Source organism: Podarcis muralis, chromosome Z (assembly GCF_964188315.1).
Source record: "Podarcis muralis chromosome Z, rPodMur119.hap1.1, whole genome shotgun sequence".
NCBI lineage: Eukaryota > Metazoa > Chordata > Lepidosauria > Squamata > Lacertidae > Podarcis > Podarcis muralis.
Genome location: NC_135673.1, coordinates 28,371,876 through 28,443,964, shown reverse-complemented (window position 1 = coordinate 28,443,964; position 72,089 = coordinate 28,371,876). Strand labels below are relative to the sequence as shown.

General features: G+C 43.4%; 3 protein-coding genes across 3 annotated transcripts; all 3 read right to left on the bottom strand.

Annotated features, from left to right (window-relative positions):
- Positions 1 to 7,579: 7,579 nt before the first annotated feature.
- GPR174 (G protein-coupled receptor 174) lies at positions 7,580 to 17,437 on the bottom strand. The gene is made up of 2 exons (XM_028715388.2): positions 16,881 to 17,437; positions 7,580 to 10,373 (listed from the first exon to the last, which is right to left on the bottom strand). Exon 2 carries the CDS (start codon positions 9,807 to 9,809, stop codon positions 8,790 to 8,792), a length of 1,020 nt encoding a protein of 339 aa, XP_028571221.2. The 5' UTR covers positions 9,810 to 10,373; positions 16,881 to 17,437; the 3' UTR covers positions 7,580 to 8,789.
- Positions 17,438 to 35,031: 17,594 nt separating this feature from the next.
- Positions 35,032 to 42,823, bottom strand: LOC114589318 (putative P2Y purinoceptor 10). The gene is made up of 2 exons (XM_028715617.2): positions 41,930 to 42,823; positions 35,032 to 37,501 (listed from the first exon to the last, which is right to left on the bottom strand). The coding sequence occupies exon 2, from the start codon at positions 37,479 to 37,481 to the stop codon at positions 36,387 to 36,389; it is 1,095 nt and encodes a 364-aa protein (XP_028571450.2). The 5' UTR covers positions 37,482 to 37,501; positions 41,930 to 42,823; the 3' UTR covers positions 35,032 to 36,386.
- Positions 42,824 to 56,067: 13,244 nt separating this feature from the next.
- P2RY10 (P2Y receptor family member 10) lies at positions 56,068 to 68,493 on the bottom strand. The gene is made up of 2 exons (XM_028715944.2): positions 68,361 to 68,493; positions 56,068 to 58,538 (listed from the first exon to the last, which is right to left on the bottom strand). Exons 1-2 carry the CDS (start codon positions 68,363 to 68,365, stop codon positions 57,497 to 57,499), a joined length of 1,047 nt encoding a protein of 348 aa, XP_028571777.2. The 5' UTR covers positions 68,366 to 68,493; the 3' UTR covers positions 56,068 to 57,496.
- Between the last annotated feature and the right edge of the window lie 3,596 nt (positions 68,494 to 72,089).

The window sequence follows — 72,089 nt, the reverse complement described above, 5'->3', positions numbered from 1 at the left end:
GCCATTCTGCCTACAGGAACTACCTTTGTCTTTCCACAATCAGTAAGTGCTCAAGAAGTGCTGCACTTTTTAATTACTTGATCCCCTTACCTACAACATTTTTTTAGGTACTCCATGGTTGTGGGGGAGGAACAGGTATCTACTGCTACAAGTGGTGGCTTGTTGGTAAAAATTAGCTAACTATTTACTCCCCCTTTCCAAAAGCTGACATCTGCAAACAAATACACATGCTGGAACTGGAATGTTAACATTTGCACCTGTTGTATGTCAAGACTGTTCCTTGCAAAACTCTCAAGGATGCAGCCTTGAGTTAGTGCTTGTTATCCCTTACAAAATAGATATGTCACTTATCCACTAGATGGCGAAGTTGGCAAGCTAAAGGTATTTTTGTTTTAAGCCTTCTAGCCTTTTAATGTTCTTAATGAGAGCAGCATGCTTATGCTTCACACCAACTAATCTGGAAATAAGTTTATGATACTCCAGGGAAGCAACATATGATTCAGGATCATGCCTTTTGGAAGGGCAGTGAAGGCCTATCACCTTCATAACATTTGGTGTAGATCCAGACTTTATACACCCATTTGTGCCCATTAATACTGGGAGGGCTACAGTATACATGTAAACTTTTCAGACTGCCATCTGGAAAGCTGCATGCCCAAGACAAGCCAGCCTCTTGTGCACATTGTGGTGCACTTGGGCATACAGTAACTGGAGCAAACAACTTGCAGAGAATATTCCAAAAGCAGTCTGGATTTCTTCATGTTAGGTTCTTGCAGCAGGGAGGGGGAATAGCCTTTTATACCAAATCCAACTAGCTCATGTTCTGCACAGCCTTATCCCACCATGGGGTGCTCCAGCTGTTTTGGACTGCAACTTAAATCAACCAGCCACCATGGCAAACCGGTTTGTGATCCAAAATACCTGGAGGGCACCCAGGCAGGTCTGACCTGACTGGCAGAGGCTCTCCAGCATTTTGGTTAGCACCCCATTGCCAGTCTTATCTGGAGAGGCCAGGGATTAAACCTGGGACCCTCTGTGTGCAAAGCATGTGCTCTACCACTGAGCTATGGCTCTTTCTAACACCACTTCCTTCAAAGCAATCTCTCTTGGTTCTGTAGTTTGCTCATGAAACCATCACACACACCCCTGGCTAGTTCAACTAGCCTTGCTGCAAACCATTTTGCCTGTCTGTTGCAAGTAGCTCATCACACCTGCTCGAATGTGAGTTTAAATTTACTTGTCCTTTTTATACTTGTGGGGGATAAATCAGGCCACATCCCCCTATTTAAGGTTTCAAGTTAGCAGCTCTTGACTTTTGTAGGTAACACATTCAGCATTTATAAGAATTTCCTGAGTCACTGAGCTACTTCTATACTTCCTTTCTACCAACCACTGTACAAACACATTTCCTCACCACTAAAAGTGATCTTTGCTGGGGAGGGGGAGGACAGGAGTGCTTCATTGCAGGGGGTTGGGCTGGATGACCCTCAGCATCCTTTCCAAATCTACAATTCTATGAAAATATCTCAGGCACTCTTGTGTTTAAGTAAAGAGAGTTAAAGTGGGGAATAAGTATCGCCTTTCAGTTGTTTCAAGGTATTCACACAATCCCTATAATTCTGTGAGGGAGGGCAGTGTCTGCGAAATGCTCTGTGGTCTTGTGATGGAGGAAGGTATATAAATCTAATAAATAATAATGTTACTGTACCTATTTTGCAGACAGAAAGCTCAAGGTTATAATGAAAGCTTTTTTAGTTTTTCAAATTCCTAACAATGGAGTTGCCTCCTACTTGTGGATTTGGGCAACCTTTTTTTCTTTGCCATTCAGAATCTGAAATGTGAAATTTGGATTTCCAAGCTAAATTTTGAATGGGGTTTACTTCAAAAGTACGTATGTGTTTTTGGCATCTCTTTGAATTTGACAGGCACCAGTTCTCCTGTACTGTCCAATCTTAAATATTGTTGCGTGCCATCTATCAACCAATTGTCTATTTCAGAGGTTCACAATCTGGTCCATGAAAAGGGTGTGGAATAGTGGAGATTATCAGTTCTGAGAGAGAATTGCTGAATAAGCGATTTAGACTTCCTGCCATCACAAGTTACCTGCAGTTACACAACAAAAAAAAACCCCTTCATTGTGGTCTTTTGAGATGAGTTAACTCTAAAAGGAAATATTCTGCAGAAGGCAACACACTCATTATGAAATGGTCTCAGAAGGTGCACTAATCTATGTTAGCCCTAAGAAAACCCAGTATTGCATAATACATTTGGAGATCAAAATAGACTGGTTAAAAACAAAACAGAGAGCCCTGCCTAATCAGAGTGAAAAGCTTGTCTGCTTCAGCATCTACAACTATTCGCAATGGCCAACCAGATGCTTCTGGGAAGCCTACAAATGCAACTACCAGTTGAGAAGACTTCTGATCACGTGTACTCTGGCTCACAAAGACTTGTTCCATGCACAATTATTGCGAACAGGTTTGAGAAATCTGTTTGGACCAGTGTGCTATGTTTTATATAGAAGACATATAATATGTGCATGTAGTCACAAACTAATAAGAATCAAATAAATGTTCCATGAACAGGAATGGTAGGAGTGGTAAGTCACTGTCAAAGATCACTGAAATGGAGGCAAAGTGCCTTTCCACAGTCAATATCCTACAAATGTGAGATGTGTGCTCCAAACGTCACAATAGGGTGCTCCAAGCGCAGCAGCAGACAGTACAGTTCTTCCTCCTTTATCAGCTGGTTTAATGATTATGTTAGTATCATTAGACAAGTCATTAAGGCAGGCACGTTGGGACTTGGTTAAATTGTCCTGTGTCCTAGGGCCCCTCTTTTCGAGTTGGTCCAAATCATGGCTCACCAATTGATGGAATGAAGTGATGGAAGGATTAGAACTGGGCGGGATAAAGGATTATTTAGGTCTAAAAAGCTGTGTTTGTTGATCTCTGAAACCAAACATGTCACATGACTTAATATTACGCACAAATTTATGTAAATCTACCCTGGTGCAAAAAGCATTACAGCAAGGCTTAGGAACAAAACCGAGTCCCAACTGTAGGACCTGCTTTTCCTCTGTATATAGGCCAGCTTTTACAGGTGTGTAAGCAGGGCCATCCAACTATCAATCACCCAATGTCATAATGAGTTTAGGTGACTGATTAGGTGGGCGGTCCTGCCTGCCTGCTGAAGTTGACCCATAGGTATGGCAGTAAGGGGGTCTGTTTCACCGGCACATTCCACACCAGGAATGTGTTGGCACCCAGCAGGATTGAATTCCATGCTCATTAGCTGATGAGTGGAGGGTTCAGTTCTGCCCTCTGCAGGGGCAGAGAAAGTGGGGGTGCGGTGGGTGAATGTCATCACTCAGGGGGGTGACAAAATGCTGGGCGGCACTTACCGCGGGGCCTACAGCGCACCAAAGCCACACATCTCTCCTGGGACACAGTGGCTTGGGCACGTGCAGGCTCCGTGCTGTCCGCACTGTCCACCTGCTGCCCAACCCCCAGCTGTAGGGCGGCAGAGTGGGAGGAGGCAGGCAGACTCTGGAGGCCCCACAATGTGCCCTAACCCCTATGGGCGGCTCACCTCGCCCCTGGGCACCCAAGCGGCTTCCTCTGCTGCTGTCTGTCTGCAGGGGTTTGCTTCACTACAGTGAAGCAGCACCAACAGCACCAGCTGATTGACAGGCAGGTGTGGTTTTGGGGAAATTGTACTGTGGGCCAAATTGAACTCTATGAAGGGCCAAGACTGGCTCACAGGGCAGAGGTTCCCCACCCCTGCTTTTAGGCATCACACGATGAGCTAATACAGCCGCCTGTCAACTGTAACTGTAATTAGCACTGTAGTGAGCTCTTGACAACACTGGGATAGCATATCAAGAAAGCTAGTGCTGACCTGAGGATAACCCCTCTTCAGAAGGACATGATCCATCTTCTCCTACTTGTGCACAGGGAGATTATTGCTTGGCCTCCCCCTACATGCCCACTCAATTCCTCTGCAATATGTTCAGTCATTTCTGGTGACAAAGGAATTATTCCAAACATTACATATCTGGGGGCCCATCATGCAGGCTGAGAGAAGGGAGAGCCCAATCCACTACCTATGAGCAAACCCTGCTCATGGTAGGCACATGCAATGGGATCCCTAAAAGGTCCGAGCCTTGGGTTGTGCTGGTGGATTTAAAATACCTGCAACCGATGGCTAAAAAAAAAGCATCTGTGTAGCGAGCAGACTGACTGGTGCCTTTGCTGGGTTGACTGCCTTTCTTTGTAATGCACAGCATCTATCACTTATCTGAGCCATCACAGTGTGCTCCATCTTGCCTCTTTCCCCTTTTTCATCTTCAGGTGGCACGTTTCATCTGAGCTTCCTGTAGCAGTGTTCCTTTTCACTTTTTCTTTCTTTCTTTCTTATTTCGCATTGTGGTTTCCGCTCACTGTTACTGGGGTGGCAGCAGGGAGCTAGGTGTTGGCAGAATGAAGCGAGAGCTATTTGTGACATCATTGTGGCAGATTGAAACAGGTGTTTTTCGTCCCAGACTTAGGTGTTGTAGTAAGCTGGGGTGGGGAATCGTTGCTGAACAATTAATATACCTTCCAGTAATGCTCACATTACAGTTTAAAAAACCCCAAACGGTTTAGCCCCAGACATCTAGAAGACCACAGAAAACCTCTCAGATAAGAAGGCCAGCAGCCGTTCCCCCACTGTCAGAAATTTGAGGGGTGGCATCCCAGGAGAGGATTTTTTTTGCAGCAGCCCCTAAGCAGTAGAATTCCCTCCTCGCAGAGGTCCATCTGGCAGCTTCATTGTATAGCTTTCAACATATGCTGAAGCCCAGCTTTGACACCATATCTATCTATCTATCTATCTATCTATCTATCTATCTATCTGAACCCACCCTATTCTTCTGAGTGTAGATTGTCTAAACTGGTTTTAACCTTGCATTTTCATATTGTAACCCACCCTGGAATCTTATGTTGAAGGGTAGGTAAGAAACAACAACAACATATCCACTTCTAGTCCTACTCAGTACACTCATGGAAATTGATAGACATAACTAAGGTTCATGAGTAAAACTTAGTTGGATACAATATAAGAAGAAGAAGAAGAAGAAGAAGAAGAAGAAGAAGAAGAAGAAGAAGAAGAAGAAGAAGAAGAAATTATTATTGTGTTGGTTGTTGTTATTATTATTATTATTATTATTATTATTATTATTATTATTAGTTCAGAAAAGGGCAATCCAAATGTTCAATGGTATGGAGCAACTCCCCTATGAGGAAAGGATGCAGCATTTGGGACTTTTTAGAAAAAGCAGGTCAGAGGGGGCATAATACAAGTTCATAAAATTATGCATGGCATGGAGAAAGTAGATAGCAGAAGGCTTTTTGCCCCCTCATAAAACACTGGAACCTGCAGACATCCAAAGAAGCTGAATGTTGGAAGATTCAGGACAGATAAAATACTTCTTCAAGCAGCGCAAAGTTAAACTATGGAACTCAATCCCTTAGAAGGCTGTGGTGGCTTCAAAAGAAGACATACCCTCTGACATTTCTTCAGTGAAAACAGGGACATCCTAAGGAACAACAGGACATTCTGGGATCAAAGCAGAAACCAGGGCAGCTTCTGTAAATCTAGGACTGTTCCTGGAAAATAGGGACACTTGGAGAGTCTGGGAGGATTAGACAAAAGGCTATCAACAGCTACTAGCTGTGCTGGATTTACGTATAAGCTAAACAAGCTATAGCTCTCTTGGGGTCCCCAAAAAAATTAAAGGGGGAAAAAACCTGGATGTACATTTCCAAAATATAAGATAAGTTCAACAATTACTTTGATAAAATACATATTTTGTTATGCGCAAATGGCTTTAGATACCTATTAGGTCCATAAATTACCATATAGCATATATTCAACACAAAAAACAGTGATAATTTGTTGTTGACAAAGGACAGCTGGACATATAAAGAGCCCCATTACCTTCAGTAGCTTAGGGCCTCATTAAACCTAATTCCAGCCCTGGCTACTAGTCATATTGGCTATGCCCTGCCTCCAAATTCAGAGACAGTACACTTCTAAATACCAGTTGCTGAAAACTGTGGAAGGGGTTATGCTCAGGTCCTGTATCTGTGCTTCTTGTGGGCTTCTGGTTGGCCACTGTGAGAACAGGATGCTGGACTAGATGTGCCCTTGGCCTGATCCAGCAGGCTCTGTGTAACGGTGTTGTTCCTTAGTGAGCAATCAGGTAGCATATTGAGCTGCACACTTTCATATTTTTTTTTATTCATTCACTTAAGACATTTCTATTCCACCTTGGAAACCAAAGCCTATGAGGAAAGGTTTTGAGTGCTGGGTATGTTTATAGGCTGGAAAAGAGACCATGAGATGACATAATGGTACTCATCAAATATTTGAAGTGTTGTCACATGGAAGATTGTTCTCTGTTGCTCTTGTGGGCAGCCAGCCATCCAGAGGTCACATAGCAGTGGTGGGTGGTGTTAGATGGAAAAGTGGATGGAAAATCGATGTGACGCTTACCTTTGTACTTTGCAAAAGTTGAAGGTTTCTACATGCACACCCACACACCAAGTATCTTTCCATCTTTCTTCCAGGCAAGCAAGAGTTCATGGAGGCATTCCAGGTAGACAAAAATGTTCAAGGAGGGCATGACCTGTGGGAGGGGGTGTGGTCTGGGAATAGCCCTGAGAGCCAAATTGAGAACCCCGGAGGGCCATATTTGGCCCAAGGCCTAAGGTTCCAGATAGCTTCTCTCTCTCTCTCTCTCTCTCTCTCTCTCTCTCTCTCTCTCTCTCTCTCTCTGAAGACATTCTTTTAAAACTATATTTCACTGAGACTTTACAGCATTGCAGTACCACACAGATCAGATTTATTACAGTACAAAAAATAGATGCTTTAAAAAAATAAATTACTTCCATCAAACATATTAAATTAACAGTTCACAGTATTTTTCTGCTTGTACAAAAAAATAATGAAAAACAACCTACCAGCCCCTCAAGCAAATATGAAACTTCATTTGGGGAAAGTAGGAAGAGCACATCCCCCTCTCCCACTTGCACCAATGTTCCAGGACACACACGATTATTTTCAGGAACAACTATCCCTCTAACACAGCCTTTGCCAAGGGGGTCTGGGGTCCTTCAGATGTTTTGGAAGAGAATCCCCACCAGCCCCAGCCAGATTCTATAGGCATCTGCTTGGCCACAGTGAGAAGTGTTTGTTGGACTCAGTGGGCTTTTGGCCTGATCGAGAAGGCCTCTTCTTATGTTCCTACATCTGATCCAGCACATGGGGATGCCACAAAGCCACCCTTGAGAGCTGAGGAGTCATTGGCAACTTTGGATGTTGTTGGAACCCAGTTCCCATCAGCCTCAGCCTATCCAGCCAGTGGCCAGCGATGATGGGAGCCATAGTCCAACAAAACTTAGAGGACTGCAAGCTCCATATTCCATTGTTGTAAACAGTGAAATGGGTCCACATCCTAAATCATGAATGCAGATGCAACTAATCTCTAATAAGTGTGTTGGTAATCTTGTTGTGTATTATGAGGTATAAAAATCGCAAACAACAAAGGCTCTTAACATTATACTGCTGTGTACGGATTTACATACATTTTTACCCTGAAATATGTCCCAGAGAACTTAATGGAACTTATAACAACAACAACAACAACAACAACAACAACAACAACAACAACAACAACAACAACAACATATTGACTGTTTAGGGCTTTAAAGGTCAGCACCAACACTTTGAATTGTACTCGGAAACATACTGGGAGCCAATGTAGGTCTTTCAGGACTGGTGCTATATGGTCTCGGTGGCTGCTCCCAGTCACCAGTCTAGCTGCCGCATTCTGGATTAGTTGTGGTTTCTGAGTCACCTTCAAAGGTAGCCCCACAGAGAGCACATTGCAGTAGTCCAAGCAGGAGAGAACCAGTGCATGTACCACTGTGGTGAGACAATGCACAGGCAAGTAAGGTCTTAGCTTACGTACTAGGTGGAGCTGGTAGATAGCCATCCCGGACACTGAATTAACCTGTGACTCCATGGATAGCTGTGAGTTTTAAAAGTACTTTGTAACATTCCTCAGCACTGCTTGCCAATGTAGCCAGCTAGTATTTCCTAGTGAATATCAGCAGTTCACTGCTATAGGACGTGAGGGTGACCACTACCTTAGATGGCTTTTTAAAAAAAGATTAAACCAGTTCATGGAGGAGAAGTCAGCCAGTGACTATTGGACATAATGGGGTTTAGGATTGTATCTATCAAAGTTATGTAAGACTTAGCACTAGAACAATGCTATTTCCTCCTCCCCTCATATGTACCCTATACCAAACCCAAATCTGATCTGGAGGGATGGAAGGAAACCAAGAATAGATTTAGGGGGCATGCAGGGGGAGAAGAGGTGGATAGGGCTCCATTGCACAAGAATAAATCACTGAGACAATGAAATGAGCTGCTGAACGCTATGTTGAATACAATCCCATATCTCCTTGCAAAACCCCAAGCACCAGCACTGTGTCACTTCTGGATAAGCAAAAATGTCTATTTAGTCAAATGCTAATGTTCCAGTATGCAATTAAATACAAGTGTTGGTATAATTTTGAATATTATTTAAAATCAGTAGTATCAGTGGAAGTGCAGGCAAAACACAAAAGTTCCATTGGTCAAAGCATGAAAGCCAGCTAGTCCACAGATTGCAAAGGGACCAGACCATTGCCTTGCCACACCAGTAGAGTTTTAAGCCCATAGAGTCAGGTTTACCCACTTCAAACAGTATGACTTGGATTTTCTGCCACACAGCCAAGTGAGGTCTGCTGCTCTGGGCCATTTGTATTTTCATAGCGTGTGTTATGGAGCTGAATGCTGTCCTGCAAATCTTGCCTTGAAAGCCGTCTTCGGAACTCATCTGTGGTAAAATAATAAATGACAGGGTCTGCACAAGAGTTTAAGCTGGCAAGGCACAAGGCCACCGTGTGGAATATCAAAATCACTTTTCGGGCATAGCAGTCTTTTATCTTGTTGGCTTTCACAAAGTAATCCAACGGGAAGCTGATGTGGTAAGGTGCAAAGCAAATCAGAAAGACCACGGCACAAGTCAGGATCATCTTCAGAGCTTTCCGTTTCTCTCCAAGGTCTTGGGAAACTGAATTTTTTTCTTTTAGAGATAAGATGGTCTTCCACGAACAATAGACGATGATCAGCAGAGGAGTTACAAATCCAACTAGTTCACCAAAGGACATCATTACTATAGAGATGGTACCATCAACAGCCTTCACTGGAAGATCCACAAAGCATTTATTACTAATTTGTGTCTCATTAGAGGTGAGTCGTAGAAGGGGGAAAGGCAAGCAGCCAACACAGACTAGAATCCACCCAGCAATGCAAACGTACACATCGTAGATGCGTTTGCAGTCGCTGAACCTAAAGGGATACATGAGGAATAAGAACCGCCTCACACTGATGCAAACCAAGAAGTAGATGCTTGCATACATGTTGACATATTTCAGGTAGAAGCAAAACATGCACAGCTCCTTCCCAAGGTGCCAGCTTTCTGACAGGTAGTAGAAAATCCTCAGCGGCAAAGACAAAACTTGTGCCAAGTCTGCAATCGCAAGGTTGATCATAAAAATCACAGCCCGCTTTGTTTCTTTCATGTACCCATAAAATACCCAGAGGGCTAAAATGTTCCCAATCAGCCCAGGAACCAAGATGATGGTGTACATGACTGCATAGAAACGCTTTGAGAAATCATTCTCCCCATTGCAATCCGGGCCATCAGCCACCATGGTGCTTTTCAGGAGGGAGCAGAGACGCTGGTGGAAATGTAAGGTAACCAGCTAAAGATTTACCCCCCTTGAAACCTTGTGAAAAGGAAATGAGGATATAAGGCAACTGGAGAAGCTGCAGACGTGGAATCCATGAATTGTCTGTTTTCTTGGCATTCTCTCCAATGTAAAAAATGTATTCCAGAAATCTTACGAAGATTCTTTTGGAGGCTTGCTAGGATTTGTTTCTCCAAATCTTAGAGATTTATGTGTAGGGCCTTCTTCAGCTACTTTTATCATATTTATGAGTTGGTCTTTTCATTGGCCATGGCATCCATTGGATTTTGATAGAAACAGATAACAAACTCATGTCCTTTTTCAAATGAATTTTACATCAAGGGAGAGGGTGGTTTCCTGTCTGGATGCACCAAAGCTGTGCATGGTGACGAGTCAGACTGAAGCAAGTATCATCTGAAGTGTTGCAGCTACTGTAATGAAATGATCTTCTATTTGATTTTGAGTGACACTCTCAAAAGACACCTCGTGGCTGGAGCTCTGCTGCAAATGATAACTCTACACCTACAGCTGAAGAAAACACAAAAAATGATTTACTCTATAGTTTGTTTGTTTTTTATTTATTTCACTTAACAGTATTTATATATGTAACAACACCTCTAAGCTGTTTCCAAGAAATATTAAAATTATAAATGAAAACAGCTAAAAATAAGTAATTAAAATCAATTTTATAAATAGAACCTGCAGTAAAGAGATTTATATCAGCATCTACATGTCTGGGAAGCTGTCCTAAAGAAAAATGTTCTAAGCATGCGCTGGAAGGAATGCAGTGAAGGCACCTGCCTGCCTGATGTCAATAGGCAGGGAGTTCCAAAGTGTAGGTGCTTTTCTTACAAGTGTGAACAAGTACCATGTGGCATCTGTAAAAGTGCCAGTTCTGCAGATTGAAGCAGTTGAGTGGGCACATATGGGGTGAGGTGATTCCCGTCCCAAGCCAGTAAGGGCTTTATATACCAATAAAAACACCTAGAACTTGGCCCGTAAACAAATCAGTAACCAGTGCAGATCTCCAAGCAGAAGTGTCTTACACAGTCAATGCTGAAGTGGTTATCCACTTCCAAGACTACAATGGGGTGAAGAACCTGTGGCCTGTGACCAAGAAGTCACCCTCTCGGTCTCTCTATTCAGCCCTTGGTACTCTTCCCACATTCCTTCTCCTCATGCATGCTACACTTTCACCAGCCTTGCTCTGCACTCTCCTCAAGTCCCTTTGCCTGGCTGAAATGTGTTATTGAACTGTGACAGTGCCTTTTGCTTTCATGGATGGAGAGATTTGGAGAGGCAGGGGATTGTTACCTGTTAGTGATTCAAACTGGCTTATAGAAACTTTTGCGTGGCTGGAATGTAGCCAGCTTGACAAACGTAAGAGTCCCATCCAATGGTCCACCCATTTTTGCATTTGGCACCACCCACCAATGGCATGTGGTTCCCTTCATCCAATACAAAGACGCACCACCAATCTAATGTGCCAACAACCACACATTAAGTTAGTGACATGTTGTGCTCATGATACTCATTGCTGAGCTTGGCCAAAGTCTTGTTGGCTTTCATGGTTCTTTCACAGCTCACTTTGTTCCTCAGGACAGATTCAGAAGAGCAGGATTTCCTCCCCCCCCCCCCCCCCGCGGCGTTTATTGACTTTTCGTAAACTCCAGGAACATTTCAAATTAGTATAAGTGAAGGTATGGGATTTGGAGCGATGAAATGAAATACAGCTTACATAAACAGAACTGTCTCTTCCGGACACGGTAATGAAAATTCTGGGAAGCTTTGCCCTCCATTTGATCAATCCTGCACAGTGTAAATACAATCTGGCTGTATTTCTTATTCTGCTTTATTGCACAAGTCAGAATGCATGATATATTGCTGCCTTAACAGCATGGAATGTTTTATAGTCCAGTGCTATTAGTAACAAAATGTATACACTTAATATGGATTTGATAGTGATGGATAAAGCACATTAAAGGTAAAGGTAAAGGTACCCCTGCCCATACGGGCCAGTCTTGACAGACTCTAGGGTTGTGCGCCCATCTCACTCTATAGGCCGGGGGCCAGCGCTGTCCGCAGACACTTCTGGGTCACGTGGCCAGCGTGACAAGCTGCATCTGGCGAGCCAGCGCAGCACACGGAACGCCGTTTACCTTCCCGCTAGTAAGCGGTCCCTATTTATCTACTTGCACCCGGGGGTGCTTTCGAACCTGGGACTGAGCAACGGAAGCGCACCCCGCCGCGGGGATTCGAACCGCCGACCTTTCGATCGGCAAGCCCTAGGCGCTGAGGCCTTAACCCACAGCGCCACCCGCGTCCCATAAAGCACATTACTTAATGTTAAACCATGTTTTAAAAACAGCCTCTTGTCTCCTGCGACACACAGATTGCTAAGCAGAAATGAAGTCCAAGATGCCTTGTAGGGCCCTTCAGGCCTTGAATACTCCTCATTGTTAAAACAAAAAAGAAATCTCCCAGCAAGTTGAAAAGTTATGACATCTGTTGTTAAATTTTTATACTGCTCTTTGTCTTAGGATCACAGTGTAGTTTACAATACATTAGGTTAAGAGAACATTCAAATATGTGAGTCTCCACCTGCTATGGTACATAGTCCATTATGCCATCACAAGATTTTATGTACCTGAAGACCAGGCCCAAATTCTGTAACCACAGAATACTGGCAACATCTGGGAACTAGCCCATGAGACAAACTGGCCAACCAGACCTGTAGAGATGGACCAGAATTTTGGCACAGATGGGTCAGATTTGATCAGGATGCAAGCCTTTAACATCACCACCCCAGTCAACCCAGAGTTTGGCCCCATGGCTTTGCAGGAGGTGGGTACAGGTGACTCCCTACTTATGTGGGGGCTACATTCGTGGGAACTGCATATAGTGGGGAAAACCACCTAATAAGACAAACTCCTTTGTGGAAGAGGGTGTTGATCAAGGGGAGGGAAGTTAACAGAGTGAGTAGTGGTCACTCCAAAATCCAAATGTGTCCACAGACCTAAAAAAAGATCAGTGACCCTAAATTTAATCTTTAGCGTGTATTTTTTTTAAAATCTATGCCTGTCTATAAGCATATGAACATTTTAATGCAAATCTGTATCCCCTTTTTATTTGTGGGGGCGGTATGTGTCTCCTCTGTTTAGGCACCATGAATGTTTCACCCTGGTTAGGCTGACAGAGCAAGGTCACCCAGTTTGCTTCATAGCTGAGTGAGGGTTTGAAACCTAGTCTCCCAGGCCCTAGTCCATGGGTAGGCAAACTAAGGCCTGGGGGCCAGATCCAGCCCAATCACTTTCTAAATCCGGCCCGCAGACAGTCCGGGAATCAGCATGTTTTTACATGAGTAGAATGTGTCCTTTTATTTAAAATGCATCTCTGGGTTATTTGTGGGGCATAGAAATTCGTTCATTTCTTTTCTTCCAAAATATAGTCCGGCCCCCCACAAGGTCTGAAGGGCAGTGGATCAGCCCCCATGCTGAAAAAGTTTCCTGACCCCTGCCCTAGTCCAATACTCTAACCAATTCAGCACACTGTGAAGCAACCAACCAAAGTAGTAATACAGTGGTACCTCGGGTTACATACGCTTCAGGTTACAGACTCTGCTAACCCAGAAATATTACCTCAGGTTAAGAACTTTACTTCAGGATGAGAACAGAAATCGTGCTCTGGCGGCGCGGCAGCAGCAGGAGGCCCCATTAGCTAAAGTGGTACTTCAGGTTAAGAACAGTTTCAGGTTAAGAACGGACCTCCGGAACGAATTAAGTACTTAATCTGAGGTACCACTGTAGGAGTAGTAGCAGTAGTAGTAGCAGTAGTAGTAGCAGCAGCAGCAGTAGTAGTAGTAGTAATAATAATAATAATAATAATAATAATAATTACTTATACCTCACCCATCTGGCCGGGTCTCCCCAGCCACTCTGGGCAGCTCCCAACAGAATATTAAAAACTCGATAAAACATCAAACATTAAAAACTTCCCTAAACAGGGCTGCCTTCAGATATTTCCTAAAAGTCAGGTGCAGTGGTACCTCAGGTTAAGAACTTACCATAATTCGATCTGGAGGTCTGTTCTTAACCTGAAACTGCGCCGCTGCAGTTCCAAGGTACTATTTCTGAGTTAGCAGAGTCTGTAAGCTGAAGCGTCTGTAACCTGAAGCGTATGTAATCCGAGGTACCACTGTAGTTGTTTATTTCCTTGGCATCTGATGGGCTAAGCTCACAAGTGTGAACCATCCCTATGTCTTATGAAGTCTGAGTAACCATCTTCTTACCACTATACTTAACTGGCAGCCTGGAAATTTCAAGCAGTGTTGCCTGAAGTTAAAAATAAATGTGGGCATTTTAGTCTGCGAGACAATGGAAAAACCAGCAATGTGCTATAAAAAGTATGTAAGGGGGATTTTTATTTATGGGTTTCTTTCAAGTTCTACTTCCTGCACCCATTTGCTAAGAGTCTTCTACATAACCTCCCCCTCCTCCACTCTTTGCTTTCTACTTAAGCAGTAGTAGTCAAACCTCCACATATTTGCCACCAGGTATATATAATACCTGACTGTAATGCACATTTTTTGTGTATGCCATCTTGCCAAATGGGTATTGACATTTGCCAGTTAGAGTTTAACAGAAGCAGGGAGATGAGAGCAGTTTGGCCCTTAAAGAAAAAAAGAAAAAGAAAGAAAATAAGACAAACTCATAATTTATAGCTGCTTGTTCCATGAGTCACTAAAGGACGGTGGCTTAATAATTCATGGTTATTTCTCTCTTAACATACAGAGGTGAACCCAAGGTGAAGCCTCCTATGCAGGAACAAAGAGGCTTGAAGAGAGAGATGGGTTGCCTTTAACAAGTGCACAATAAGCAAGACAGTTTCTTCCAATATGGTGATTCTATGATATCCAGCTTTTAACCAGATTGTTTCTTTATTTTAAAATGCACTCTGAAGCCTGTTCCTCATGACGTTTCTGCAAGTTAGAGCATTACTGAGGACGTGCCTGTCTTCATATTGCAACTTACACCTATTTCAAGCTTGCTTAATTGCCATGACTTTACCTCCTAAGGATTGTAGGAACTTGTATTACTGTGAAGGAACTGGGACTAGGTAGAAAAATCGAAGACAATATATTCAGCATTCACACAAAATTCTGCGAATTATAATTTTGTGTGAGTGCTGAATATACTTCATCTTCCCCCTGGATCTCAGGTGGCCTATCTGGCACACCAAAATCACATACAAAAATATGTGCAGATGATCTCAAAGCCTGCTGCTTATAGAGCCTGTGTTTTCTGAATGATTCCTCATATTAACCCACACAATGCCTGGCAGCTTTTGTGAATCCCCCCCCCCCCAAGAACTGTGATGGGGTATTTAATTTTTTATTTCTATTTTAAAGACCTAGCACAAGAGAGTACTTTAAACATTTACGGCCCCTGTGAGGCAGCTATAAAGAAAACACATGAAGATGTCCAATGCTAAGTCAGACCATCTCCCAGCCCTACCTGGAGATGCTGAGATTGAACCTGAGACCTTCTGCATGTAAAGCAGATGCTCTACTGTTCAGCTACTCTTAGGAGACATAGGAACCAGGAAAGTGCCCTACAGAAAGTCTAACTCAGTATTGCCAACACTGGCTGACTGCTGTTCCCCAGGGCTTCAGGGTCCTTTTCAAATACTACCCAGAGCTTTTAGGGATTGAGCCTGAGACCTTCTGCATGGAAAGCAACTGCTTTATCAGTGAGCTTCATTGAGCCTTGGCCCTTCTCAGTGGCAGTGCTCCACACAGCAGAGGACACATGGAAAAGTCTCTCTTTGCAACTGCTGAAATGCACACTGTTACCTTCAGGCTGGTAGTACACAGCCACAGTGACTATTGACACTGATGTAGAACTGAGGCTTGAGTGTGGTCTGGTATAGTGCTTAGATCAGTGGGGCCTAGTTTAGGAATATAGGAAGCTGTTTAAGTCTCCATTGATCCATCTAGCTCAGTGCTGTTGACATTGGCTGGAAGTGGCTCTCCAATGTTTCAGACAGGAGACACTACCAACCATACTTGGGAGATGCCGGGGATTGAATTTGGGGCATCACACATGAAAAAAAGAAGCAGCTCAAAGGCCCTTCTTCACATATCCCTACTCAGTCATGAAGTTCACTGAAGCATTTTAGGTAAGTTACTACCTCTGCGCCGAACGCACCACACAGGGCGACTATGGTAATAAAAATCAGGTGGGTGGGTGAACTGCTTTGAGTTCCCTGGAGGAAAGATAGGCTATAAATGTAACTGATGAGCACATGAGGCGATATAAGGACCTTTTACACATCATGACTGCCACATGGATGCTTTCATGCAGCCACTGTCAGCATCATGTCCTGCAGATTATTTTCTTTATTTTACAACATTATGCATAATTGTAATAGAACTTCAAATTGGTTTACAGAGCTGGGGTTGATTGAAACGATAGTCCAAAACATCTACAGAGTACCACTTTAATGGACACGTGTGTCTCAATTGTGATCTCTGTGTGGAGGCTATGGTCTAAAGTTGTTGCCGAAATATTGTGTGCCCCTCTTTTCTTTTTATGCATAGTTTCCCTTCATTCAGAGCTGCTGTAGGAACAAAGGTAGCAATAATATTGCATCTAAAGCAGGCTGAGATCAAGGGTGGAAGCAGAAAATTCTAGCCAGGACAATAAAATAAAATGATTATCATAATTCTACATTCTTCCAAATGTAAAATTCCTTTTTAAAAGGTACAACATTTAACACTCAGTTTTCCCTTTCTAAAGACTGTACATCTGCATACATTGGAGCAAGCTGTATATATAATCCATTCCTCTACCCATTTATTCCATTTGCAAATATTTCAAATATTTTAAATAAAAACCAATAAACATTTTCTTTCATCTCCAGCGCAAAAGTTCTATAACAACTAACTTACAGTTAAGATCAAATTCATTGTCAACTTCTAATGAGAAAAGATCAGAGCTAGATAACTAAAAACAATAGAAAGAATGAGAATCCTACCGTTGCAAATTGCCTCCTAACTTCAGATGAATTCTGCAAGTGCCTGATACTGTATACAAGTCACCCGATAAAGAAGGTTGCCGCCACTTTCTGGCCTCCAGCTTAATATAGAAAACAAAACTGGAAGTATGCAAGGCGTTCAAAGAGCATTTGATTGAACAGAAGCCCCGGTATAACTCACAATGTGCTTCCGAAAGGCATTTGCAAACATCGTGCAGTCAGCACATGGCGCATTGACTTTTTCCAGTAGGCAGCACACCTTGTGATTGATGTTGGGAGAAGGCTATTTCAGCAGAGAGCATCAAGCAGCATTTGAACAACCTTTGCCGTTCAGCTCATTCCTCACGGTGGAGGTGGAAAGTTACTGTTTCTATATATAGATTGGTGCTTTTCTTCTCAATTGTATTTTGAGTGGTCCTGAGTCAGGGCTGGTTTTGTGGTAGCAAACGGTGTCATTTTTTGTTTTTAATCTGTGCAATTTGGTATGCCAGAAAGATAAGCAGATAAACCCCATAACAAGTGGGTACCTTTTACCCACAGTAGCATGTGGCAAGCATTTGAAAACAAAGCACTGACTAGCAGCTATGCCAGTTACACCTGTGTCTTCACATTCAGTTGAATGAGCATAGAAATTTGCCTTATACCAAAAACAGATCATTGGTCCATTTAGCTTAGTATTGTCTACACTGACTGGCAGCTGCTCTAAGGCATTTCAGAAAGACCTACTCCAGGTAGGTCTTTCTCAGCCCTACCTGGAGATGCCAGGGATAGAACCTGTGACCTTCTGCATGCAAAGCATGTGCTCTACCACAGAGCTATAACTTTTTGCATATTATAAAGTGATGAAATGCTGACATAGTTGAATTTATGATGGGCCAAAGTATTAAATCCAGCCAAATTTTGTTGGGTTTCTTTGGGGGGAAGTGGGGGACACCAACCAAAATTGGGAAATTCTAGTGTTTTGTTGTCATCTTACCTTATTTCATAAAATACCTGTCTGCATATGTGCCACAACAGAATACAGCCCTAAAGATAATAAAGGTCCTTGCGCAAATTATTCTGTGCTTTTGCTTCACTGTGATCATGGTATATAGTGTGTTTCCCGTGTTCCCAATTTCAGCACTTGCTGGCCCTCCTCCCAGCTTACCCACCTCATACATCCCCTCACCTGCATAGGATTATCATACCACCATGTATGTATTTGGGGACATAATTTTTAATGTGTTTTCCCCCCACAACGCTGGAAGGGCCTCGAAGACAAGAGACTGCATACATACTTGAGGTGTGCCCCCTCTTCCTACTGTTTATTTTGGTTCTTCTTTTTCTTTTTGAAGAAAACTCTAGCACTTGGAGACTTAGTTAAACAGGAAAAATGTTTTATTTTCACAACAAAATTGGTAAAACAAAAGATGTGTCTGGAGATGGAATTCTTTCAAGAAATAGGTGTGCATGTGTGCACGTTGTCTTTTAATGTATCCCCCAGCTCAGAGACTTCTTTCTCTGGCTGTAGATCTTTCCTCAGGGCGAATTGCACACCCAGCTCAAAGGCTATCCTGCTATCCAGTCGAACGCCAGGAACTCAAACTCCTTTTTCTTTTTCCCTCCCAAAGTGTTGTCTCCCACCCTGGCTAGCTGTACCTGCAGCCAAGCAGAATGAGACTATAGCTCAGCACTCTGCAAGCTACACCACTCTGGTGGAATTCCGTGGCAATGCACCACAAGCTCTGGTCTACCTGGTTCGTTCGGGGTGCTTGTGCAGAGATGTGCTTTAAATGTATGGTCTGTACAAAACTGTATGGCTCAGTTTTACCAAATTTTTCTCCCAGGGTAAACTGCCCGGGGGTGAGTGTTTCAAAGATGGGACTTCAGAAACCTGTCTTATTCCTGCACCCATTCCAGCATACCATTATTGATTTTTAATTGTATTTTTATTGCTTCTTTTATTTCTTATGTTGCATTTTTATTGCATCACAATTTGAATTCTCTGGAGTTCGGATTGTAATACCGTACAATAAAATATCTAGCACAATGATTTGCAACTGCTACGAATCAGGCAAAAAAATCATTAAGTAATCCTCTAAGACCCCTGGCAATTTTCAAGTTCTTTATTCATAGAGAATAAAGAACCACTGCCTAAAACTTCAAGCCAACTTCTCTATCTAAACAGCTCATCACCATGAGAAAATGCTAAAGAGTCTTGTCTGCCTGCCCTGGAATCCAACCACATCCCTACCTTCTCTGCCTCTGGCCCTTAAGTCTACCTGAACTAAAACTGTATATGAGCCTGACACCAAGTCACCCTTAAAAGAGCTCACACCAGCCAACATTGTTAATTCATGTTATTCTCACAACAACCCTTGGTGTTAGATTAAGCTGTGCAGTGCTCTTCATAGTAGTGGAAAAATTTGAACCTGGGTTTCTTCTCACGTCCATACTCGGCCACTAGCTCTCTAATAATATACTCTGTACCAGGGATGAAACAAAAAATAATCAAATTAATATGGCTGAGTTTTGACTGGAAAGGAAAGCATTTTCCCCCATTCTACAGTGACGAGGGGTCTTGGGATAGTTTAGAAATCTTATGCTTCCTCTTTTGAGGGCACTATGCAGCTGGCTCTCATTATAGTGATCAACCTGGATAGAAGATTTATGTCTTTTCAAAGCTCAAATTCAACCATTTTGCACTGTGACGATACCTTCATTTTTTTATCAATAATTTTTTATTGATTTTCATTAAATATACATTCAGTATACAAATAAATTTCACATATATCTTTGGCTCTGCCGAGCTTCAGACTTCCCTCCACCCCTTCAGTAAGTATCGTACATTTTCTTACATTGCGTATTTTGTTTGTTTATCTGGTTGACCATATGCTGTTAGAGTTCATCTAACCCTGCCAGTGTCTTTAAGGTTTTACAGTTATCTCTTATATACAGCAAATATTTACTCCAAGTTTCATGAAACTTCTGTTCATCCTGATCTCGTATTCTCCCTGATAATCTAGCCAGTTCTGCGTAATTCATCATTTTAACCTGCCAATCCATAATAGTTGGTATTACATCTGTTTTCCAATTCTGAGCCAACATAGTTCTTGCAGCCGTCGTGGCATACAGAAAGAGGTTTTTATCTTTCTTTTTAATTTCCTTCCCTACCAATCCCATTAGAAAGGCTTCGGGCGTTTTGGAAAGGTATACTTAAAAACTTTTTAAAGTTCATTGTAAATTGATTCCCAAAAGCCCTTCACTTTACCACAATTCCACCACATGTGGTAGAGGTCTCCTTCCGCCTCTCCACATTTCCAACATTTCTTATTTTTCATTCTGTACATCTTTGCCAGTTTTACTGGCGTAAGATGCCACCTATATATCATTTTCCATATATTCTCTTGCAATGCCATACAGGCTGTAAATTTCAAATTTACATTCCACAATTCATGCCACGCTTCTAATTCAATGTTATGCCCGAAATCAATGGCCCACTTAATCATGGCTTCTTTTACCTCCTCATCTTTAGTATACCAGTTCAATAATAAATCATACATTTTTGACAGTAGTTTGCTTTTACCTTCTATAATGTCTATATGAAATTTTGATTTCTTGTCCTCAAATCCCAACCTCTTTTTATCTTCTTTTAGTATCTCATTAACTTGGTGGTACTGTAACCACCCTGTCAGTAAATTCTCTACTTCTTCATACATCTTAAGCTTTATACCTTGATCAGTTTTTCTAATAAGCTCTTCATATGTGGCTCTCTTTCCTTCCATGTTGACTTTCTTAATAATTAATACATCTGTTGGTGATATCCACCAAGGGGTTTTCCTTTCTATCAGATTTTTATTTCTTTCCCATACTTCATATAAAGGTCCTCTAATTATATGATTTAAAAAACCCCTGTGGACTTTCACTTTATCATACCACAGGTACAAGTGCCACCTGTACCTGTTGTCATATCCTTCTAAATCTAGAAGGTCCATATTTTCTAATTTTATCCAATCTCTTATCCAAATTAGGCACGCTGCTTCATAGTATATACCCATGTCTGGCAGGGCGAAGCCACCTCTTTCTTTTTTGTCAACCAAAATCTTCATTTTTATTCTTGGCCTCTTTCCCTGCCAGACAAATCTTGCCAATGTTTTCTGCCACTCTTTAAATTGTTTTGATCCTTTAATCACTGGAATTGTTTGGAACAAGAATAACATTCTAGGTAAAACATTCATTTTAATCACTGATTTTCTCCCTAAAAAGGATAGTCTCAGTCTGTCCCATATGTCTAGATCTTTCTTAATATCTCTCCACGTGATTTCATAGTTGTTTTTATACAGGTTTATGTTTTTTGCCGTCAACCATATTCCTAGATATTTGACTTTCTTGACGCTATAATACCAGTCTCTTGTTGCAGTTCTTCTATCTCTTCTTTACTTATGTTTTTGACTAGTTTTGTTCTTATTGAGTTTGAACCCTGCTACTTTGCTGAATTCTTCTATTCTTTGTAAAGCTTCTTGTATACTTCTCTTTGGATCTTCTAGGGTTAAGACTATATCGTCCGCAAATGCTTTTATTTTAAATTCTTTGTATCCAACCTTGATACCTTTCACCTTTGAGGCTTCTCTCAATGTCTTATTAAGAACCTCCACTACAGATATAAACAACAGGGGTGATAGAAGACACCCCTGTCTGGTCCCCTTAGAGATATCAATAAGTTTCCGATACGTTGTTGTTTATGATGTGTTTGGCTGTTTGATTTTGATATATGGCTTCTATACCCTTTATAAACCCTTCTCCAATTCCCACTGTTTTAAAATTCTCTTTCATAAATCGCCAGGAGACATTATCAAATGCTTTCTCCGCGTTAGTGAAAATCAAAGCCGCTTGTTTATCAATTCTACTTTCTAAATATTCAATAATATCTACTGCAATACCTGACAATACCTTCAGGCACAAACATTCCATGTAGTTTTGCCCCAGTAAGGTCCCAGTTAGGAATGTCCTACTGGATATTTGTAGCATCGCTGCCCTTATGATACCATCACACATCACCCCAATCTCTGAGAGGTGAGAGATTCCAGGGGTTCCAGGTGCTTACCTAGGGTTCAGTTTCCTTAGCATGCGGGACAGCAGAGACTGTGGTGTCTTTAGGATACAGTCGTATCTTGGAAGCCAAACAGAATCTGTTCCAAAAGTCCATTTGACTTCCAAAATGTTCAGAAATCAAGGTGCAGTTCCGATTGGCTAGAGGAAGCTCCTGCAGCCAATTGGAAGTTGCGCTGGACGTTCGGGTTCCAAAGAACGTTTGCAAACCGGAACACTCTCTTCCAGGTTTGCAGCGTTCGGGAGCCAAAATGTTCAACTCGCAAGGTGATCGTCAACCAAGGTACGGCTGTATATTGTTTATTGACACATATATACAACCTGAGCCTATAATGGAGGGAGTCACAGTATCAGCACCACAAAAGCCCTCGTTAGTATAGTGGTAAGTATCCCCGCGTGTCATGCAGGAGACCGGGGTTCGATTCCCCGATTGGGAGAAGCGCACATTTGTGTAATCTCACTGTATACAAGTTGTACAAGTGACAATAAAGTATTTCAAAAGGGCCTTGCTTCTCCCATAGACACAGCCTTGGAATCTTGTCACTTTCTCTCTAGCTCCTTCCTGCTTCCAGCTCACAACACCTTTCTCTTTTTATCTTTCACACTACCAGCCAGGTGAGGGAGAGGGTCCACCCATTTGCCCTCTGGCACAGAGCAACCTCTTTTGTTATACTAAATACTTAGGGCCATTAATTCACCAAGAAAGATGCCCAGCTATTTCAGTAATGGAATGCTCCATGAGATTGCTGGAGCCAGGACCTCAGAAATTAGAAGGGACTCAGGCAACATACAGACCAGCCTGCCAAACTCACAACAACAACCATCCCCGTAAGGGGCATCTGCATATTCCTGCATTGCAGTGGGTTGGAGTAGATGATCCTCAGGGTCCCTTCTGTGGGATGAAAGCACCCAAAATGCTAAGTAAATGGTTAATGCTTACAAGAGCTGTAGAGCTCTGTGATGCTTCCCATCTGAGGCAGTTATTACAGCTGGTACAGCAGTGGCAGTTATGATCAGTCTTAACAGTTAGAGCAGCTGCTATGTTTTGTTGTGCTGCTGCTGTCTGCCTCAAAGTACTAGTCTGTAGCAGTTTTGTCTTAGGTACAAATCTATGTAAGATGCATTAGCAACGTAAGGTAAAGGACCCCTGGATGGTTAAGTCCAGTCGAATTTGACTATGGGGTGCGGCACTCATCTCCACTTTCAGGCCGAGGCAACCAGCGTTTGTCCACAGACAGCTTTCTGGGTCATGTGGCCCGCATGACTAAACAGCTTCTGGCAGGACACTGTAACAGAAGTCAAAGCGCATAGAAACACCATTTACCTTCCCCCCACAGCAGTACGTATTTATATACTTGCATGGGTATGCTTTCCAATGGCTAGGTTGGCAGGATGTTGGGGCAGTAACACCAACCTGAATTGTATATTTTCACTTGCAAATCGCAAGCACACTAAGAAAAGTCACATTATTTTAACTTTAAAAGAGAGTGACTTACATTGTTCTTATAGGAGGAAAAAGAGAACTACCGGTAATTAAAGAGTTGAATGACTAGGGCTCTCTTCCATATAATTCTTTAAATGGAAACTAGAGTTTAATTCCCACACCTTCCAAATCTACAGTTCTATAATTCAATAACATCTTCATAACATGACTTTCCAGGAAAGGGGCCTCCTTAAATATTAGAAACATTTGTGAAAATTCTGGGGACAGTAGTTGTGGAGTCTGTGAGGCGTGTCTTTGGTAGGGAGAGGAGAAATGGGCATGTTTGATAAGGGTTTGGGGTTCTTGAGGAAACTGGACTGTTTGATTCACTTTTCACAGCCATAAGAAACGGACCTGACTGCCCATTAAAAACAGCTCCCTCCCCATTTGTTATTCCCAGCAACTGGAATTCAGTGGTGCTCTGACTCTCATACTGGAGGGTATACTGTATAGCCATCATGATATGGCTCTTGATATATTTCTTGATATCATTAATACCCCCCATTAATTTTTGTAATCCCCTTTTAAAGCCCTAGCTAGCATAGCCAATGCTCAGGGGTAATGGTATTTGCAGTCCAGCATCATTGTGCACAGGTTGTTGTCTACACTTTTTACCTACTAATAGCAAACTTGCTCTCTGAGTGTGGAGGCATATGTAGCCATCTTTACACAAGAGCAGGTATCAATAGGGATGGGGAAACCCCAAGGCTTGCTGAAGTACATATGTATGTATGTATGTATGTATGTATGTATGTATGTATGTATCGGTGCTAAAGGGGTAATAACAGCTCAATGAGCATGGAATGCTGACTGATGTAAAGGGGGAAACTAAAAAACTAGAGGGAAGGTAATGGATTGGAGTATTCTGATAAGGGTGCATGGTTGGCAGGCCTTCCTTACTGCAGCACTGGGCAGGATTCACCTAATCTACTCCATAAATTAAAGCCTGCTCAAGAACTTCCTCCTGAACAAATGGGGTTTCCCCCCCTCTCTCCCCCACCCCATTACACAGTTGGCCCTGTGTGGCTCAGGAAAACCTCCCCCGCACCAGCACAGTGTGCAGAGGAAGGAGAGAGATAATCATTCTGCCTGGCAAGATTAAATGCTTGCACAAAGAAGGGGATGTTGAATTCCTTCCCTGGTTTGAAGGTCTCACTTAATTCTGCTTAAAAAAACCCACAGAGTCTAGGAGAGGAGGTACAAATGCTGTTGTTTTGAGATGACCTAAGAGATTGTGGGTGGAGGGGAGAGAGACATTCGAGGAGCTATGCTTGCAAGTAACATAATGGCTCTTTCTCATCCTTTGTGGTTTGTGCCTGCTGATTACTTAATACACCTTAATCAGAGTCTTGAGACTGAAGGAACTGGGGCTTTTAACAACTTGGCATGTCTGACAATGCCGCTTATTCCTGCTGGCCTTTGAAATGCCTTCTTTCTACATATAAACACTAAAAGCCTGCTTTTACTCCCTCTTTCTAAATTGTTGATGGTGTTATTTGTTTTTTGTGGGGAGGGAAGGCTGAATGCCTGGGCATGATTGGGGCTCTCCCTTTTGCTTTTCTAACTTACCTGGGGTGTGTTGTGCTATATCCTGACCCAAATCTCAAGGCCCCAGAAAGCTAGTGCTTCTTCTCCATCAGGAAGGTGGTCTTCTACCTGTCCCCTGGAGGTGTCTCTTTCCCAAGCTTTCACCTCCCTCCTCCCATAAGAATGTAACAAAAGGAGCGAAGGATCAGCTTGATCCGGCCACAGGGGGCCCATCTAGTTCAGCCTCCTTTGGCTGACAAGCAGAATTGGAGCTTCTCCTTCTTCTTTGGCGATCACTCATAGCTGAGTCTTCCATGAACACGATCTTAACAGTGAGTCCGTTAGTGACTGTGAAGGCCAATTCTGGATGCACACATCCTTCCACCATGGGGACATACCGTATTTTTCGCCCTATAGGACACACTTTTCCCCCTCCAAAAATGAAGGGAAAATTGAGTGCGTCCTATGGGGCGAATGCAGGCTTTCGCTGAAGCCTGGAGAGCCCCACCGCCAGCCCCACAAGATCGGGGGACAGCGGGGAGGCGGAACGCCGCCATCCCGCTGTCCCCCGACTTGGTTAGAAGGCTGGTGGTGGGGAGAAGCCTGCTCCTCCCCGTCGCCAGCCCCGCAAGCTCGGGGAACAGCGGGAGAGGCGCAGCGCGCCTTTCCCGCTGTCCCCCGACTTGGTTAGAAGGCTGGTGGCGGGGAAAAGCTTGCTCCTCCCCGTCGCCATCCCCGCAAGCTGGGGGACAGTGGGAGATGTGTGCGCCTTTCCCGCTGTCCCCTGACCTGGTTTGAAGGCTGGCGGCGGGGAGGAGCCTGCTTCTCCCCGCTGCCAGCCCCACAAGCTTGGGGGACAGCTTCCTGCCCCAGCCCCGTGCCTGGGGGGGGGGAATAAATTTTTTTTCTTTATTTCTCCCCCCCAAAAAACTAGGTGCATCCTATGGGTTGGTGCGCCTTATGGGGCGAAAAATGCGGTAGGTTTCCAGGCAGCAGCTGATTGATGTGAGGGTTTGCCTAACGTGTATTCTAGCTCATTTAGCTCATTTTTCCCTTTTGTCCTGAGTTCAAGTGTCTTCAAAGTCCATGACACGTTTAGTAAAGGCTGTTCTCCAATTGGAGCACTCGCAGGCCAGTGTTTCCTAGTTGTCAGTGTTTATACTACATTTTTAAAGAGTTGCCTTGAGACAGTCTTTAAGCCTATTTTGTTGACCACCAGCATTTCCATTTTTAAGTTAGGAATAGAGTAGTTGCTTTGGGAGGCAATAATCAGGCATCTGAACAACATGACCAGTCCAACGAAGTTGCTGTTGTAGAATCATTGCTTCAATACTGGTGATCTTTGCTTCTTCCAGTGCACCGGTATTAGTTCGCCTGTCTTCCCAAGTGTAAAATTTTTGGGAGACACCATTGATGGAATCGTTCAAGGAGCAGGAGATGGTGTTTATTAGTGGTCCATGTTTCACACGCATACAGTAAGGCTGGTAGTAAACAAGCATTTTGGTTTCCCTCAAACACTCTGCACTTCAATCAGGAGAAAGCTGCACTCGCAGAGCTCAGGCGATGCTGGATTTTGGCATCTATGTCAGCCCTTGTGGCAAGATAACTGCCCAGGTAGAAGTGATTGGCACTTTTCAATGTAACACCATTGAGTTGGATTTGTGGCACGGCAGAGGGGTTGTTTTGTGTTTGTTGGTGCAGCACTTTGGTTTTTTGGATGTTGAGTGATAGGCCATGCTTTTCATAAGCTTCTGTGAAGATATTTAGGATAGTTTGGCGGTTCTCCTCTGAGTGTGCACACACTATGTTGTCATCAGCATACTGAAGCTCTATGATGGAAGTTATGGTAACCTTACTCTTTGCTTTCAGCCTGCTCAGATTAAAGAGCTTTCCATCTGTTTGATATATGATTTCTACTCTGGTGGAGAGTTTCCCTTCAACAAAGTGTAGGATCATGGTGATGAAAATAATAAATCAAGTTTAACTCCTGTTGGAGCACAACAGCAGCAGCCCTCTCCCCACCTGCAGTTGTCTTGAACAGGTGCTATTCAGAGAGTTTTGGTGCTTCTGCCCCAAGAGGGGGAAACCTCTCTCCTGGGCTTTGTCTGACTTTCTGCCCCCCACCTCTCCTTCCCAGGAAGCCAAGAGCAGCCCTCAGTGACACCTGAAATGTACCCTTTTCGCAGAGAGACAGTGGCTGATAAAGCACCCTCAGCTGCTGGAGAAGATTATCAAACACACTATCTATCTATCTATCTATCTATCTATCTATCTATCTATCTATCATCTATCAATATCTATCGATCTATCATCTATCTATCATCTATCTATCTATCTATCTATCTATCTATCTATCCATCATCTATCTATCATCTATCTATCATCTATCTATCATCTCTCTCTCTCTCTCTCTCTCTCTCTCTCTCTCTCTCTCTATCTATCTATCATCTATCTATCTATCTATCTATCTATCTATCTATCTATATCTACATCATCTATCATCTGTGCATCTGGATAGGAACATAAGAAGAAGTTGCTGGATGAGGCCAATGGCCCATCTAGCCAAGTATCCTGTTCTCACAGTGGCCAAAGAGAAGTCTATGAGGAAAGTGGAACTGGGCTGTACGTGTTGGGGAGCTGAATTTCTATTACTTAAAGGTTGTGATGCTTTGTAACTGAATTGTCTAAATGTTGCGATATTGTGAGATGCGTTGATGAGGGGTGCTTCCTATGGAAAGTCAGCACAGAAATGAATGATGATGGCGATGATGACAGTGTGTGTGTGTGTGTGTGTGTGTGTGTGTGTGTGTGTAAACCCACCCACCCATTGCCATTAGCACCTTGTACCTGTAGGGAACAAGTCTTCTTCAAAAGTCAGCTTTCATATTTAAAAACAAGGGTCGCTTTGCATTCATTACTGCTGCTGCCAAATGGTATATTGGGTGCCGTCTTGTTTGGAAATGCATTGTAGTTTCTGTTTTGTGTTGCCTGTGGGGCTTGTAGCCAGGGCTGCTACAACAAATAGCTGTGCAAGCCTTTGGGAGGCAGAGGCCTGAGAGGGCATCAGAGGAGGGAGGGAAGGAAAGAGAGACAGAGGCAAGTGTTGCCCGCGGCACCCCTGACCATCATTCAAGGCACCCCAGGGTGCCAGGCACACTGCTTGTTGAAAACCACTGCAATAGAATGTTAAGAGATACATCGTAGCAAGGCTCACAGCAGGGAGCGGTTTCTATTGCTTATAAAAACTGAATACTTTAACTTTACTGTTAAACTAAATAAAGCTTGTATTTCTCAACGAAGCCTTGTATAACACCATTTGCTATTGTACAAATCTTGTTTTTTGAACTTGTAAGTCGTTTGTGCCCAATGCATTATGAGAAAACAAATATTGGCCATGATTCCCCAAGCATGAGACCACATAGGCTGCTACCCCTCAGGGGAAACGCCTGAAGGGTTTTTCTTAGATGCTTTGGGCACAAACCAGTATATGTATTGATAAAGTCTCACAAATAACCCCACAAAAATTGCAAGCCTACCTGCTTGTCTGCACATGGCAGTATAAGTAACATCAACAGCCAGAGAAAACAAAGAACTAGCCTTGGTGTTGCTGGTAAACTGCTGATAACAATAATTACTATTTAGAATGTATAGTAGAACAGGTTTTTGAAATTGTATATGTTAAGCATGGTTGAGGGATAATATTGGTTTGATTTTGTAATGCATATGAATAGGAAAATGAATAGTATAATGCTGTCATCTCACTGTATTGCATTGTGGTATTTATAGGTGGTTTGGTTTGGTTTTTTTGCTGTAGTAACATTAAGAACAACAACATTTGTTATCTTTCTACTGCATTTTGGAGATGGTTTTCTTGTGTGACATCTGCTGTGCCTATTAGTCTCTGAGTTTTATCTATGCTTTAAATAATTTTCAGAATTCTATTTATGTTTTCAGTTCATTTCTTTGCCTGTTTCCATGAAATAAACACATACACACAAAGCATGCATAGGACTGCACCCCTCATATGGCAGGATTGTTTCACTTCTCTTTCCTAAGGAATATTTGGCTGCAGCCTTATGCTCTTTGGAATAAGTCCCATCAAACACAGTGAGCTTGCTCCATCCAAAAGGCTGCTCTGAAAGTTTTTTGGTCTAGTGATTTCATTTGCCCTTTGAGACATTTTCAGGGGGAGGGGGGCTATTCCTCAGTGTCAGAGCACCTGCTTTGCATGCAGAAGGTCCCAGGTTCAACCTTTGGCTTCTCCACTTTGTTTTCTTAAAAAAAAAGGCAGGAAGGAGGTGATAGAGAAAACCTCTGCCTGAGAATCTTAGTGAGATGCTGCCAAGCAGAGTGAAGAGAACTAAGCTAGATGCTCACCTGCAGTATCTTCATCTAAAGCAGCTTTTTTTGTTCTCATCTGAGGTATCTACCTAGATTCCTTTTCACAAATATTGGAAGAGAGTAGTTCACTAACCTTAGTTGTCCAAAAGATCTTGTCCAGTTCTCTGCGTGGGGGTCAGCATAAGCCCGCAGCCAGTGCAGTTGTTGCTGTTCTTATCTTAACTCAGAGCCAAAGAGCATCCTTTTCAAGATGTCACGTGGTGCTTTTATTCATTCCAGAGAACAGAAGCAAACCACATGAGGATGATGGAGAGAGAGCAGCAGCAAGTTGAGTGATCACGTTTGAAACTATCTTGTTACAGGCCCAGCAGTTAGCCTGATTTGGGTTCTCTGTAAATGAAGTGAGCAGACGGCAGACACTGGCTCAACATTAGCTGACTCCACTTTGATTAACAGATTCCATTACTGCAGATATGGAATCTGAGGACACATGCTATTGAATGTCTAGAGATGCTGCTGCATTCATCTTCCCATTTTGCTTTGCCTGCCTCATACTTCCAGGTATGGGGACCTATTTCTGTTCAGCCCACTCTTGGCCATTGTGCTCTCCAGTCAATAGGCATCAAGCTGGTCAGTTGGATACCCCAGGAAGGCAGATGGTACTGCCTCAAAGTTGGGCCCAGCCCAAGCCACCACAGATCACACTGCCCTAAATGCTCTGTCTTCCTTCTCCCTAACACCACAACATGGGCAAATAAATATTATTGCCAGAGTGCAAGGATCTGAGGACAAGGCACTTTCCTCCAGAGCAGATTTCAGAAAGATTTTTTAGGAACTTAATATTGTGGGATATGTGAGGGTTGGACAAGACAGAGTTATTATTCTAATTATTATTACATTTATTTATTACCCACCCTTCATCCTAAAGTCCCAGTTAAACCTGCTGGCCAGGCCTGACCTAGCACATCACTGGAGCATGCTTCCTGGAGGGATGGCTTTATTTCCTAGGAAAATTGTAGATCCCTGTTATGTACTGAGTTGAATAGGATCCAAAATGCACCAGTCTGATTGGTTCTAGAACAATAGGATTCAGAATGCAGCAGTCTGATTGGTCCACAGGAGCCACCCAATCCAGCTCCAGGTGGAAGTGAATCCGCGACCTGATTGGCCTACAGGAGAATCCCAGAATTAGCCAATCACGTGGGGCCCATTGTGTAAATAATGTATATAAAGCAGACATTCTGGGGGAACTTCCATTCCTCCTCACCACTATGAGCTGAATAAAGAGCATGAAATCCACTCTTGACTTTGAGTATATTTCAATCCCAAAAGCTAGCAGGTCACACTCACCGTGTGTGTGTGTGTGTGTGTGTGTGTGTGTGTGTGTGAAAGCGAGACAGATCTCTTCACCCTACTTAGGGTGGAAAAGCTTCACCAATGGACACTGATTTGCATTAAAAATGCAGGTGCTAATTGATATATATAGATGTAAATTTAGAAATAATTGCTATAATTTAAAGAGAAATCCAATGATTTCACCCTAGTGGGGAAGACTGAGGGTAGGTGAACTTGTGAGCCTGTTTAGTATGCTGATGAGGTGTTCAGTGGAACTTCAAGGCCTCTGCTCTTGATGTTTAAACTTGCGGCTCTTGATGTTTAAACTGGACTATTACCAGACAGTCCTCGAGAAAGTGGTGGCTGGTGCTCACTGGTAGGGCAGAAAGCAGAAAGACCAATACCTGGAGGAGCCGGAGTCAATGGCAGGAGGAGCCAACTGATGCTAGCCCCCCCCCCCATCCTCTTCCCTATTGGGTTCTTCAGTGCCAACACTTAGAGTAAGTAAGAGGAGGAAGGCGAGAGCTGGTGCCACTACTGGACCAATGTAAGAAAAAAATGAGGCAGGTGGGGGCTGATTGCAGATAGAACAAGGTATTGTGGATGTAATGACCAAAATCTGCATTTTATTTTATCTTTTGAGGTGTGTATGCTTACATGTAATTTTCACTTAATTGCATAGTTTTCGGTTTTCAGCTTTGTTTTTGTATGTCGTCAAATTCATAGAAATAAGTTTTTCTGTATCTATATTGATATTATTATGAACATAAGAGGCTGTAAAAGTAAACTACTTTCCCCTCATGGGGTGCAACCTATCACCAAATCTAGAATTAGCATAATCAATGAGGACGCTGTGGCGTTCGTATGGAGCCCCCGGTCGTCTCACGGACCATTGACCCGTACACCACTAATCTGCTGCCACCAACCAGGTCCTCCCTGGTAAAATTACTTCAGTCTCAGTCAGCTTCTCAATTAATAAAGAAGAGTGTATTTTATTTCACACACAAACAAAACTTTTACAGCATTCCAAACGTTGTTGCTCTTTATTTTCTTAGTCTTATTTTCCTCTCTTTATCTCTTCTACCTCCCCCACACTCATGAACCCACTGCCCTAACTGTTTCTCTATTACCAACTGCCTTTCCAACCAGCCAACCCACTAAAACCAACCAACTACCCACCAACAACTCCCAACGAACTCCTCCCAGAACTGGTTTTATAGACCCACTGACTCCACCCCCCTGGGTCATGTCTGTGCAACTTAGTTAACTATTTCCCCTCCAGCACTCTCTCATATATGTTAACGTCACAGATGCTACTCACCCCTCTCCTATTCCCTAAACCCTCTCACCAGTTGGTTAGAGCATGGTGCTGATAATGTCAAGGTTGCAGGGTCAATCTCCATATGGGACAGCTGCATATTCCTGCATTGCAGGGGGTTGGACATGATGATCCTCAGAGTCCCTTCCAACTCTATCCAACTTCAAATATCTCAAGGGCTGCCACGTGGAAGATGGAGCAGGCTTGCTTTCTCCTGCTCTGGAGAGTAAGACCTGAACCAATGGATTCAAGTTACAAGAAAGGAGATTCTGACTCAACATCGGGAAGAACTTTCTGACAGTAAGAACTGTTTGAGAGTGGAATGAACTCCTTCAGAAGACGATGGCCTCTCCCTCATTGGAGATTTTAAAGCAGAGGTTCTATGGATATCTGTCATGTTAGTTGAACTTCCAGCATTTCATGGGGTTGGACTAGATGACTCTATAGTTCAATGATTCTGATTCCTCTTTTCCTTCTCTCTCTTGAACCATGTAAAGCAAAATCACGACTGCTATATTCATCCAGTGTAACAGTTATGCTTTTCCATGTTGTCTGTTAAAAAGCTCAATAAAAATATTTGGGGGCAGGGAGGGAAGTAATGTGTTTCCACTGACATGGATCAGCTTTCGGAGTCATTCTTTGCTTTCATTTAATGCATTTCCCCAGAACTGGAACGGCTTATTCTGCCCTGTCATCTGTAATGAATTTTTTTATGTGATTTCTTTTGAACTGTTGATGATTGCTCTCAAGGGCTATTTGAGGTTCATTTGGCTAATAAGTGTAATTCTATTTGCATCTACTCCGAAGTAAAGCACATTGTTCTCAATGGCGCCTGCTCCCAAATAAGTGAGTATTGGATTACAGCCTAAGATGTTTTGATTAGAGGTGTGTCAAACGTTCCAGCTGAAATCTCTTTGGGCAATATAGTGGAGTCTGGGACTGATGAAAAGGGGAGGGGTGTGGAGAGAAAGATGCCATGGGTTTCTGTGGTCCAGATAAATTATTCCAGATTTTGAGTGCTGTTGTGCTCTGCTCTTCTTTCTGGCTTCCCATGGGGAACTGGTTTGCCACAGGAACACAGTCTTATACCGAGTCAGACCATTGGCCTATATAGCTCAGTCTTGTTTACACTGACTGGCAGTGGTTCTCCTGGATTTCAGACAGAAGTCTTTCTTATCCCTATTTGGAGATGCCAGAGATTGAATTTGGGACCTTCTGCATGCAAAGCAGATGCTCAACCACTGAGCTCTGCCCCTGTCCCAAAGAGTTCTCACCTTTCACCTGATGGGCAGTAGGGCTCAACTTGTGTTCACTTCTTGTCCACTCAGAGGCCATTCTTTCCATTGCGTGGAAAGATTCTGTGGATCATCTCAGGTCCTGATCCAAGCCTCCAATGAAGAAACAGACCTCCCAGAGCGAGGAGAAATCTTGGAAACAGATGGAGCCCCCAACTCAGGCATTTACCTGAAATATCTTAATATCCATGGAGAAATCTCACCTTTCCTGGTGAGAGTAAGGAAGAGCTCTTTATTGAGGAAGAGAATGTGGCATGTTAGCATCCAAACTGCACATGTAAAGGGTGAATTGCAAGAGCTGTGGAACTCTGTGATGTCATACGCCTGAGGCTGTTATGGCAGTTGGTACAGTTACAGCAGTTAGTTGAACATTCTTAACAGTTAGAGAAGCAGGTATGAACCGTTGAGCTGCTGTCAGTTTCATCTATGGAAGATGTTTTAGCAACTTAAGCATCGCCTCCCTGCATTATATATTTAATCTGCAACTGCAAGTTCACTAAGTAAAAGTCATATGTTATCTAAACTTTAAAAGAAAGTGTCTTGCGTAGTTTTTTATAGGAGGGAAGAGAGACCCAATTAAAGTGTTGAAAGACCCAGGGCTGTCTTCTGCATACTCTGCAAATGGGAACTAGAGTCATACTTCCCACAGAGAAGAGATACAGGTTCAACAACAGGTAAGAGTCACTGCAGCTGCTATGATCAGACGGCAGGCTAGGAAGCAGCAGTCCAAGTTAAAGGAATTTAAGATCAGGCCAAGGAGTTCAGAACTGCACCCATCTGGTTGCCTGAAATAAATTAAAGGAATTCAGAATTTCTGAAAATTGAAGGCAGCAAGAGAATGGAGTTCTGAAGGTAGAGAGGCACTTCTGGTTCAATACTGTAATAGTGCTACTGCTTCATGGTAATTCTGCATCCTTCGGCTAGAATCTAGAATATCTCTTTTTGGTTGTATTAGGGCTAATGCTGAAGCCCTCATGCACGAATAGTTAGCAAATGATTCTGTTGCGGCACCTTGTGGCAGGACAGAGCACTGCCTTGAAAAGGGCATTTAGAACAGAATCGTGAAGAATGGAAAAAGAAAGCATTATTATTGAGAGGATGCACTTTTAAACAAACAATTCTGTGTTAGTTGCATGCAGTATTGGGGTATCTACTACATACACTGGCTGTGTAAATGGACACTTAGAGCTTTTCCATATGTGAATGTCCAAAACTGCCAACAACTGTAAGCGACTGCTTCAACAGAGCCAGGAGTAAATAATTTCTCACAGCTTATCTACGTTGGCAGCACAAGGGTTGGAGGGTGTGTGTGGAATACCCTCCAACATCCTGGGGACCAAAATCCGGCACTCGTTTTTTGGTCCCAAGCTTTCGTGCATGCATGAGAGCACAAGACAAAAGATGGTCATTTTTCAGTCTTGCGGGACCTAAAAATAAGCGAATTTGGCTCTGGCGCGCCCCAGCTGACTATCAAAAGAATGACTCTCTTTTGGTCCAGTGCTCTGGTGAGAGCCAGCTGACTCACACCAGAGCACTGGAACAAAAAATGGGACATTATGTGATCCAATCAGAAGCCAGGACTGCCTTCTGTAATTCCAGGATGTCCAGCTTAAAACAGGACAGTTGAGGAGGTATGGGGGGCATGAATTTTGACCTCACTCCCCTGCACCATGTGACCCACACCTCTGCACTGAAGTACTCTTGGTATGAAAAGTTGGGTTGCCCTGAACTAGTACATGAAGCAAATAGATACAACAATGCATATAACTGTATAAAATACTTCTGTACTGCATGGAGCTTGTCTCTTTCATATATATTACATGTACAATATTTGCAAACTTTGCACATAATTTTGCATGTATTTAGTATGAATTAAAAAAATAATAATCTCACATTGCACAAACAGCTCCGACATATATGAGCACTGTATGCCAGAGGCAGCGTGAGGAAATCTCAATCAGGTCAGCAGCACCATGTATAAAACAGATTCCCCCTCCATCTTTAATTTGCATTCTGTGGCGTTCGTATGGAGCCCCTGGTCATCTCACGGACTATTGACCCGTACACCACCAATCTGCTGCCACCAACCAGGTTCTCCCTGGTAAAAAAACTTAGTCTTAGTCGGGTTCTCAAGTTAACAACGAAGATTGTAGTTTATTGCAAACACAAATAAACTTTAAATGCGTTTGAAACGCTGTTACCCTTTACCCTCCTAGTCTTATTTTATCTTGTCTTTAACTCTTCTACCTCCCCTCACACAAGAACCAACTGCACTGACTGTCTCTCTATTTTCATCTGTCTTCCAACTGCTTTCCCAACTGTCTAAACCTCTGGCTAAGCCTTTTAAAAACAGGTAGGCTCCGCCTCTGGCTTTTCTATTGGTCTACCTATTAACCCTTTCTCTCCCCCTGTACAGACATTTCCAATAGAACGGGCAAATGCCACACATTCCTCCTTCATTGGGAGGGAGGCTTCTTGGCAGTGGCTCTTTTATTTCCCCATCATTCTCCAGACTGCACATCATTCTGGAGAGGAAAAAAGGCACCTGCTGTTTTGTTTGTGGATGCCATCCATAAGTCTTATCCTGACCTGGAAGCAATAATGCTTCTAAATACTGGTTGCTGGAAATCATGGTGGGTGGGTTGAGAGTGCTCTTGTGCTTGCGTCCTGCTTGTGCGTTTCCTACAGGCATCTGGTTGGGCACTGTGAGGATCCTGGAATAGATGGGCCATTGGCCTGATCCAGCAGGGCTCTTATTATGTCTCTATCTACTCTTTGAGGTTGGGGAAACCAATGGCTGCCCTGAATGGGTGGAGTTAATGCAGAACACTTTCACCTCCTCGAGTCTGCTGCACTTTATAACCCCAGTGGCAGCGGCACACAGATTCTTGGTCCCAATTCTGGCAGGTTCTAAAAATGACTGGTTAATATTTATATCACATGACTGCTCTCAAGCCATCAGGGATTAATTGTCAGAGACAGAACTTTCATGTCACTCAGCAACAACTCAGATGCAATACTTTTTCAATGTTGCCTGTTCACACATTCAGCAGAGTGTCAAGCGCTGAGTCCCTAAGAGAAGCAAGTGAAGTACAACCCATGTGTGAACCATCCCTTAGCTAACAAGAGAGAGGAGATTCCATGCCATCGTGTGGCCTAAGAGTCCAAAAGTATGCCATTAAGACATTTTTATTTTTGTTATCCGCCTTGCTTTTCAGCTCAACTTCAGAGGTTCTGCTGCTGTCAAGACTGTTGAGGCAGCTCAAGGGGAAAGCACTGCTGCACTTGAACCTTTCCCGGAACTCTGATGTCATGAAGTAGTAGAGAATTGGATCAAGACAACAATTGAGGCTTGCGAGGCACAAAGAAATGGGATGGAAATATAAAGCTCTACGCCGTACAGAACAGTCTGTGACCATGTTTTGTTTCACCATCATAAATATAGGGAAATTCACATGATACGGTGTGAAACATATGAAAAACACAGCTGCGCACCCTAAGATCATGTGCCAAGCTTTCTGCTTCTCATTGGTGTGCTGCAAAGGACTGTGGGGCTCCTGCAGGGATTGCCTCATTTTCCAAGTGCAGTAAATGACTATCACAACAGGGGCCACAAATGCACAGAATTCAGCTACAATCACCAGAGTGATTGAGGCTCCCATAGACAACCGTTGAACTTCGAGATCAGCAAAGCAGATGTTGGTATTGTTTGATAAGCGAGGACTCCTCAGGATTGGGAGAGGTAAGCAAGCAGCCCCAACCACAGTCCATATGGCAGCACTTATGGCCACATCATACCTGCACTTCCAGTCCTTGGCTTTGAAAGGGTGAAGTAGGAAGAGGTACCTTTGGATGCTGATGCAGGTGAGAAAGCAGATACTGGCATACATGTTAAGGTATTTGAGGTAGAAGCAGAGCTGGCAAAGGAAGCCCCCAAAAGGCCAGCTGTGGTTGATGTAGTAATACATCCGTAAGGGCAAAGAGACGACGTGGGTCAGGTCAGCTACAGCCAAATTCATCATGAAAACTACCGCTTTGCTCTTCTTCTTGATGAAGCGGCACAAAACCCAAAGGGCGATGCTGTTTCCCAGGAGACCCGGAACAAAGATGATGATGTAGATGACTGCATACAAAGAGGCCTGGAAATGCATTGGAGGGTCAGGACAATTTTCTGATGATTGGTTGTTCAACATCTTGATCAGGTCAGTGGCCATATAGGCTAATCAGAAGATACCTGTTAAGAAGATGATTGCTTTTTGAGAAAGAGATTTATGCTGCAGCATTAAACACACACACTCAGAACTAGATCAAGACATTTTGGCAGCCGAAGAACAATAGTCAAATGACATCCTCATGAAGATTCACTAGGCATGCACTTTCACCAACTGACATGGAAGTGCAGTTTCCTGAAACCTTCACATCAGCAAGCTGCATTGACAGAATCACCAGAAAGAGAACGACCAATTTAGAAGGAGGAACTAAAAGCTGTAAGTATTTTCATCAAAGCAACTAAATTCTCTTAATGTCAAGGGTGTGGTGGCGGCACTGGCTACAGACATTTTATAATATACTTCTTCAAATGTGCCTGCCTCAAATAATCTCCCTTCCTGTCTGATGACTCTGAGATTGTGTCATCATTCTCCACCCTGACTTCGGAAAGCACTGGGGAAGCACATACAGTAGCAGGAAACTGAGAGCATGAGACTCTTGATCTCAGGGTTGTGGGTTTGAGCCCCACACTGAATGAAAGCTTCCTGAGTTGCAGGGGGTTGGACTAGATAATCCTTGTGGTTCCTTCCAACTCTACAATTCTATGATTCCATGATTCAAGTTGGGGCAATTCTGTCAATTCTGGTTTCTCTCAGTACCTTATTTTTCCACTCTTAAGTTCAGTCCTCCACAAACTCCACGTCAGTTTGTTGTTGTTTTTATTATTACTGTTATTATTAAAAATCCTCTTGAGAATGTATCCCAGTGATAAATAATCTTTTTCCATCCAAGAACTGCATTCCAAAACATCTGGAGGGAACTAGTTCAGGGAAGGTTAGGAAAAAGTACAAATGAGAGCATGTTAATGAAAGCATGGGAACATACTTAGATCAGAGGTGACTAATTTGTGGTCCTTCATAGGTTGTTGGACTAAAGGTTCCATTATCCCTAGCCATTGGCTATGCTGGCTGGGGTTGAAGGCAGTTGTAGTCCAAAGCACTGAGAAGCCAACAGGTTGAGTAAGACTGCAGTTGGGCATGGGAACAAGGGTCAAAGGTTTCAGAGAGTATCTGAGTAGGCAGTACATGACAAGAGCATTGTATCCTCCAAAACCCGAGGCTCCCACAGTCACCTGAATCATCTGCCCCTAACTCAGGCCCTGCAAAGACTGCCTTCTCGTACTCTCTGTTCATGGACAGTAGGAGGATTGAGGTTGTTGCTACAAAACACATGAAGAAGCAAGGTTTTGTAAATACGCCCTAAGAAGGAAACTGTTTTCTAAAAGATAGAGTATTTTGGTCTCTGATTCTGGTGGTGGCTACTTTTCTTTTTGTAGCTTCTGTTTGCAGAAATAAAGATCACAGATAGTGGTTAAAGGCAGTTCATGCAGTGGTGCTGTGCATGTGTTCAATATACAAGAGGAAGCCTCAAGCTTCATATGGTTTGTATGCAGCAAATTGTAGCTTTGCATGCAGAAGGTCCCAGGTTCAATTGCCAGCATCTCCGGCTAGAGATGGGATAAAACTGCTTGCTCCAAACTTTGGAGAGCTACTGCAAACAAGTGGAGATAATACTGAGCTTAACGGTCTGAATTATTACAAGGCATTCCAACCCCCTCCCCCTTTGCAAACAGTGGGCATATACTGTACATTTAAAGCAGTATTAGACCACTTTAACAGGCATTGCGTCCCCCAAATAATCCTGGGAACAGGTGCTGAGGGTTGTTTTGAGGCCCCAATTTGTCTTGCGGAGCTACAATTCTCAGAGTTTCTTGGGAAGAGGGATGACTGTTAAATCACTCCATATCCAACAGTGCAAGAAAGTGGCATTCAAGAGTATAGATGGATGAGACTGTGACCCTAAAGAACCAGTAACAAAAATAGTTGTAATAACCAACTAGGAATAGGGGAGAAATTAAATTCAGTTTATGCTTAAAGGTGAATCTCCCTCATTTGCACTTTCCAAAGTGATATGTTTGGAATCCAAACTGAAATGCATTCTTCCTTCAAAATTAGTGCTTCTCTGCATTTCACAATGCAGTTCCCCTGCCAAGTAATGCTAACCCAAAGTGTGAATAAAAATACATATATTCCTGAGAATAAAATAAAAAATGCATTATATTAAGTGAAATCTCTTTGCAAAAATGGTTATATTAGGCAAAATCACATACAACCCTTATATTAGGGGAAACTCATTTGTTAAAAAATGCACACAGCCACGTGCATATTAAGAGAAATTCAATGATGAATATTCATAAGCATAAAAAAAATTCACAAAGTGATGTGTAAATGTGGAAAACGGAAGACTGCAAAATGAGAAACTGAGAGAAACTGACAAATTTGCCCATCCTTATAGTAAATAAAAACCAACAAGGATATTTCTCTCTCCTCTTCCTGCTCCGCCCCCCTTGTTCCTTTGAATATGGGCACACTCTTCATTTTTCATTCCTGTGGGTTTTTGTGTGGTTAAAAACTTTCCTCTTCACAGCAATATGAACTCCGAAGCTTCAGCGTTTTGATCCTTTTAACAACACATGGAAACATGTGTCATCGTGTCCCCCCACCCATCCACAGTTCATTTTCCAGACCCTAGCCACACCAAACTGAAGGCTACTTGTAACTAGAGATGGGTGTCTGGGGAGACTAGCAGTGCCAAGAATTATATGCGTCCTTCAGGAGGGAGCAGGCAGCAATAATAATGGCTGAGGGCTTTCTCAGAGTATCATTTCATAAAGCTTTTGAGTGATGAGGATCAAATGGGGGAGGTTGGGGTTGGGTTTTTTTGGTATGCATGGTAATTATTATTACTTCCCAAACCTCTGCAAGTCCTTGCTCAGCAACAATAGGAAGCTATCCATGAGACCATCAGTCTATCCAGTTCAGTATTGTCCACATGGACTGGCAAAGACTTTGGGAAAGTCTTTCAGACAGCGGAACATTCCTAGACTTACATGGACGTGCTAGGGATTGAACCTGGGACCTTCTGTACGCAAAGATGGTGGTCTGCCACTAAACAAAGACCCCCCTCCCATAGATTTCTGGGACATGGCCCCATAGATGTGTGCCTAAGACTGTAACTATAGACTTTAAATAATGCCACTGGCAGGAAAATATCAAACCAAAATTACAAGTAATCATTTCGGTATAATGTGCTATCCCCCTCTGATACAAAATAAACAAAATGAGAATCATTTATTGTCTCCAATTCAAATAGCTGTTGTAAAAGCATCTTTCTAAAAAATGTGCCTATTTATTATTCTATAATTTACATGACACGCAAATTCGTGAAGCGCAGGACGCGGGTGGCGCTGTGGGTAAAAGCCTCAGCGCCTAGGGCTTGCTGATCGAAAGGTCAGCGGTTCGAATCCCTGCGGCGGGTGCGCTCCCGTTGCTCGGTCCCAGCACCTGCCAACCTAGCAGTTCGAAAGCACCTCCGGGAGCAAGTAGATAAATAGGGACCGCTTACTAGCGGGAAGGTAAACGGCGTTTCCGTGTGCTGCGCTGGCTTGCCAGATGCAGCTTGTCACACTGGCCACGTGACCCGGAAGTGTCTCCGGACAGCGCTGGCCCCCGGCCTCTTGAGTGAAATGGGCGCACAACCCTAGAGTCTGGCAAGACTGGCCTGAACGGGCAAGGGTACCTTTACCTTTACCTTTAATTTACATTTACCCTTCAAAGTATCTGCTATGTTAAGTAAGTCTTAAACACTTCTGGCTTATGCATATCTTAAAAACAAGAAACTTTTAGGAAATGGCAAAGCATCTGATCAACAAAAACTCAGCGTAAGGCACCGAATCAGCCACATTGATCAGTAAAATTTGCTCAACCAAGCATGTGGTTGGTAATTTAGATTTCTGTACTGTATGGCATGATTTTGTATCCCACACCAGTGAAAAGGACTATCAACACCTTTATGAACCCTTTATTCAACTCTAAAGCAAGTCTAAGTTATGCACAGTGTTGGACAACAATCTTGAACTGTACAGAGGTGATGCACTCAGGATTGGGAAGACAAATAAATATTTATACAAGGCTTTATACATTTATACAAGTCTATTGCTAGACCTTACTGTGTCTAAGCAATGCTTTGTACCTCTCTATGCTTATTGTTTAAATATTATTATGTATGTAGTGCTTGTTGCTTAATAATAAAAATAGTTTTTAAATCGTTTTTTCCTAGGCTGAAATCATATTCCCTTTAAAAAGCATGCAGTCAATCCATCAACACTATGGCTTACAGCAGATCCAGAACAACTCTGCAGAATTTGATAAAACTTCATTCTTGGAAAATATGCCTTAGTCTGCAGTTTCATGTGCTGACCCCTAGCCATGTGTATATAAATATAAGGACCATTGGTTTCCAGGGGATTTGATTTGGCTGCAAGTTAAGTATGCCCAGGACTGTAGCCTTAGCTTTGCCAAAGGAAACATGCTTTTAAAAGACCCTCCCTTACCTCACTGCAGTTTCCATTCATTCTTTGACACGGTAGCAACCACAAGAAGAAAAGCGAGCGTCTTTTGGGTTTCTTTTGAGCAGATGCATCTTTTGAGCTTTACAGCAGCACCATTTCCACCACGATCCAGATTTCTTTACAGGATCACGAGTTCTAAAACCGTCTTGAGGAATTGGGTAGAAGTACTAGTGGTGTTCGGAGACGGGAGCTATGACTGTACTAAAGGAAATCCTGTATTTTGTTTCTCCTCACTTAAAAAAAGACGCTCACACAACACAGCTTTTGGAATCGAAACAAATCAACAGATGACATCACAGTGATATGTTTGCCAGTAAAGGAGTAGTTTAGCTGCTGGCTTTCTATCCATTCCTACTTCTTTGCATTCACGTCCAATTCTACATACTGCTTCTATTTTACTGTTATGAGCTTGGTGTGGTGTCGTTGCCAAGCAGAGGTTGTATCCTATGTTAGTCATACTTGGATCAGACCCACACTAAAATTAATTCAGACACATTGATTCCAGTGAGTCCACTCAGAGTAGAATTTAGCTGAACAGACCCAAGGGGAGCTATTTTTGTTCGTTTGTTTTAAATTCCATGGCCGTACCCTGCCCTGATGCCACGTGGTAATGAAGAACGGATGAAAGATATTGTGTTTGTTGAAGGAGCTTATTTGTATCGTATAATCATAGAGTTTTAAGGGACCACAAGGCTCCTCTTATCCACCCCCCTGCAATGCAGGATATTTCCCCCCAGTGTGGAACTCAAACCCGTGATCCTGAGATTAAGAGTCTCAGGCTCTACCGACTGAGCCATGTCATTTCTGTTTTGCTCATTGTTTATGTTTTTTCTTTGATCAATCAAGGCTTTGAAGAAGAAAAAAGTGGCTAATGGTGTGTTTTTTAATAAATAAATAAATACATTAATAGATAGATAAATCAATCAATCAATAAATAAATAAATAATAAATGACCAGTAAGTTTAAATTTCAACAAGTCCAAGCTTTAGCTACCCTTAAGGCAGTGCTCCTTCAGCCTATTTTTCATTTCCCAATCAGTATTATTAGAATAGAGAATAATAATAAGTGATGCTTCTGAAAGGGTTTGCACTAACGGTAGCTAAAAATGTGTGAAGGGAGTCAGCATTTTATGTTTGAAATGTGCTGGAGGAGTGTGACAATTAGTCATTAGTGTGAGATGAGTCACACTGCTGCTGGGTCATTTTTCAACAGTAGTACTTTATAGGCTGACGGTTCATGCCAGTGCTACCATATCAAGCAGTTTTACAGCAACTGGATCCCATTAATGTACACACCACTTTCATGCAGTCATTAATTGCTACATCATCAAAGGAACATTGCAAAAAATGCCTTATACCGAAACTGACTATTGGCCCACCCAGCTCAGTATTACTGTCCACAATGACAGGTGGGAGGTCTCCAGGGGTTCAGACTGGGGTCTCCCCCAGCCCTACCTGGAGATGCTAGGGATTGAACTGGGGGGTGCTGATACCCTACCACCAAGCTATGGTTCTCCCCATCATCAACATATTCATCATCTCAAGGACATGGGCATTTGCCTACCAGATTCTTTTTTATTAAGAGAGAAGCAGTTCCCAGCACATTTGGGGAGTCTTGAGTTATATATTGTCCTTCAAAATGATATGAGTATGGATTTTCTTCTGCATAGTAGTGTGGACAGGAGTTTGGTCTTCAGGACCCACCCTCTTTTTATGGTAATGTGTATTTCCTGTGTGGTAAATTGGGCCAGTATTCCATTATCCACTCCACAACATCCAAGAGGCAGCATGTTGTCCATTAGCATGTTCAGTCCTAATTGGGCTGTTTTTGACTCTCTTCCACCATTTATTTTTTTGTACTCCTGCAATGTTTATGCTTCCCCCAAACTTATTGATATCTCCATCTAATGTGTAGATGCCCTAACCCCCCTCAACATTCCTGGTTGCTATTTATTCTTATTAATTATTTGATTTATATACCACCCTTTATTAAAAGATCCCAAAGATCTACAACATTAAGAACACATTTTATGGAGCATATAATAAAAACACAACACAAAGCATAATAAAAGACAGGATATTAATACATTAATCATAATAATAGTTGTAGGGTTTGATCTTTGCTTTGAGAATTAAGAAGAGCTGGCAGATGAGTGTGAAAACGCAGGCTAGCCTTGTTTTTATGGACCAGGGTGTTGCTGGGAGGTGAGTCATTAAGGGGAACAAAGGCTGGTGATGGCCAGCCATCAGCTCATGAGGAAGTCATCAATAGGGCTAAGACAGGGGGGCAAGACAGGGGGGCGGGGCTCACTCTCCAGTGGTGTGTGTTACTGGGCAGGGAAAGAAAGGGTTTAGGGCAGGGGTCAGCAAACTTTTTCAGGAGGGGGCCGGTCCACTGTCCCTCAGACCTTGTGGGGGGCCAGACCCACCCTCTCCTGAAAGCACCCCCCGAAAGGACCCTCCCTCTTCCGAAAGGACTCTGCCGACGCCACTCACGCCGCAGCCACCGATGCTACCTTGTCTTTGACAGTGTCATTGTTGTCCTCTGCCCCGGCCAGGGGTCTGTGGGGTGCAGAGCCGCTGGCCTGGGCAGCGGAGGCAGCCTCGCTGCAGCTGCCGCTGCCGCTTCCTCCTGCTTGGCTCTTGGCCACATGCGGCTGCCTCAGTGGGAAGGAAGGGGCATCGTCCAGAGGCGTCCGCAGTCTCAGAATGGTCACAGGAGCTTCCTGCAGCCAATCCGAAGCCACACCAGTGTCACGGAAGTCAGTCCCTGCGTGGGGAGGCCTCTGCGCCATGCTGGTTTAGCGCGGGGACTGACCGAGCGGGTGGCAGGGTCCGCAAGGTTCGCAGGCCAGATTGACGAGGCCGGTGGGCCACATCCAGCCCCCAGGCCTTAGTTTGCTGACCCCTGGTTTAGGGCAGTGGTTTTCAACCAGTGTGCCATGGCACCTGGGGTGCCTTGAATGATGGTCAGGGGTGCCGTGGGTAACACTGGCCTCCATCTCTCTTTCCTTCCCTCCCTCCTCTGATGCCCTCTTGCATCTCTGCCTCCCAAAGGCTTGCACAGCTGTTTGTTGCAGCAGCCCTGGCTACAAGCTCCCCAGGTGAATGGCACCTCTGGGGCTGGCCAGAGGGTCCTTCCCAGACCCCTGTGGGACAGTGTGAGGAGGCACCTCGCTTTGGGGCAGGAGAGGAGAAGCTCACACACCAGGGATGACAGCAGAAACTGCCTGGAGGACTTCCAAGGAGAGGGGAGAGGAGAGGAGACTGAGGGAACACTCCATAAGGGAGTGTGTTCATAAATGGGTGAGAGGCTGCCAGCTCTGCAGGCAAGGGGTGACATAACTGGGCTCCTGAGCCCCACAGGAGTGCCGCAGAAAGAATGTCATTGGTCAAGGGAGCCATGGACTCAAAAAGGTTGAAAACCTCTGGTTTAACAACAGATTTGGATGGCGTGCGTATTTATGGTATAATAAAGGGAAGGTACATAAAGGGTTTCATAACCACATAATTAGGAAAATACTCTTAAAAGTATGGGGAAAATATAAAGATTTATTAGAATGACCGCTCCCCGCTTAAAACGGGGGGCGCCCTTTGCGTGGACGCGCGCAGCCCTAGATCTGGAGCGGCTTTCCTTCCCTCAGGTGGGATACCTGGAGGTCTCCGCCTACCTCAGTCAGTTGTCCAATCCCACCTGGGGGAAGCGTTGCCAAGGAGGCCAGGCCAGGTGGGGGAGGGATTACCTGCCCACACAATAGAGGGATGCTCCCTAGGTCCCCGGCTGGGGACTGGGGAGGGAGAATGCCAAATGCCTGAGCCAAGGTCTACCCACATTTGAAATTTAATAAAGTTGTGGCCAATTTAATCCCATAGCACATTATCTTGAGTCATTATTCCACATGACGGGGGGACCGCGCGGGATCTGGGGACTCCGCCTGTCCACGCAACAAAAGATCCCATGTTGGGTATCTCCATTAGAAGTAATTTCAATTAAAAAGATAAACAGGGAAAGAGAATGGTCTATATATAGGGATGTATTAGAAGAGAGAAAAGGAAAATTAAAGCTCAAGGAGTTAACGAAATAAAAGATTATGTTTACGATTGGCTGCAACATCGTCAAATAAATAAGGTTTTTAAGGAAGATAACAAGAAAGAATTTAGTTATACCATATCTAGATTTCAAAGAGAAATTATAGATGAGAATACTAAACTACTAAAGAAAATGTATAATTTATTATTAGAATGGGAAACTAAAGATGAGGAGGTGAAAAGTGTAATGATTAAGTGGGCACAATACATAGGACACAATATACAAATGGAAGACTGGGAAAAGTTATGGAAAGTGAATCTTAAATTCACTGACTGTATACTGCTAAAAGAGAATTATATGAAAACGATGTATAGATGGTAGATTACACCTGTAAAGATGGCAAAAATGTTTAAAACAGGTTCCAATAAGTGTTGTACATGTAAAGAAAAAGAGGGTACATTCTTTCATATGTGGTGGAATTGTAAAGTAATTAAAAAGTACTGGGAAATGATTTACTGTATAATGAATTGAAGAAAATGTTTAAGTTAACTTTTGTGAAAAATCCAGAAGCTTTCTTGCTAAGCATTTCAGCTCAAGATTTGCCGAAAGAGAAAAACTTTTTATGTATGCTACAACTGCGGCTAGGATTTTGCTAGCACAAAGATCGAAAGAGTGTTGAAATACCAGCTAAAGAAGAATGGCAAGAATTGATGGAATGCGCTGAAATGGCAAAATTAACGGAAAGACTTTGAGACAAGGACAATAGAGACTTTAAGAAAGACTGGGAACCAATTATGTTATATCTACAGAATCAATGTAAAGAAATGGACTCACTTGCAGGGTTTGATTATACACTTGCAACTAACAAAACTAATAGAACAAATGTAGAGATGGAAATACGAGGTTAGAATGATAATAGAATAATAATAATTATGTTTTAAAAATTTTAAAGAATGAGAAATAACCAATAAGCAGGGAGAGACAACATGCCAAAAAAGTCAGAAGAGATAGTTGAGGAAAGTGATGGGGTTTGGGGATTTTTTAGGGGTGGGATTTATATTCTATTTTGCTTTCTTATTTGAAATAATGATTGTGATGATGATAAAATTGTAAAACTCAATAAAATCATTTAAATAAAAAGAAAACCTCTGGTTTAGGGTTTCAGCTTGGATGATGTTGGCTGAAGGAAAGTTGTGGCATTTTGCAAGAGGCTTGAAAAGTGGCGGAGAAGAGAGGTTGGCAGAACTATTGGAGGGCTGGCTGCAGTGGTGGACTTTGGGCTCTCAGATTTCGGCGGTGTCCTGTATAACACTAAAAGTTGGCACACACACACTTCTTGTGGTCCATTCTGCAGCATTGTTGTGGCATATCCTGAAGCAGAGTGCCCAGTGCAGCTGCACCATTCACACTACCCTAAAACCACCTTTCTTGCCTGGAGCAGGCAGCAACAAAGGGACAGGCAACATGGCTGGTTCCTCTGTTTGAAACCTACTCCTGCTGCTCCTAAGAGAGGAGAAAAGACTCATCTTGAGATGTGAATGCTCTGAACCCTCTCTCCACTGTAGACACAGGTTGTATATATTCGTAAACAAACCATAGATCCTAAAGTCACCATATATCTGTCGTGCCCAGAAACATGAACCCTGGGTAAGCGCCAAGACCCTGAAATCTCACACTACAATGGTACCTCGCAAGACGAATGCCTCGCAAGACAAAAAACCCGCAAGACGAAAGGGTTTTTTTGAGCTGCTTCGCAAGACGATTTTCCCTATGGGCTTGCTTCGCAAGACGGAAACGTCTTGCAAGTTTTTTTTAACACCATTAATACAGTTGCGACTTGACTGAGGAGCAACTCATAGCACGCGGTGTGGTAGCCTTTTTTGAGGTTTTTGAAGACTTTGGTGATTTTTGAAGCTTTTCCAAAACTTTCCCGACACCGTGCTTCACAAGATGAAAAAAATCGCAAGACGACAAAACTCGCGGAACGAATTAATTTCGTCTTGCGAGGCACCACTGTACTCAGAGTCTGAAGAGGCATTTTACAATATCAAAATAAGAGGCCTATGGGAACACTCAGTAACAAAGGGGGTATTGGGTCCCCACAAAACTTCACTGGAGACCCAAGACCCCAGCAAGGGTTCCTGCCCTTGCTGTAAACAAAACTGAGCTGGAAGCATAAGGCAGGTTCTTATTATCAGTTGTTTTAACCAAGTGTTCCTAGCTAGAAGCATTTTAAATGTGTGAGTATCTGTATCAGAATATGAATCATTTTGCACTTCCTTTCCAGTAAAACACGTGCAGCCTCAGTGAGTTTCATTTCTGTCCCTGTACATTGTAATTAGGCAGGTGAATTGCTGATGTTGTTTCCCATGCAACAGATTCAAGGAACCTGTTTTTTTCCTCAACTATTTTCTGCAGTGTGGCGAGGTTAACAAAATTTATTGTTGGACACATGGCTGATGCTTTCAGCTAACTTACACAGGGATTCCAGAATTGTTTTAAGGGAGGGTGGTGCAGGCCAATATTAAATTACGCAGGTGGGGGCTTTGTCTGCTCACTCCACTTGTCCACTCCCCCCACCACCCCCACTAACTCCCTAGAGGTCCCCCTTCCTATCCCTCACAACTACTAACCTCACCTTTCACCCCTCTAACTCTATTTTTAAGCCACTTGCTTTTTTATTATCATTCTGCAGCCCTGTTTTGCACCCATTTTCACCTTCATCCCAATGTCCATTCTTTCCCTTCCTTTTTTGAACTGCACTTGCACACTAACCACCCTCCGTGGTAATCTCCTACACCTTTCTCTTCTCACCCATTGCAGCTATGCAACCATTTCACTTTCCATCCAATTATAGTCATCCTATGACTCCCGTATTGCATTGCCATTTTTACCTCCACTTTCATCTTCACCCATTTCCAAAAGTACCACTTTTGATAATCCAATTTTGCAACTCTCATTTTCACTTTCACCCTATTTCCCCCCACTTTTCTCTTGCTTTCATTTTTCAACTCCCCCTTGCACACATCACCCCATTTCCATGCCACCTGCTCTCGTATTCTGCAGCCCACCTTTGAACACACACTATGTTATCACCTTTGTCCCTTTTCCCTCCCTCCCCCTCCTTTTTCCAACTTTCTTTGTGCACAGACCACCTCCATGCTGTCTCCTATTTTGCAGTCCCGTTTGTGTGTGTGTGTGTGCGCACGCGCACACACACAAAAATAATGATGTATGTTGTTGCATTTTTAGGATGAATAGAATCTTAAGACCAGGGCTGTCAGTTGGCTTGTTCAGTTACGAAAAGGTTAATTTCAGTTAATGGATGCTGTACATATAAGTGTCTTTGCTTGTTAATTAAATATTTGTTCTAAATTACTACATTCAATGTGGAACTTCATATCAAAGAGAACACGTGGTACCAGGAGTGAAATGCATAATGTGAAATATAATGTGGAAGCTGTGCTCTTTTTCTAGAAAAAGAGGTGCCGGAACTCACCATGAACGCCACCCTTGTTCTCTTAGAATGGCAATGGTGCCCAACTGAGAGGTGCTGGAACTGAGTTCCAGCAAGTTCCAGCTGGAAAAAAGCCCTGTGTCGATTGCACCATGCATTCTTTACTACTCTCACATGAGGCAGCTGAGGAACAGAAGAGGGAGAGGTTCTATGTTGTACCCATCTCTGCTATTACCCCTTGTTAAACCTTTTTTTTTAAAAAAAAGGAAAACAACCACTTTTGCTCTCTCAATGGGGAAGCTGTCACACCCAGAGGGAGATCCTTCCCCCCCCCCCGGCCCCCTTCAAGGCCTTTCCTACCTCCTCAAGTTATTTCCTACAGACATGAGTTCCCTCCTTTTTGTTCCTGTCCCACACCCACTAGTACCTTGGGAAACAACCAATGAAAGCAGCACAATGACAGACTGGTGTAAACATTGCACAAAGAGAGAAAAATCTAGTGTATTTCCATAAGACATAGTTCATGACTAGTACAAAATAGTAGGGGGGTAAAGCCCTAGAATCTCACTGTTCAGGGCTCAGCTTCACCCGCACCCTCACCCATGTCTCCCTCTTTTCATTTCCCTCCATACATTATTTCACAACTCACCTTGGCTTTCCCCTCCACAGATAAGATATGCTCCATGTTTGCTGAATTGTACCTTTTCCTCAATTAGCTTTGACTACAGCAGTAGGGCTGTTGTTTGCCTGATCTTCTCAGGAGGGTGCTTACTTCTCTCTAAGTTCTCTCCAAATGGGGGCTGTAGCCACCTCTGCCCTCCCATTCCAGGGTCTCTTAGCTTATGTGTTGCATGTGAACCAAATTAGACATGAGGATGGTTGATATGTGTTTCTTGTTATGTGTCTTCCCTGGTGAGTACTTGACTAGCAAAAGCAATCAGGGCTAATACCAAACCCCCTCAGTTCCATGTGCAGTTGTTTTATGTGGTGGACTGGTGGAACTACAGTTTGCGCCATGTTACTGGGTAGTGAAGTATTCTTACTGTGGACTAGAATCACCCACCTAGGCCAAACCCACCTAGGCCAAACCCTGTCCATCCATGGCCTATCTAGACAGGAATGCCATAAAGAGCTTCCTGTTTGGCTAGGATTTGGCCAAATCAACATTGGTCTTTCTGGCTCTGGTAGGTTTCTTGGCTTTCATTCATTGGTTCACATCCTGGATCATCTCTGGCAACCTTGTGTGGTTCAACACCAACAATGGAAGAGATGTACTGGTCCATCTCTCTCTCTCCCCCCCCCCCCCAGTACCTTACCTATTCTCACTTGATTTGTCCATCCATGTTACTCCATTCCCAGCTTGCTTCTGCTGTTTGGAAGGGAGCCAGCTTTGGGGAAGGAAAGCCATCCATATCTGTCCCCTTAAAGGCAAGCTTACCTAATTTGCACTTTCTGAAACAATATGTAAACTGAAACAGAGCCTTCCCTCAAAATTTACACTTCTCCAAATTTTGCAATCTGGTTCTCCATTCAAATGATATGTAACAAAATGCCTTTATTGGGGCAAAGTGTGCATAAGCATGCATATATTGGGGAGGGAATAAAAATTCGGAAAGTCATTGCATTAGGTGAAATTGCTTTGCAAAATTATACATATTAGGCAAAGTTGCATACATAGGAAATTCACACTAAAATACTGATGAATTTTCATGAATACTCTTTTTTTTTTTTTTTTTTGAGGGGGGTGTGCAATCTGATGAAGAAATATGGAGAACTGAACTCAAACTGAGAGAAAACCAAACCAACAGATTCAACTTCTTTTGCCTTCCCCCTTTGGATATTCCAACTCTCGTGTGTTTCGGATATGGGATACTACTCGTGCTACCTGGAGATGCCAGTGATTGAACCTTCTGCATGGGAAGCAGATGTTCTACCACTGAACTCAGTATGGCTCTTCCCTTGTATCTGATGGAAAAACAGTTACACAGATTAGCTTTTCTTTTGTTCAGTCTGAATGTTGCATCTGTATTAGGTACTTAGGACATAATATATTGGCAATATATAAATGTGCAAGTTCGCATGGGCACATTGCCCAGAACTGTGTACCACATACCACTAGATGGCAGGAGCTTTGTTAGGGCAGCAACAATATTATTGGTTTGTGAGGTAAAACATACCTCCTCCCAGATCTTGGACCACATTTTGGAGAAGAGCCAACAGGGAAATTGACTGCCTTTTATACACGGTATTGCAAGAATGGAGAAGGAATGAGTCCTTGCACTCTGATAATGCTTCTTCCTTGCTGCATTGGAAGGTACAGAGGAGTTTACAAGTATGTGTAGAAATTAGCCTTCTTACTGACAACCAGTCCAGGAGGTGGCACTGCCTGTAAGCTTCCACCTCCTTAGTCTTGGTGTGGCCCTACAACTCAGCAGGGAGGAGGAGGAGGAGGATGGGGAGAAAACTATTGCAAGTTGGCTCTCCTTGTCTTTGGCTCTGGCTTCAGCTACTGACGGGCTCCCTGTCTTCTGCCCTACCAGTCCCAATGGGCACCAGCCACCACTTCCAGTGTGCAAAGATGAAATTCACACATTTGCTCTGCCCACTATTGCTCTGGCCCTGCCCACCCCTAGCATGTGGCTCTCAGATGGTTGCTCAGTAAAAATACAATCCCTTGGGTTGGGGAAAAAAAGTTCCCTTCCCCCTGCTCTAGGACTCCAGGGTGCTTCTCTGGTGCATCTGGTCACACTGAGACAGTGATGAAATTAAATGCAGCCTAGAAAAGTTCCCATCCCCTTTTGTGAAAAGGATGGAAACTTTTCAAGACTGCACTGCATTTAAAAGGGGGGGGGGTCTGCCTCATTCTCTGGATACTTTATTATTTCTTTAGAATCACAGTGGCTGTGTGGTTGAGCTTGCCTGAGCATTATGAGGTGGCTGTGAGTGGTTTTTCCTCTTTCCATTAATCTCTGCAGTCTGCTGGCTCCTCAGCTGCCCACAGTTCCTGATCCCTAAAAGGTCCCATTAAGGGAAAAAATGCTTCATGGCATAATTCTTTGGGTTTCAGTTGAAAAGTGGCAAATGGGATGACCTGAGATTGGTGCACTTCCTGATTTTCTTTTAAGAGAGAGGTGATTTTTTAAAAAACAAAACAAAACAAAAACAACATTTTTAAAAGACCAGGCTTCTTTAGTGGAAGCCACGTGCTCTAAATACGCTTTAAGTGTGTGGTGTGGATGTGACCTCTATCATTTTATGAGTCTTCATCTTCTGAAATATCATGTATCCCTATGGGCATGGCACAGCGTTGTGGCATCTTTCAGAACACTTTCAAAGCTTTGCTAATTTTTGCATATGTACTGACCAAGGTTTGTAAAGCATTCCTTAAATCAAGAGTTTTCACAATCCCTTCTCCCTGGTCAATATTAGCAGTCTTGTTGGGAGACTGACAGCTGTACAAACCTCTGGCACTGTAAAAAAACCCCATTGTTCTGGTTAGTGTATGTAATGTAGATAATTAGACTTAAAAAAAAAAAAGGATTCTGTAGGCGGAAAAACAACTGTACCCTGTCAACCATCAACCGTTAAAAATAACTGACAGGATGCACCTGACTGTAAAAGGAGTATGCCCACGCCTTTTGAGAGGAAAGAAAGAAAAGTAACAGAAGGGGAAGGGGAAGCCCTGTGCAACGCATTATGCATTCATAATGCATGTGGACTTCCTCACATATTGTTTGTATGTGGGTGAGGAGGTGGGTGGACCAATGGACAAAAAGATACAGAGACAGCCAGACTGACAGTCAGATAGACAGACAGATAGATAGATAGATAGATAGATAGATAGATAGATAGACAGACAGACAGACGGAGGCATGATAGAGGTATAATTAATTTTACATCGTGTGGAGAAAGGGGATAGAGAAAAGTATCTCTCTCTTAACACTGGAAATTAGGGACATCCACTGAAGATGACGAGATGGCTGGACAGTGTTCTTGAAGCTACCAGCATGAGTCTGACCAAACTGTGGGAGGCAGTGAAAGACAGAAGTGCCTGGCGTGCTCTGGTCCAGGAGGTCACGAAGAGTCAGACACGACTAAATGACTAAACAACAACAACAACAACAATGAAGATGAATCTTGGAAGGTTGAGGACAGACAAAAGGAAGTACTTCTTCACACAGTGCTTAGCTAAGCTATAGATTTTGCTCCCACAAGAGGCAGTGATTGCTACCAGCTTGGAGGGCTTAGACAAATTCATGGCACACGAGGCCAGCAGCAGCTACTAATCACAACTACTACGTTCTTCCTCCACTGTCAGAGGCAGTATGCTTCTGAATACCAGTTGCTGAGAATCACAAGCTGGGAGAGAACTGTTGTACTCAGGTTCTGCTTGCAAGTTTGCCATAGGCATCTGGTTGGCCAGTGTGAGAACAGGATGCAGGACCAGAGGCACCATTGGCCTGATCCAACACATTTTTCTTATGATTGGACTTCTTCAGGTGCCCTCATGGAATAAAAAAGTGATGAGGGAGGTGAAATCAAAATGTTTTGCTATATCATAGGTAAAGGTAAAGGTACCCCTGCCCGTACGGGCCAGTCGTGTCCGACTCTAGGGTTGTGCGCCCATCTCACTTAAGAGGCCGGGGGCCAGCGCTGTCCGCAGACACTTCCGGGTCACGTGGCCAGCGTGACAAGCTGCATCTGGCAAGCCAGCACCAGCGCAGCACACGGAAACGCCGTTTACCTTCCCGCTAGTAAGCGGTCCCTATTTATCTACTTGCACCCGGAGGTGCTTTCAAACTGCTAGGTTGGCAGGCGCTGGGACCGAGCAACGGGAGCGCACCCCGCTGCGGGGATTCGAACCGCCGACCTGACGATCGGCAAGTCCTAGGCGCTGAGGTTTTACCCACAGCGCCACCCGCGTCCCTTTGCTATATCATACCCTCCAACATATCCCAGAGGTAAACCGGGACTCGTGTCTTTCAGGGCCACGATGTCATGTGAGATCTGTGTGACTTTCACAGAGTTGTTACTTGGTCTCAATTTATTATAAAAAAGTATTTATTGTATACGCTGCTGTCCTCAAGGCAGCTTACCAAGATATTCAAAATCAAAACGCAATCAAATTAGGGAAGGCAGGGCTCACTGGAGAGCCAGTGTGGTGTAGTGGTTAAGTGTGATAGACTCGTAATCTGGGGAACCGGGTTCGCGTCTCCGCTCCTCCACATGCAGCTGCTGGGTGACCAGCTGCTGGGGGACCTTGGGTCAGTCACACTTCTTTGAAGTCTCTCAGCCCCGCTCACCTCACAGAGTGTTTGTTGTGGGGGAGGAAGGGAAAGGAGAATGTTAGCCGCTTTGAGACTCCTTCGGGTAGTGATAAAGCGGGATATCAAATCCAAACTACTACTACTACTACTACTCTTCTTCTTCTTCTTCTTCTTCTTCTTCTTCTTCTTCTTCTTCTTCTTCTCACACGCCTCCCAGTTGTGTAGAGTTTCAGCAAGTGAAGCCTCTGTGTCACTCCTGTTAAACGTCCAGGACACCCCTGTCCTCTTTCGCCTCCCCAAATCAAATATTAAAAACCACAGGAAAATAAAAGGGCAATAAATAACAAATAACAAGGCGCTCAGCTGACAATTAAGCACCCCACCTCATATAAAAACAGCAAATCTGTCCATTAAAGGGGGATCAAGTCTCCTGAGGGGCCATAAAGGTCATTACAGTATTACAAAGATTACTTCTTAAGAGGGAACAAGTTGCCTAGGAGAACTGTAGCTGAGGCAAAGCAAGTGTGGAGCTCATAAGAAACCAGGCTGAAAGCCCCCATGATAGAGTGGGATATTTAAAGTATAATAAACACTAACTGGAAGTAAAGGTTTAGTGTGTTTGTGGCAAGTTTCTCTTAGTTATAAAAAGCAGTGCTTCTGTGAAGGTACTTTATTTCTGTAGTTAAGGATATATAGGCTGTTGTGGGCACAGGGGCCAACTATAGGGGGCCCTAAGGGCCCAGGCACCTACAATTTTTTGTGGGTGCTCAGCACCCACAGTGCGGGCTCTGATGTGACTGCCAGGCAAAAACGTTCCTTTTTAAACAGGCCTTTGGTTGATTTGATTGACATCTTACGTCCATTTAAAATGTGGAGGTTTCTTGTGGGGGGAGGGGTGTTACTGGGTTGTTGTTTTTATTTTGATTATATATACAGTGGTACCTCAGGTTACAGACACTTCAGGTTACAGACACTTCAGGTTACAGACTCCGCTAACCCAGAAATAGTACCTCGGGTTAAGAATCTTTCTTCAGGATGAGAACAGAAATCGTGCTCCGGTGGTGTGGTGGCAGCGAGAGGCCCCATTAGCTAAAGTGGTACCTCAGGTTAAGAACAGTTTCAGGTTAAGAATGGACCTCCGGAACAAATTAAGCTCTTAACCTGAGGTACCACTTTACTGTAGTTTTTATGTTTATCTTTTCTGTGTACAACCCTGAGACCTCCGGGTATAGGGCAGTATATAAATTCAACAAACAAACAAACAAACAAACAAACAAACAAAAACAAACATAATAGGGATGTGACATGGGCAGGGAATGAGGCAGAACTAGCAATCCATGTCCTTCCTCCCCATCATAGCAATCTTTGGGGTGTTGAGAGGATGGCGAAATAAGGCTTACATTTTTGTTGAACAGTGGTGAAGAGAACTCAGTGCTCTTGCCTTTTTTCCTTAAAACTGTTATTTTATTCATGTATGTACATGTTTGTGTGCACAATTATGCAGATATAATCAACGAATCTACAAATAAAATGCATATGTTTCACAGGGAACATTCCCAATGGAAATCAGTAGGATTTGCTTCTGAGGAAAGGGGCATATCCTTGGCCGGCATACTTTTTTTTAACTAGGTGACTACCTTATTTATTCTCCAAATGTCATTGTATCATAAGATCATAGAATTGTAGAGTTGGAAGGGACCACAAGGGTCATCTAGTCCAACCCCCTGCAATGTAGGAATATTTTGCCCAATGTGGGGCTTGAACCCACAACCCTGAAATTACAATAAGAGTCTCGTGCTCTATCAGCTGAGCTAGTCTCCCACACAGAACTGCAGAAGCTGCTGTATGGGGGTTAGCAGGCGATGGGCTGCAGCCTAGTGGTGGAGCCTCAGCTTTGCATATAGAAAACCCCATAATAAATCCCTGAGCTCTCCAGGTAGGAATGAGAAAGAACTCTGCCTGTAATCCTGGAGAGCTGCTACCAGTCAGTGTTGATGATACTGAGCTAGTTTTCTATCTTGCTTTATCAGGGAAAGTGTCATAGCTGAATATATGTTCAGTCACTGGCATCTCCAGGTATGAGTTAGAATAAAGATTCCTGCTTGAGACACTGGGCTGGATGAACATGCAGTCTGAGTCACTACTCTTTAGTGAGTAGCTCTGTCTTTAGACAGTTCTTGTGTTCTTTGGTTGACAAAAACCCAATTGGCTGTTTTCCCTTATACAATTAACAATAAGTTAGGTGAGGCAGAGTGCCCCCATCATCATAGCCCCCCCCCCCCCACTTTTCACATACTGGGGACATGCCTGTTGAAATGACGTCGTCAAGTTTTGTAGGATCTTCTTCTCTTTCAGTCTCCCCCTTGGTGTCAATGGCGTAGCGTGAGTTTCCAGTTCCCATGGCCACATGGAGGGGATGGGGGTGGGGAGGGGAGGGAAACGAATGGAGTATGCATGCACATTCAACTGCATAAGGGCATCCGCGTCACCCAGGAGATTGCAGCCACAGAGATAAAAAAAGAAGAGTCATTCTGTTGTATAGAGAGGTCACTTTCTGGTTCACATGGAGAATTCATTTTCAATGGACCCCAGAGACAGAAGCGCTCACCTGTATTGAGGCAACACCGGGTGTTGAAATTGTGCACTCCTAAGAATTTTGAGCCCAGGGCGGTCCTCTCCATGCTATGCGTGGACTCCTGACTGCACAAGATGATACAAAGCGAGATGGACGAGTCATGTGGCTCTGTATACAGCTTCTGACTATGGCTCCTTGAATGATTAAAAGTCCAACTTATTTTATTCCTTAACAGAAGAAGCACTTTCTCTGCTCATCAGACGACTCCTGATGGCCAAGCTGCTGTGTCTTGACACCTGACCCTTGAATTCTGATGTTGTGAAGAAATAGAGGATTGGATCTAAGCAACAGTTAAGACTTGCAAGGCTTAAGCAGAAAGGGTGCAGGTGCAGGATAAACCAGCGTGCGCCGCAGTCTCTGATAACGTCCTCTTTCACCATCATAAAGAAGAAAAACACAATGTGATATGGCGTGAAACACACGAAGAAGACAATGGCACACGTAGCAACCATCCGTAGTGCCTTCTGCTTCTCAGTAGTGTTTTGCAGAGGGATATGGCATTCTTGGAGGGAGGCTTTTGTCTTCCAAGTGCAGTAGACAATGGTGATGAGAGGGGTCAAAAACCCAACAATTTCAGCCACTAGCATCAACAGAACTGAGCTGACATGGCTGCCTATTTTCTTGACGCCAAGGTCGGTAAAGCAAGTATCATTGCTGTTTGAACTTCTCATCAATGGAAATGGCAAGCAAGCAGCTCCAACAAAGATCCACACAGCAACACATATGGCCACGTCGTACCTCCGTTTCCACCCTTTGGCCCTGAATGGATGGAGAAGGAAGAGGTACCTTTGAACGCTGATGCACGTAAGGAAGCAAATGCTGGCATACATGTTAAGATACTTCAGATAGAAGCAGAGCTGGCAGAGGAAGGTTCCAAATGGCCACTTGTAGTTGATGTAATAATATATCCGCAGAGGCAAGGAAAGGACTTGAATGAGGTCAGCAGTGGCCAAATTAACCATGAAGATGATGTTTTTGTTTTGCTTGCTGATGAAGCGGCATAAAATCCACAGGGCCATGCTGTTGGTCAGGAGGCCTGGGATGAAGACGATGGTGTACGTCGCTGCATAAAGGGAATGCTGGAACTCTTTTCTGGGTTCTGTGCAATTGTCTGTTGCACTAATGCTCTGCAGCAGCAGCACAGCTGCACTCCCATTAGAGGCAAAGTGAGATGAAAGGGGCACTTCTTTGGAAATATTTACCCTGTTTTTTAAAAAAAAACAGAAGCAAAAACAAGTAGTGTAAGGTTTCCTGTTTTCATTATTGTGAAAAGACACAGTATTGTCTTTGCTTTGATTTACAATACTTTAAAAAAGCATTGGGCTAATACTCAGTCATACTGACCAGGGAAAGTTTGACCACAGTAGATCATACATTGGTTTATTCAAGACGGAATTATTGCAATGAACTTTATGTGGGGATTCCCTTGTATTTGATTCAGAAGCAGCAGTTAGTGCAGAATTCTGCAGCAAAATGACTGGCAGTACATGTGCCCCCCTCCCCTGCAGATTCACACAGAGAAGGACCAATGAAACTCTGTTTTTGGCGGGGGGGGGGGTAACCTGAGATTATACTGCTAAAATGGGAGGGGCGTCCCTAGATATTGCTGCAATTTTACTCACCTCTATGTATTGCTGCAAATCTTATTTGCACTGTAAACAAAAACAACCGATTCCTGGTCTGTTTCCACCCACGGAAATAACTCTTGCACATAACCAATTCTCAGCTATTGTCTCCTGCAATTGCTCTACTCATTCCCTCTTAGCCTCTTTCATCACCTTTCCTTTGAATCCTCACCTAGTTGTGTGCTCATATGTTTTCATTAAGTCACTCAGAAATTTAGTAAAAAACACACGACAACAACTGATTTCTAGCTTCAATTTTACATGAAGATGTCTCTGGAGAAAATAAAGCTTAATGCAGTTTACAAAAGGACTCTGGGTTTTCTCCATCCTTGGAGAATTAAATCAGTGCTTCTAATGTAATTAGGGTTGGCCCAGAAGATCAATAGCATATGTAGGTTGCTGGCAAAGTAGTTGTGTCAGTGGCTGACACAGGATTGGCCCTACCATTTAGGCAGAGTGAAGAGGCTGCCTCGGGCGGCAGGTGCAGGTGGCAGGTGTAGGGGTGGGGATAGAGCTGTGTGTGCCTTGTGGCAGGCACTGCACCCCCAAAGTTAGCCTCATGTCCTCAGGAGTGGTGGAGGGTGCTGTCTCAGTGCCAGGGCTGTAGGAAGATTCACTTGCCAATCTGGTCAGCTTCAGTACATGGAATTGTGTACATCAGGCAGCCTAATGTCTTGGGCTGACCCTGCTGACCCTTGTTTCTCTCTGGACATTCAGCCTGTTCACATATGAAATGAAGTGAGGTAGGAGGGGCTTCCTTTAGCACAGATGTATCCAGCCTGCGGGCCAGATCCTTACCTTCACTAGCCTGCACAGGCCAAATTCAACAGATGGGCAGGTTTGCCCTCCTGTCTATCACCTGATGTCACAATAGCATCAGCTGCCTGCACGTAGGCAAACAGCTGCTTATTAGGGCTCGGAAACAAGCCACACATGACAACCTTAATGGTCAACTGCTTGCTGCTTGCAAAGAGCATTGCACAGAGCTTTTGCAACCACCAACAACCACCCGGTCGTTATTAGGAATTGCAAAGTGCTGTGTGTAGGGCATTGCATAGAACTATGCAGGTGCTGATGTTTGGCTGATTGCAAAACATCTGCAGCCCAACCACATCTTCACTTGTTTCATATCTGATTCCATATATGATGTCAGGTATAGGGAAGTTTGGTGTGGCTTTTCAAAAATGACCAGGCAGGCCAAACAAGGAGCCCTAGAGGGGCTAATTAAGGCTGCAGGTTCCCTACTGTTGATTTAACTGAAAAGGAGCAGATGGAAGAAGTACATTGATCCCCATGCCCACTAACAACTTACCTCCACACAGTTCATTGTACTAGGACCTAGAATTTAGGTACTTTCCCCCCAGTCCTCATTCAATTACTGGAGTTGAGAAGGGAGAGGAGTGCTTGGAGCAACGCCCTATAGTAGGGTGTGCTGAGGGGCAGAGGAGGATTTCCCACTTCCTACCTATGCATTCCTTTTTCTATGATCCATACTCCTTCCTTCCATGTTAAATGTCAGAAGGATGGGCATGTCAATGATGACTTTAGCACAGGTGTTGTTGGGTACCGCAAATTCCATCATCTCTGACCATTTGTCATGCTTGTCTAAGCTGATGGGAGTTGAAGTCCAACAATATCTGGAGGAGCACAGGGTGGTTGTTCCTGCCTTATCACATGCCTCCAGATAAGTATGCATGTTTAAACTGAGTGCCCACAGAGTGGAGAAAATGTATAGCTTTAGGAACATTAACAAGTGGCCACAGCATCTGTTTTTCTCTGCGCCTCTCTTTGCTAAGAAAACCATAAGCTGTTCCATGGTTGTTGGATTTATTAGGCAGCCTTCCTGTAAATTGTCAAACAGACTCTCTGCACTGTGGACCAACTTTGTTTGTACAGGTTGTTTTTTAAGAGCTTCCTCAGTCTGTGGCTTCCTTTCTCCAGTAAGTGGGCGTAGGTCTTAAAACAGTAAACACTTGTAACTAGTAGCTTTTTCTGTACAGCGGCAGAAATAAGTCATATCTGGACCATGTGCCTTGAAGACTAGGGTCTCCTGCCTGTCTTTCCGCTTTGGGTTTTCTGCAAGAATTAGGCTTTAACCGGATTCCAACAGTGACGGCACAGTCCTGTCAAAGTGTTTTTAGAAATAAGACCTTTTAGCTCAGTTGAATTTACTCTCTAGTAGTAGCTAAAACACATTAATGAAACCTAATTTCTGGTGGTGTGTGTGTGTGTGTGTGTGTGTGTGAGAGAGAGAGAGAGAGAGAGAGAGAGAGAGAGAGAGAGAGAGAGAGATAGAGATTGTGGTGCACATGTGGTTGCAGTGTGCATACTGTTGCGGTGTCTGCATGGTACCCACAATATTTCCTCCAGGTGGCCAAAATGCCAGTGGGCCAGAAAAGGTTGGCCTAGCAAAATGTAAGTCAGTTTGTATGGAGGTGTTGTTGTTTTGTTGTTGTGTGTGGGTATTTTATTTAAAAAATCCACTTCCTTGCCATTGACCCCAGTTTATTGAAAATAAATACTGCAGATCTTATGCATGCTTAATTGGAAGTAAATTCATTGAAATCTGGGGACTTTACTTCAATGGAGGCATAGTAGAGAATTTCTATTTAGTTTGCATATTAAATATGAATTTATCAAATTATCATGTTATGAAACAACATGAGAACTGAAACACAACCATCCTTTGAAAATTACACTTATACACACTTTGCAATGCAGTTCTCTAACCAACAAAAGTTATTGTTTTTTAAATGCTTAAACCAAGAGAAAATGTGCATGCAATTGCATATATCAGTGAACATAATATACAAAAACGTATTGTGTAAGGGAACACTGCTTGCAAAAATATGTTCATTAGTCAAAGCTGCAGACAAATATAAATTTATTAGGGGGGAAATCACACTAAATTGCTGCTGATTTTCATGAGATTTTAAATGAAAATTCGCAAACTGATACAGAAATATGGAGAACGGCATTTAAGAAAACAAGAAACTGAAAGAACAGAAATAATAATAACCCGCCCATCTGGCTGGGTTTCCCCAGCCACTCTGGGCAGCTCCCAATAGAATATTAAAAACATGATAAAACATCAAACATTAAAAACTTCCCTAAACAGGCTGCCTTCAGATGTCTTCTAAAAGTCAGATAGTTGTTTATTTCCTTGACATCTGATTTGAGGGCATTCCACAGGGCGGGCGCCACCACCTAGAAGGCCCTCTGCCTAGTTTGGCAGATCCTTCCTTCTCTCATTCAGAGTAAATATGGATGGGCTTGTGTTACTGTTGGCTAGAATGTGGGGCCAGCTGAGACAGCAATGGCTCAAGCGTTAATGAAATAATCCTCAAAAGTGTATTTCTAACATAACCCATAGCTATTAATCTGGTTTAATTGTTCAAATTCTGCCTGGCTGGAAGTGGAGAAATAATGTAATTCAGATTTTAGAAGGCAAAGCTCCTTACTCTTCCTGGAGATCTCATGTGTAGTTTTTAGGGAAGGGGCCCTTCTGATGGTGGACTCCCATCAGCCTCAGCTTCCAATCTTAAATCCTACTCTTCCCATTTATGCAGCCATTTAAAAATAATCATCAAAACTTTTGCGCATATTTCTCCTAATATCCATATTTGTGCATGCTGTTTTGACTAATGTAAACTTTTTGAAAGTTATATAATGCAGTTTTGTTTGTTACTTTCATGAATATATTTTATGCACAGTCACCTAAAACGCATTTTTGTAAATATTGTTTGGTTGGAGAATTGCATTGCAAACCTAGGAGTAGTGTGAATTTTGAAGGATGTCTGTGTTTTAGTTCTGGTAATGTTTTGAAGAGTGCAGATTCAGATGATTCACCTTGAAATGCGAGCTGAATCAAATCTCTTCTCCGTACCTAGTGAAGGCTGCTTTAAGCAGCTGCGCCTAATGTAGTCGTTCATTTAGGTCGTTACTCACTCTTTCCCAAGGTTTGGCATGGACTGCAACTTCTCCCTCCACTCTCCTTCCCAAAACCACACCCTTTAAGAAGTTTTATAAGCCAAGAAGGCAACTCCCTACTTTCACCAACTTTTATAATTGAAATTTGGACTGTGGTGGAGCCAGCCGAGGGAGGGGAGAGGGGATAATAAGGGATGGATATGAGATGCATTGGACAATAAATCTATGCCAAAAAGCATGGGGAAGTGCCCTCAGTCATTTTCACATTGAGAACAGATTCTGGTTAAGTTCAATTCTCCACATTTCCGCATCAGCTTGCAAAGAAAAACACCCAAAACTTCCTCATGAAAATTCACCAGCATTTTATCTGGTGCAAATTTATCCTAATATAAACTACCGTATTTTTCGCCCTATAGGACGCACTTTTCCCCCTCCAAAAATGAAGGGGAAATGTGTGTGCGTCCTATGGGGCGAATGCAAGCTTTCGCTGAAGCCTGGAGAGCGAGAGGGGGCGGTGCCCACCGACTCCTCTTGCTCTCCAGGCTTCAGGAAGCTATCCGCAAGCCTTGCAAGCCCGGTGGGAGTTCCCACGGGCTAGCAAGGCTTGCGGGCAGCAGCCTGCAGACTGAAGCCCAGGGCACGCCCTGGGCTTCGGTTCCCCGACCTGGTTTGGAGGCTGGCGGTGGGGAAAAGAGGGCTTCTCCCTGCTGCCAGCCCCACAAGCTCGCGGAACAGCAGGGAGGCGGAGCGCCGCCGTCCCGCTGTTCTCCGACCTGGTTGGGGCTTCAGGCAGATATCCGCAAGCCATGGGAGCGCAGCGGGAAGTCGCACCGGTCTCCCAAGGCTTGCGGAGAGCTGCCTGTTCTGGGGGCTGGGGTCGTGGGAAGCTCGGGCTTCCCCTGCCCCAGCCCCGCGCCTGGGAAAAAAATAATAATTTCCCCCCCTTTATTTCCCCCCCAAAAAACTAGGTGCGTCCTATGGGCCGGTGCGTCCTATGAGGTGAAAAATATGGTATATTAGGATAAATTTGCACCAGATAAAATGCTGGTGCAAATCCTAATATAAAATATAATATAATATAATATAATATAATAATATGATATGATATGATATGATATAATATAATATAATATTATATAATATAATATAATAATATATAATATAATATAATAATATATAATATAATATAATATAATAGCCTAATATAAACTATATTAGGATAAATTTGCACCAGATAAAATGCTGGTGAATTTTCATGAGGAAGTTTTGGGTGTTTTTCTTTGCAAGCTGATGCGGAAATGTGGAGAATTGGACTTAACCAGAAACTGTTCTCAATGTGAAAATTGATCAACAAACTGCAGGACCCAGACCTCTTAGATTTGGAGGGTTATGATAATCGATGGGGATGGCACGCATACTTAGCATAAGGGAAAGCAAAAGTTCATAGGAATTTTTCAAACCATGTTATTAGGAAATCCTTAATGACGGTTTGGGAGAAGTATCCTTGAACTAGGATAATGCCTCTGGATGGAGGATGGAGAGATGGCTCTGTGTGTGGCTACAAAGGGTCACCCTTGTTATCCCACCCACTTTTGTTTCTGGCCCCACTCACTGTTGCCCCTGCAGGGGCCCACTACTGGCATGTTGCCCCCAGAAAGTTCCCCACAGGGAATGTGGCCTTAGGGCTGAAAAAAGTTCCTGTCTCTAGCATTAAAGCTTCCCCAAATCCTGGAAGCCTGATCAAATATGCTACAATGCAAATAGCAAGGGCACAGATGTGGTGCCATGCACCATGGGGCAAGGGCAAAAGCATGGCCCTGTTATCCCTTTCTGCTTGATTTCCTTCTTTGCACAAGAAGTACATTTAGCTATGGGGTGTATAGGGTGTTAGAGGAGGTGTAACATCTCTAGTGGGCAACACATCATGTTCCTCCTGGGATAGTTTGTCCACCTTTGGTCCCCACCCTGCACTCTGCTCTCACCTGTGGGTCCTAGAAGCTGTCAGCATGCAACAGCAGCCACACCCTGGGAATGGCTTCTACTGGCTGGCTAAATCAGGTTAGGGTAGCTGGTGCATCTCAAACTCTTGGTAAATTGGGGACTTCCCTGCACGTGAAGACAGACTCTGGCAGACTGAGCCGACAAGACCAATAGTGGGTCCAATGGTCAAGAAGGCGGCTTCTGAACATGTGGTGGCAGGAAGTGAGGGGGAAATGGGGCTCATCAGCCTAGGAAGGTAGCCTATCCAGGAGAAGAAAACTCTGGTCCTAAATCTCTGCTGCCTGGCAGGATATCTTTAGGAGAAGTAAAGGCTAAGGAGTAAACCCTACACAAATCTGGAGTGGAGTCCCCAAGGCAGTGGGATGGGGACTTGCTTGTCTTCTTCTACCAACTCCTGCAGCCAAGCTGGTGCCAAATGTATTGCTCTGCTTTTCTGTGGACCACAAAATCAAGGCTGAGAGGGTTTTTTGTTGTTGTTGTCTGGTCAGTCCAAAACCTCCATACACACTACCAGGGCTTGCATCCCAAAGAGGTCACTTTCGTGCTGCTAATGTAATGGTTTGAGTTCACCCCCAGAGGCACACTCCATTGTCTCTTGAGATAGATGGATGCCAAAAACAACATTTAGCCAGCAATCCTATACACCCTTACCTAGGAGTAAGTCCCACTGAAGTCAGCAGGATGTTCTTCTGTGGGCAATAGGATTCCTATGCACATATCTGGGAATAAGCCTCACTGAAAATTGTGGGACCCAAATCTGAGTAAACATGCATAAGAGTGCATTGCCAACCTAAAAATCTAACCTTAAAGCCCTCTCAGCAGTTACCCGTAGATGGTAGACTTGACCGTTATTTGATCAATACCAGCCATGAAATGTGAGATAGCTGATAAAAGTGAAGACCAAACAGAATCATTTGCTAATATTTCCCACCCACAAAAACCTCCAACCTAGCCATGAATATCACAGCATGAACGATGCTATTCTACTCTGTTTCTGAAAGATTCTTAGCATTGTAAATTGGCATATCTCCAGTGCAAGGAAAGCCCCCTGTTGTAAGCCAACCATACTCAATCAGCTGTGGGAAATCCATGAAAAGGATGTGGGGGATCTATGGCTGGATCTAACATTCTTTTTAGGACTAAAAAGAGCCGTGTGGGAGAGTGGAGAGAGGCAATTTGGATTAGGAATGTGAAGCTACTCTAGGTGATGAAAACTGACTCTTCCATCCTATTTTCCTGATTCAAATCAACACACACACACACACACACACACACAGAGAGAGAGAGAGAGAGAGAGAGAGAGAGAGAGAGAGAGAGAGATTGCTCACTGGAGTTTCAGACTCTGTCCTTTCCCAGCCCTACTTGTAGTTGCTAGGGATTGAACCTAGTGCCTTCTGCATGCAGGACAGATGCTTTATCATCGAGCCACAACCCTTCCTCATATTCTTTAAGGCAGGCCAGCAAAAGTGTATGAGTGTAACCACCAGAAACAAGAATAACTGTTTAAATTTTCAACTGAGGGTGGTGGGATAAAATAAAATAGGACAGTCACAGTTTGGGAGTCCAAGGGATCTACGTTCAGGCATCAACAATTATTTCCTATTGTTAAAAAAAGAAGTTTTCTGGGGCAAAACAATGCAGATCTTGCAGATTCATCATCTAAAGCAGAAATGGGTAACCTGTGCTCCCCAAACCTGGCCCTCCAGATGTTTTTGGGACTACAATTCCCACCATCCCTGACCACTGGTCCTGTTAGCTAGGGATGATGGGAGTTGTAGTCCCAAAACATCTGGAGGGCCAAGTTTGGGGGTGCCTGCCCTAGGTGTTGCCACATCACCTAACCCTCTCTGAATATTGGCCCTGCAGGCTGGGTCTGAAGGAGTCCAACAACATCTGGAGGGCCACAGGTTCCCAATCCGTGATCTGAAGTTTAAACTGGATGGAGGGACAACTCTGGATTCTCTTTTGCTCTGTTACATTGTCGTAGGAGGGTTTTCCAAACATAGAGTGACATCTTTGATTTGTTAAGACCTAAGAGAACCTTACACTGTCACCAGCATGGTCATTTCTCAGTCTGTCACCTATGTTAAAGTTGCATTCAATTCAAGCTTATCCAGCTAATCGGTGGTTTAAAAGGCAGATGATTAAACAACTAATCAATTAACACTAGGAATGGAGGAGAAATTCAGTTCAGTACATATTTGAAGCCAAATCTATCAGCTTTGCGTTTTCCAAAACAATACGTGAACTGAAGCACAGCTATCCATCGAAATATGCAATTACTCACATTTTGTGATGCAATTCACCAAGCAAGCAATGCTTACAAAAATGCATATTTTATGGGGAAATGTGCATAAACAAGTCAATATCAGTAAGACTTGCATACAAAAATGCATTGCATTAGGGGAAATTGCTTGCAAAAATGTGGACGTTAGTCAAAACTGCATATGAAAATATTTTTAATAAAAGACATTTGCACTAAAATGCTGGTGAAGTTTCATGAGGTTTTTTAAAAAATAAAATGCAAAATGTGGAGAACTGAATTTCAGATTGGAAACATTATATATGCATAGAACCAAAATTGGGAGATCTTCCCATCCCTAATCAACAGCTTTAAGTGTTTTCAGAAAAATAATTTATATTAGTCATTTCATGCTTTCTACTGTTTTGCAGGCATACAGACTAGTTGCCCAAAGGGCGATAGAACAATAGAGTTGGAGGTCACCTCAAATATAAGATAATCTACCCCTGCCCCAGGGTAAAGGAAACCCACAGCTACAGCATCCCTGACAGGTACATATCTAGTCTCTGCTGAAAAACCTTCTGCGAACGTTAATCACCTTCTGAATAAATTTTAACCCTGCCAATGAGAGATGTTTAGTGAAAACTAGAGAATAGAGAGAAATTTTATTCTGTTACATTTAAAGATTAATCTACTTATTTTGCACTTTCTGAAACAATCTGAGAACCAAAACATATCCACCCTTCAAAATTCAAATTTTGCAATGCCATTCTCCAGACAAGCTGCGAATATAAAATTTATATGCCAGGGTAAAGTGTGCACAGAAGTGCATACATTAGTGAAAATAACATACCAAAAATGCATTACATCAGGGGAACTTGCTCTGCCAAAATGTGCACATTGGGTAAAATTGCATGCAAGGAAAATGTGAATTTTAGAAATTTGCAATAAAATGAATTTTCATGAGGACTGTTTTTTTTTAAAAATCACATACTTCAGTGTGGACAATTGAACTTCAGATCAGAAAAATGAGAAACTTAGAGAAACCAAAATCGAAAGATTTTCCAACCCTGTAATTTGAAATCATTGGTTTGGATCTTATCTTCTGGAGTCTGGCTTCAAAAAATGTCCTTTTAGCAATCTTTTGCTGGGCAGAAGCAGTTCTCCTGAAACTCACAGCGGGTGGTGTGGTGAGAACTTTCCTACAGCATGATTCCAAAGCCTTACCTCATTGGAACGTCCCAGTATTAGCAAAAGTAAGCCCTCTGGGAAACTCAGCGTTCTGGCAGCAGTGTTGCACCTTGTTGCTTTCATGTGTGATTAAAACGGAGAAAGGAAGACAGTAGATAGAACTTGCTACAGCCAGGTTAATGCAACAGGAAGTACAAGGCTGTGCTACTTCTACCACGGAAGTCTTATTTACATGCAAGAACATCAGTCTGAATCATAGTGTTGCTATGCTGGTTTTCTGTAACCAAACAAAGACTGGGACAGATTCTCAGAGCCACAGACCCACCCACCCACATTTATTGTTTGCAACCAATGATTAGGGATGGATGAATTTATCAATCTTGGTTTCTCTAAGTTTCCCAATCTTAAACCCAGTTCTCCACATTTATGCATCAGCTTATTTCCCCCCCCCCCAAAAAAAAACATTGCACCCTTGCTTGCGCCACTCACCCCCTGCCATTCCCCCCATTAACCCCCAGAGTTTCCCTTCCCACCCCATGCAGCTACTAAGCTTGCTTTCCACTTTCCCAACCCCATTTCTGAAGCCACTTCTCTCTTCTGTTCTGCAGCCCCACCCTGAACCAGTTTTCACCTTCACCACCATGTCCTTGCCTCCCCTCTCCTTGTGTGCAGCCCCCTTGGCTACCTCCTGCCATTGTTACCTTCTTCCTCCCCCCATTGCATCACAACTATTAAGCTGCCTTTTCACCACCAGCACAATTATGATGCCCCCACCCCTCCTATTCCCCAGGCCCCTTTCATGCACCAGCTTTCATCTTCGACACCATTCACAAGGCTCTTACTCCCCCCTCCCTTTTTTTGCAATCCCTGTTGAAACCACATTTTCACACATTTTCATCCTCCATCCCCTCCTTACTTTTCTCAGCTACTTTTCCCTTACACACAGATCACCCCTCATTTCCATGCCTTGTATTCTCTTCTACTGCACAGTCTCGTTTGTGCATGCACACACCATGCTATTGATGATATCTAGGCTGGATTACTGTAATATACTCAGTGTGGGGCTTGATCCAGAAACTGTAATTAGTGCAGAATGCTGCAGCAAAGTTGTTGGCAGGAATAAGATCCTATCAGTGTAAGCATGTTACCTATGCTCAGAGATCTGCACTTGCTTGCTTGTTGCCAGGCCATTTGTTTCCAAGCCATGTTCAATGTGCTACTATTAGTGTGGGCAAATAATTTCAGTAGGAATCAATGTATATCCTAATTCCGATTAAATTATTTAACTGCCGCTGCTGTAGTCAAAATAGCAACACGCAAGAGGAAGGCATGAGCAGATATGATGTATCACAGAGATGTGCACAAGTACCAAAAATATATATTGGGAAGTAAAACCTTAGTGGGTAGAGGGAAGTGGAATCCAAAATAGTACAAAGAGGTCTAAGCTTAGTGCCCACAAAACTTTGTATGACTGTGTTGAGGAAGAAAGAATCCTGCATGGGAGGAAGAATGGAAGGGGAGGTGTTATGTACTGAGTTGAATAGGATCCAAAATGCAGCAGTCTGATTGGTCCTAGAACAAAAGGATATTGAATGCAGCAGTCTGATTGGTCCTAGAACAATAGGATCCAGAATGCAGCAGTCTGATTGGTCCGCAGGAGCCACCCAATCCAGCTCCAGGTGGAAGTGAATCCACAACCTGATTGGTGTACAGGAGAATCCCGGAATTAGCCAATCACGTGGGGCTCATTGTGTAAAAAGCAGACAGTTTGGGGAAACTTTGATTCCTCACTACTATGAGCTGAATAAAGAGCATGAAATCCACACTCGACTCCAAGTATACTTCAGGAGGGTAGAGAAAGGGACCCTGATATACAAAGGTGCCCACCTGGGCACTCACCCTTTTCCCAGCTGTCACCTATTAGCTCACTCTGCGCAGCCAGGGAGATATTTGAAAGTTCTGCCACCTCCCCATCCAGATCCAAACATGTTTTGTTGCTCCCTCTATTGCTGGTGCACAGGGAGTAAGTGCTGACTCCACCCACAATCTGCCCCCAACCCAACCTCCTTCAGTAGCTCCTGAAACATGCAATGGTCAATGGTATCAAAAGTTGCCAGAATGTCAAGAAAAACAGGAGGGTCATACTGCCCCCCCCATCTCTCTCCCATCAAATGTAATCAACCTGGACTACCAAGGTAGTTTCAGCGTCAAGACTGGGTCTGAAGTGAGGCTGAAACATATTGAAGTATTCAGTCGCTGCCAAGGATGCCTGAAGCGAGACCGCCGCCACCCTCTCAAGCACCTTGTCTCAAGAGGATATTAGCTTGTTTTCATACCGGGGGGTGGGGGGAGGACATTCCATTTTTTATCACAAGAGAACAGTGGCCATTTTGGTTGCCTTGGTCTCGCGTGATTTCACAGTGCAATTTTGCATTTGGGTCGTGGGGAACTGCAGCATAAAATTGCACAAGATCATGTCAACCAAAATGACTGTTGTGCTCTCAATAAAAATAAATAAATGGGAAGATGGCATCCAGGAAGATAGTGTCCCAGGTTTTGGCTTCAAAGTGTTGGAGGGTATGTGTTTCAATACACACACACTACTCTCTTCTTTTCCACCATTCAGGCAAGCAAAAATCTTTATCGGAATTCAAAGGCACATTCCAGCCTGTCAAAAATACTCAAAGAATTGTGAAGTAAGGCTGGTGACAGGGACTGTCTGGGGATAGGAGGTGTGGCCGGGTAGGGGTGCAATGTGGGGAAAGTCCTAAGGGCCAGATTGAGAAACTTGGAGGATTGCATTTGGCCCCTGGGCCTGAGGCTTCCCTATCCTAGGGTAGACAATTGAGGTAGATGAAACAGTAGGTGGCAGCTTCCTAGGTCTGGCAGAGTTCCCTTAGATGATGCCAGTTTTTCTTCTTCTTAAGTATTCTTAGTTGAATGAATATTCTCTAGCATAGGATGAGTCATCTAGCTTTGCACTTTGTCATCTGTTAAACCTTTGTGGCATTCATTTTCAGGCTTTTTTGGCAATGTCTCATGGGGACTACATGTGCACAGTTGACTGGGTGGTGGTTTGACAGTTTATATGCAGAAGGGAATCTTTCATATACATAAGCTCTTCCTCCTCAGTTCCCATCAAGTTTCCCCCGCTAAATGCAAATAACAGAATCTATTAGAAACATAGGTGGCTGCCTAGAAGCACCATTCATCCACCTGGTTCAGTATTGTCCACACTGAGTGGCAGCAGCTCTTTAGGATTTCAGGTAGAAGTCTTTTCTCGGCCCTACCTGAAGATGCTTGGGATTGAACCTGGGACCTTCTGCATGCAAAGCAGATGCTCTAGAACCTAGCTATGGCCCTTCCTCCTACGTTACAGCAAGGGAAGTGCAGACACAGCACAGAGGAGCTGGTCTCCCTCTTCCTTTTTGGAATGGAAATAGTGTTTAAAATGCAGTAGTATTGGGAGAGGAAATTAATATGGGATGGAAGAACTCAGTAGCATTTCTCTGCTCCCACTTCTGCCTTGCAGAGTTTTGGATAATGTAATTCTACCACTTTTGGTTTCTGTTCCTCCCTTAAATGGCACCTTAAATAATCAGTTCTGTTTTTGCAAAGTGGATAGTTTTCAACAAGCACCAACACTTTGGCTTATTAGTTGTTCTCCTCTGTAAAAGGCTGGTGCATTGTCATTTTTTAACCTGCAGGGAACTGCCTTGCCCTGATCAATTTTACAGCTGTTTCATTTATCTATTAGAGTTAGGG

Coding starts and splice junctions, on each gene's coding strand:
- GPR174 (XM_028715388.2), bottom strand. CDS start 9,809: ATGGTGGCTGATGGCCCGGATTGCAATGGGGAGAATGATTTCTCAAAG.
- LOC114589318 (XM_028715617.2), bottom strand. CDS start 37,481: ATGGCCACTGACCTGATCAAGATGTTGAACAACCAATCATCAGAAAAT.